Source organism: Coturnix japonica, chromosome 2 (assembly GCF_001577835.2).
Source record: "Coturnix japonica isolate 7356 chromosome 2, Coturnix japonica 2.1, whole genome shotgun sequence".
Taxonomy (NCBI): Eukaryota; Metazoa; Chordata; class Aves; order Galliformes; family Phasianidae; genus Coturnix; species Coturnix japonica.
Window position 1 is genome coordinate 12,723,033 of NC_029517.1, and position 71,571 is coordinate 12,794,603.

At 42.3% G+C, this 71,571-nt stretch overlaps 3 protein-coding genes across 6 annotated transcripts in view; 2 read left to right on the top strand and 1 right to left on the bottom strand.

Moving 5' to 3' along the window:
• Positions 1–12,456: 12,456 nt before the first annotated feature.
• On the top strand, positions 12,457–34,834 carry ITGB1 (integrin subunit beta 1; the record flags this gene model as incomplete). The annotated part of the gene is given in 15 exon segments (NM_001323203.1): positions 12,457–12,528; positions 12,764–12,849; positions 14,273–14,495; positions 16,450–16,620; positions 16,881–17,119; positions 17,984–18,139; positions 19,264–19,359; positions 20,193–20,282; positions 21,191–21,331; positions 21,449–21,651; positions 23,404–23,642; positions 25,044–25,266; positions 26,492–26,724; positions 28,517–28,683; positions 34,769–34,834. Coding segments are annotated over 15 exon segments (2,405 nt in total), but the record flags the coding sequence as incomplete, so codon positions are not given.
• Positions 34,835–60,204: 25,370 nt separating this feature from the next.
• LOC116653015 (transcriptional regulatory protein AlgP-like) lies at positions 60,205–71,121 on the bottom strand. Of its 3 annotated transcripts, none has more exons than XM_032443044.1 (2): positions 69,057–71,121; positions 60,205–60,652 (listed from the first exon to the last, which is right to left on the bottom strand). In XM_032443044.1, exon 1 carries the CDS (start codon positions 71,100–71,102, stop codon positions 70,428–70,430), a length of 675 nt encoding a protein of 224 aa, XP_032298935.1. In that variant the 5' UTR covers positions 71,103–71,121; the 3' UTR covers positions 60,205–60,652; positions 69,057–70,427. The 3 variants fall into 3 exon arrangements, with proteins under 3 accessions (XP_032298935.1, XP_032298937.1, XP_032298936.1); XM_032443046.1 differs by lacking the exon at positions 60,205–60,652 and adding an exon at positions 61,111–61,739; XM_032443045.1 differs by lacking the exon at positions 60,205–60,652 and adding an exon at positions 62,764–62,883.
• Positions 71,049–71,571, top strand: part of EPC1 (enhancer of polycomb homolog 1) — a 38,716-nt gene continuing 38,193 nt past the window's right edge. For both annotated transcript variants that reach the window (XM_015853144.1, XM_015853145.1), the window contains exon 1: positions 71,049–71,472. In XM_015853144.1, the coding sequence (XP_015708630.1) occupies positions 71,320–71,472 (153 nt within the window). In that variant the 5' untranslated portion in view covers positions 71,049–71,319. The remainder of the gene's footprint in view (positions 71,473–71,571) is intronic.

Here is a 71,571-nt window from a genome sequence, read left to right on the forward strand (position 1 = left end):
ACTAACAACTTCAAAAAGGGTTATGGAATATGTTTTCTGTCTTAAAAGTGGTTTCATATGCTTTTTTTTCTTTTTTTTTTAATCCAACAGCAGCAGTGAACCATCGTTAGTATTCTTGTGGTTTTTGTTAGTGGGAGAAGTTTCGAGTAGTAAAACAGGCAGGAATCTCAACTTTGTTATTTGTAGGAAGAGCTAAGAAGAGAGTGGTGTTTTCTCACAATCATTTTCATTCTTTTCTTTCTCCCTTAGAAAACATGCTTATATTTGCTACATTAAAGCAGTTCTCATGTTGTGCCAACAAATAATTCCTTTATGCCTATAGTCATTTTCCCCATGCTTCTGATTTGTGAGACCCTGTTTAACTGCTGGGTCTCCTCAAATGCACTAAATGCTTACAAGCAGTAAAACACTCAACATAACATCCCACCCCCCTAAAAAAAAATATGGACGTAATGTTTGTAATGTATGTACTTAGTCCTGGGTTTGACTTAGCTTATTTTTAACTTCAGTTCATAACAGTATCTAGTGTATAAACAGGAAGGCGAGCCATCGTTTGTATGGACTCCGACTGTATTAAGCGGCAAGGTTTTGTGTGGTATAGTGCTGTGTTCAAGTACTCACACGTAGGTAATCTGCTGCTGTGCCTGATAACAAATGATTTTCTTTTTACCTGTAGAGCTGTATGAATAATGGTACTTTTGAGGTGGGAGTCAAAGTGAAAAAGTGAAAGTATCTTCTTTTCTCATCCTTTGTGGTAAAATCAGGAACAATAATTATATATTGGGCTGAACTGAAACACTGAAATCATCCTCGTGCAAAAATGACTGATTTGTGGTGATTTGAAAACAGTGAAAAATAATCAGATTAGATCAATTTAGGAAGAGTTAGTATTTCATTTAGGAAATGGCGATACTGTGAGTCAAAGGTGGCATCTTGGGCAGCTCGTGCATCGTGCCCTCAAGGTCGTGGTTATGTAAAACAAAGCAGTGACAGCAATAGGGCGGTTTGGTTTGTACAACTATGACTTTAAGGACGTGGAGCATCATTTTTGTGAAGGAGAGAAAGTAAAGGTAAGCTGTCATTGTATGATTAGCCCTTTTCTTTGAGGGAACTGCAGGTTAGTTCTGGAAGTGGCGCTTGTCTTTGCTCTGGGCCGTGTGGTAATGCAGGTGTTGGGAGCCCCATAGTAGAAGGCATTTGAAGGTTCTGGCGTGGCAGCAGCTTGGCCAGCATCCTCTGTAGCATCAATTGCTCAAGTATTAAATTGGGCAGCATCCAATCTCTGCCTAAACCCTCAGCTGTCTGCTTTTAGTGGTCTTTGTTATAGACTTTGTTGTGAAGATGAGTATGGGTGAAAGGAAACCTATTTCTGAAGTGGAGGTAAGCACAAAAGATTACAATCTTTATGATGTTAAACAAAAAGCGCTTTCTGGGGAATAAGAGCTGATACATCTCAGTAGTTGGTTGTGATTAAATCTGCGTTACATTCTGCGGTGGGATGAGTTAGTATATTATCGCAGCATCTTCAGTGCTGGAATGGCTGAAGACTTCGCATGTGTCCAGTCAGCAAGTGAAATACCCCTTCTGATGATGATAAAGAAAAGAACCAAGGACATTTTTGATTAGCACAGTACACAAGATGACAAGCGTAAGCAGGGTTGGTTATTTGCTGCCTTTGAAGCAGCGCGTTCTGGCTGCTTGGTTTCTTTTCTTTTTTGACTGAAGTTATGTTTTCCAGTGTATCAAGAAAAATAGTTCAGATGGGCATGGGAGAAAGTCAGGAATTTCCTTCTCTGGGGTTTCTCTGGTGTTTTTCATAGACTCGTGGGATGGTTTGGGCTGGAAGGGAGCTCAAAGATCAAAGATTTTGCGAGGCTGTATTTAGTGCATGTGCTCAATTTTCAGTGTGAGTCAAAGTCTGTCCGGGTGCTGAGAGCAGTTCTGCAGCTCATCTCCATGGAACACAAAGCCTTTGGAAATGGCAGTTCTCTGGGTTTGTGTCGGAAGGGATTTAAAAGTATCTATCCTTAATTGTGCTTGAATGTAACCGACATGCAATATATCTGTAAGTGTAACACTTACAGAGTTAACATAGTATCTTCTTTTAACATGTAGGTCAAAAATGGGGCATGTTTTGCCTGTGTTGTTTTTGTCATTTCTATGCAAATAAAAATCTGTGTGAGAAACCAGTTTTCAAGAATTTCATTTTCTTGGGTGTGGACTCAAGAGTTTAAAACAAAAACAAGGAAACAGCAAATTGCCTTTTTCGGAAGAACGTGCGATACGTATCAGCTATAGGTTGATGAAGCGGCATCTTAAAATTGATGAACAATGATGATCATTGGTGGTTTTCTTTCTCTGTGTACGTACCTCCTTCTGCTGCAGATGTGGCTTACTTAAATTTTCAAGGGCTGAAATGAAATGTTACACAGCCGTGTTGCTGACCTCAGCAGCTTCAGTGAAGGACTCTGCTATAGCATTAAGCTAAACTATAACATGTCGAATTGCTGCCAGCACTTTACTTTTATCACCGCCAGCTGCCCCTTTGGGAGAGTGTCTAGATGGCAGTAAAAAAGCTTGCTCAGATAGTGGCTCTTTTTGGTGCATAATTCACAGTGCTGTTTCACTTTCTAAATGAACTGTGTCAGTATTTAATATGATTAACATTCTCTTGTAGCTGGAAGGAGTTGTAATGCTGTGTCTCCGCAGAGTTTAAAGAGGAAAAAAGAGAACGCTCATTAGAGAGAACTACCGTGTTGTAGACAGGTGGCTTCAAATTTATATGAATATGGTACTTGATAAGGTGTCCCAGAACCCCTCTAACCAATGAATTCAACTGAGCATACATTCTGTTTCCATCAGGATGTGGCCCTACAGCACTCCATACCAACACAAGTCCTAATTCTTGTGATCACACACTCCCTCCTGTCTGTAGCTTGCGGTCTTCATCGTACTTACATCAGCAGTGAAAGTCATTGTTCCACCAGCCCAGCTCCAATGTCTTGATTAAAAAATGAATATTCAGTTAGATCAGCTGCTTCACTTGGGTGGCCACATGCATTGTGAGTAACGCTGTTTAGGTGAAGGGGAGGAATTGGAGATGTGCCTAATGAGAAGAGTGTGAGACTGCAATGATCCACGGTTAAGTTGGTATAAACTGTTATGGAGCCTTCAGCATCTGCTGGGTGGGATTGGCTGCAAGTTAGGGATGAATGGTGCAAAGTCTGGAATTGGGGCCTGAAGAAGCGTCTCCATTCAGCAGTGCTGGAGTGGGAGACCTGCTGGGGTATCTGAGAAACCTTCTCTGTTACTGCCCTTTGCTGTCCCTTCAGAAGCAGCCTGTGGACTCCAAGCTTAAAATCCTCCTCTGGGAAGCAGCAGAAGTGTATTCTTAGACAAGTTATTTGGGCAAGGACTGCTTTTTATGAAGCATCTTATGATGGATCTCTTGTCAAAATAAATAAATAAAATAAAAATAGCCATTTTGGGGTTGGCGTTGCTTTTTTTTTCTTCAGATAGGTGAGATTTTTGCCAGTGCTCAGGCTTCCAGATTGAGATCTAGGGGAAGTCTGCCATTCCAATGTGTGCTTATACTTAGCCAGATGTTGTTGTGTTTGTACTAATCATTGTCATTTTTGGTTATTGGTAGATAGGTCGATAAAATAGATATAGATCTACAAAGCTGTACATTGGCAGGATGACCTGTTTGTTATTATGAATTCTGCATGTTCACCTTCCTGACCGTTGGATCAGGAAAGTGAACGTGATCGAGGGATGGGCTGCCCCAAGGCACCCACTGCCAGCCTGCAGAGCTGAGGTGCTGGTAGGCACTGGGACTGGGAGCACAGGGTTCAGTTCTGGAGGTGGGGATGCAGCCCTGTGGTTTCTCTCAGCAGCAGTTGGCTTTCATCTTGGTTTTAGTTGCCGAAACTGCATCAGAGTGTTAATGATGGTTACTGGCGGGTAACGCTGCCATGTCAAAGTGGAGTTTCCGTTGAGCTTGCACTCTGTGGTGTGCCAGCCCGTGGCTTCCTGTAGTACCTACAGTGCAGTAGCACTACCCCGTATTAACTGACAGTTTTTTTTCACTTCAGAATGTACTTGCCCTTCTTCTGCTTTTCACTTTAAACAAGAGCTTGGATTAAAGTGAATGTAGCCAGGCATTATGATGGCTGTGCAATATTAGCAGGGCACTGCAGCCTCAGAAGCATCAATTACGGTCAGCTGTGTTAAGTGCGATATTTCTGTGTTTGACTAAACATTGCTTTTCCCTGCGTGTGGGTGAATGTGAGGTTTGAGTTGCACAAAATTAAATAGGCTCCTTATGGGAGTAGTAAGTGGTGCAGAGTGTGTGGGAATCTAATACTTCCACAAGGAACGAGCAGCCGTGTTTTCTGCTAGAATGGCTTAAATCATTTGATAGCGTTCCTGATTGTAACCTGAGCTGGAGATGCTAAACTTAGCTGAGAAGTGATGTATGCTACCAAACCCGATGCAAACAAGCTCAGTGCTGAATGCATCTGTCCCCACGTTAAAGTGTCATATTAAGCAAGGAGGGAAATTAAATTATTGTGGCGGAAATTGCTGGTGGGTCACAAAGCGTATGAAATGTGACACAACAACATATGATTTGTTTTATTTTAATACAATTAAGTTAATAGGTGCTTGTAGTAATGAAAAACCTGCGTATTTCTTATGTTAGACTGGCTGCTGATAACAGTACAGGCACAGTCAGGAGCCCTATCGAGTCATGGAAGTGGTGTGCTTGGAGTTTGGGGCTGTGGGAAACTAATGGCAACAGGATGGGGAACATTTTTATCAGTAAAGTCTTGTGTGGGGAAAAAAAGTGTTTTGTTTCTAAAAACTTCAGTGTTGCCATATAAAAGAGGAAGCTTTCAAGGCATACATCTACAGGAGCTGCTGTTAGAGAAAATATTAGTTTCAACCACAGTATCTTTACACGTGGTCTTGCTGTTGGCTCCTCCGCAAGGCTGAGCATCTCGGTGATGTGCTGCATGCTGCCACTGTCGGCATTATGAACAAGTTTTATTGTTCTGTGCTTGCTTAACGTTTGAGGATATTTGTGATGTCCTTGTAAGAATTGCAGCTTGATGCAGAGAGAATGCGCTGGTGTGGCATTTATTAGAGAAAGAAAAATGGGGGGCTATTACATTTTTAGATCTTTTATCCAGTATTTTTGTAAGCATCATAGTTTGAGAGGTGGAGAGAAACAAGAAGTTACAAGCTGGCCTTTCAGAACAAGGCGCATGTGTTTTAGTTGACACTAGGAATACTGAAGAGGTAGATAATAAGCAGTAAAAGCATATTGATGTTTTTTTCTAATTGGACTTAGCTGCAGGCTCTGCCTGAGAATATGAGAAGCAGAATTTCTCTTCTAACTGAATGCTGAACATAGCTTACCTGTTCAGTAGTTGTTTTCTGAAATACAGCTTATTTTGTAATTAGAAAAAATATCCCCAGTTCAAAAACCAATGCTTACTAACCAGTGTCTGTCCTGTCTGTACCACAGTGCTCTCCAAAAGGCATCACAACAAGGGTAAGAGATCCAGGTTGCTCTTGGGCTTTTCTGCCTCGACAGATGAAAGTTGTTTGTCAGTGACAAGGTCTTCACATTGTCCCTGAACTTTCTTTCCTCCCCTCGTTCTGTTACTTTGTCACTGTCAGCAGCATGGAATCTGGACTTGTGTAACTATTTACTTTGTCTTATTGGAATGTATTTCTACCTCATAGGCTTTAGCCACACCAGAAGTCATCTTTATAAATTACTGGAGTACTACACAGGTTCTTGTCTGTATTCAGTATAATTTAGGCTTGCAGCTGATTGCAAGGATGTTTTTGTCATTCTTGGTTTTGCCTTAGTGTGATAAAATATCTGGGAACCATTAGCTCCTCTCTGTTGTACTGTACTACCAGTAGATATACCGCATCCCCTTGGTTTTATCCTTCTAGGGTTGGAGAGGTGTCATATGGAACCACTGCAGGTGATGAGGTATTTGTCTGAAACTTCTTCTGACTGTAGGGGAAATCTGTGTTCTGTCAAAGTCTCCTCCCCCCCATCTCTGTGCAGCCAGGCACCGAACCTGAGCAGATGTGTTTCCATTCTGAGATTCAAATCAAGACCAAAATGTATTCTTCAGAAATGTTCTTAATCATTGTTTGTTCCGCTGCTTAAAGCTGCCATGATGTTGAAGGCTCCCATGAAATCCAGGAACAAATACTAGCAAGTAGCGCGTATAAAGGAATACTGTGATCCAACTGTGTGGGTGTTTAAGTCAGCCATTTGGTTCTAAAGCAGTGGACTCTGCAAAGTGACAACCAGAAACCTCATCCACTAAGAACACAAGCAGATGTTATGTCCAGAGGTCCCTTCTCTGTTCTCTGTGATGGCAACCTGATGAGAAGTGCTCAAAATCAGGTATTCAGCTGAAGAAGCAAAGTAACACGGGCACGTACTGGGTTTTTAGTACTGGTTTAAAACCCACAGGTGTATTTTAGAACCTAATGGCTACAGGTTTCCCATTGAGTCCCATCCCTTTTTTGTGATCTCCTTTGAACTTTTCTACAACTGTAAGAACAAATTAACTATGGACAGTTACTTGCTGTAAGATCCTAATGAGACTGAGCAAACCAGTTGTGTTTCCAGGTGTGTCTGCCTGCCTTACTAAGCACAGCAGTGGGTTCTGGCTCCCTTGCAGAAGCTGCAGAGTCGTGATGCATTTCCCTGTGATTCTCACATTCAGAAATGTGTATTTTAATCTATTTTTTTTACTCCCAAATCTATTTTGTTCTAATCTGAACAAAACACGCACTGTGTCAGATTAACCTCAGATAACCAGGCCAGAAGGTTTGTACTCCCTACCTGAGAAGAAAATTAGTTTCCGGTAGGTTTTTAACTCTTTGTAATAAAAATTTAAGCTCTAGCTGGTGTGTTATATACAATATTACATACGCAGATTCTATTATTAAATGTATTTATTATTTTAACCTGATGTCTCTCTACAACTACATGGCTATGGAAGTGCTTTATCATGAGTATTGGGAAAACATGCTTGTTTTATTCCAGTAACGTAGGGGTGATGACTGACAAAGAGAAATGAAGCCCAGCATGGGGCACTGCTGGTTTTTATCCTCTAGTTTCACAGCAGCTGAAGCTGTTGTGCCTTAAAGCTCTTTCAGGACACAGTTTGAGTAAGCAATCTCGATGCGATGAATTTTTGCGTAAAAACTGTTTCAGTACTGAAGTATTTCTTTCTATGCCCATTGGTCTGGGTTTATGTCCCATTCTTTCCATGTTACTGTGGTTCATTTCTGCGAAGCTGCCGGAGAACGTCCTGGGCTGGATGGTCCATCCATCCATCCATCCAGGCCACAGGTCACTGCAAGCAGGCCCATGTCTGGTGTTTCCACGTGAGCTGTGGTGCTGCCAGCTCCTGCTCTGCACTTCAGCGCCCTTTGGGGCTGTCTCCATGCAGCTCCCTGCCCTGTCCCTGCTGTCCCTGCCCACAGGCACCCAACCTGCTGGTCCCTCAGCTCAGGGCAGTGGCAGTGAAGGTTTTACTTCTTTGATTGAGATATCCTGCTTTTCACCTGTCAGTTCTGACCCCATATCTTCACTTCACGTGGAGATCTGTGTGCCGTTCAATTTCTTGTTGTGGTGGACTAAAGATTTACTCTGGATGTACTCTGCAAGCAATGTGTTCCAGCTGGAATCAATGTCACAGTGACATTCTTCTTAAGTAAGAGAGCTGATAAGGTTCTCAGGTGAAGACCACCTATTGAAGACTTGTTGGACAGTACACCCTTGATTAAAAAGCTCAAGATTAACTCCATGGTGTCAGACACTTATAATTTTTGTGCCTGTGCTTTTTGAAGCAATATAACTCTCAAAATTGAGCAGAAATATGCTGATTTGCCACCATTTTTTATAATGATATGAGGCTTGGCAGTGAAGAACTATACAACCAGAAGGGGTTGTGCTTGCAGTCATTGCCAACTCAGTAAACTTGGGTTTCCAGTGAATGTCAGAGGCTGGTAGCAGTGCAGGTCAGTGTTAGAGGTCTGTAGTACATGTTCTGCGTCACCAAGTTTGGTTGGTTTCTTCAGTTAAGAACAATACTGTGTCATTTCCTTCCATGTCTTTCAGAACCGTGAATGGGATTTGTCCTGCCAGTATCTAAAATTCGCACTGAAATGTTGGGCCTTTCGCTAAGGCGGGGAAACCTTCTGGAGTGAGTGAAGAGCAAAACTCTTTCAGCATTGTATCCATCTAGCTCTGCATTGGGCGTCTCCAGAGAGAATTCAGTTCTGCTTATTTTAGGAATGTGCCTCTTCCTGCTTCTTTTATAAACAGGCTGGGAGTGGGGGCTGACCCTGCAGGCGCTGGTCCTGCACACAGTCCCAGGCTGTGCCTGCAGAGATCTGTCCCCTGCCTTGTGCCAGGGCTCTGTTCTTCCATCCCGCTCTGATTCTTCTCACCGCTTCTGCCGTGGCAGGATGATCATTTTTGCACCCATAGGCTTAAATCAGCTCCTTGCTTTGCTGGATTTGTGGCCATGTAAACATCGACTCGCTTCCAAAAGAGGTCGATTTTTGTACAGCACTTCAGATTTAAACCCATGAAAACACTCCGTGCCACAAAGATGTCAGTCTTCAGGAAGCGCAAATGCTGGTCCAAAAGTGTGACATGCTTATTGATTTCTAGATCTGTAGGTTTAGAGTGCTCTGTGGGGCAGGGTGTGTGGTTACTGCCTCAAGAAGGTGGCTTCTGCACAGCAGTGTTGCTCTTGCCGGATATCTGACCTCGAGATGCTTCCCTGGTGTGCTGAAGCGTGGCCACACGTTTCGGTGTAGAGCTGCACAGCCAGCCATGACTCAGTGTGCCACAGAGGCTGATGCCTCAAAGTTTTTATCTTTCCTTGACAGTGCGTGTTAGTTCCACACCCCACCCGGGCTCTGCTTTACAGCATGGATCAGTGCTGCGGTGGCTGAGCATCTCAGCCATCAGTACTTGATTTCAAAGGAATTAATGCTCCCACAACTTTCATCTGTTTGGTTGGTGTTGGGTTTTTTTCTTGATCCCTTTTGCCCAGTTAGTGCTCTAGATACGATTCTAAAGCTGCAAAAAGCTTTTGTCCTGTGGAGGAGATGCAGTTTTTAAGTGTATGATGATCAGCAGAATACAAAGGTGCTGATTTTTGATATACAAATTAGTCTCACCACGGAGAAGTCATCTTCCTTTTCTCCCATTGCAACTTGATGAGTCTCTCACTTGAAAGTAGAAGCTTCAGGGATTTCCATCCAAGTGTGTTGTCTTTTTTTTTCCTTTTAAATGAGAAAGGTCTACTCCAGTGGAAGTGTTTGATGAGGCAGTTAGTGACAAAGCTTGGAAAGCAAGTTAAAGAGTTCGAGGTTATGTCCATGTTTGTCTTCCAAAAATACTTAACATAAATAGATTACTGCTAGCAAACATACAGAAGTAATTTTAACATGGCTTTTTCAGCAGCGCGCTATTTGAAGCCTGTTAAACAGGCTCCAGCTGGTCATTTAGCTGTCAAATGGGGGGATGTCAGTTCCTGGCAAGGTCACCTTTTGAATGATTCAAGCTGCTTTTTTTTCAGGGGAAAACATCACCTTTTCAGGGATTCTGTGATATTTTTCTAGGGTTTAATTAAAAAATGGAATGCGTGTAATAAGAAAATATATAAATCTTGTGCAAAACGTTGTGTTTTCTTCTCTTAGCAATTGACTGATATTCTATTGCCACCTTCTGTGTTCCAAAGCTGACACACTGTTTAGTTCCCGTTCTACCACAGGTTTCCAAAGGTTCTTTTTAACTGTCTTGAGTGTCCGGGCACTCTTCATTTCACTGTATGTCCTTACCATAAACCCTGCAGCACAGCAGTGCCGGGTGCTGAGCAATGACATGCAGGGTGAACTTAGCATGGGCATGCCCGGCTTACTGGGAGGAGGCCGGTGTGTGGCTCACATTAATCCCAGCTGCATCCAAACCAGCAGCTCCATACAGAGGGTGTTCAGGTCCTGGGCAGATGGAAAAGCTGTTAAGTGGGAGATGAAGGAAGTGAGCCCTTATGGGAGGGCGGGCTGCTCGGTTGCAGCCATATATGGGAAAGGATGTTTTCCTTGTTAGCTTTACGGGGAGTTGGTGCCCAGAACTGCATTCATCACGCAGATGCATTTCCACAGGAACATTTCTTTTCCAAATTGTCTTAGTCATAGTTTTAGCACTGTGTCACATCTTTGCTGGCTTATTTATATAGTCTGCGTGGGCTTTGCTATACCACTGCTGGTCTGCCCTAAAAAGGTGAACTGGTTATAATTTTGGCCAACAAGACGGTACTAAACTAATGCCGGCAGCTTCGGGCTTTTTTCTTATTTAAAGGACCTCTCCGTTATGGACGGTACTTAAAGTCGAGCTGCAGGGGGTAGCAATGCATCCCTTCACTGAGGGAAGTGGGGTTTCTTAAGTGCAACGTACTGTAGTGAAACCGGGTGAGGAGGAGCCTAAATCTCAGCACATCAGTGAGGCTTTCTCCTTAGGGCTGCTGGTCTGATGAGTGTGCAACTGCTTTGCCTGCTGGGCTCCATTCAGCCTCATTCTCCATCTTCTCCCTGCTTTTCTGGATCACAGTAACCATCCTGTCCAGGTTTGCAGTTGCACACACTCGATTTAGTAAGAAATTGCCTATAGAGTCAATTTCACTAACAGTATTCCTGAACTACAAGATTGCAAATGAAGGAATTGCACCTCAGCAGTGATGGGCAGAGGGAGAAATCGGAACAGGACGTGAAGCAGTGCTCTAAAATTACGTCCGATGTAACACACAGGTTGTTTTTTTCTGTTCCATTTTGTTATTTGCCTTTTTTTTTCCTTCTTTTAACCAAAAAAATTTTATGTGCCTCTGCACAATACCCAGCAAAGTTATTGCACACCATGTTCCTCTCCATTCTCCAATGTCCAGCCTCCCCTGGCTCTCTGGCTGCAGATTCTGCTGCAGACAAAAGTGAGCCAGAATGATATGTCAGAAAAAATATGGAACATGTAATATTATCGTTGGATAAACTTTGTTAACAGTGGTTTGGCTTCTGTTTGAAACCTTCTCCACCAGGTTTGAGAGCAGCTGTCCTGTCTAAGTGATGGGTCTGTGTGTGCAGAGTAACAATTATGAATGGCCCTAAATCAGTGTGCAAAAACCAAAACTCAACTGCAGTGCTAATTTAAGCATCATTCTCTTTGCTGCTAATTCATACAAATAATGGTATGTCTTCCAGAAAATGGCAGGTTCATTTTAAAGGACTGCCAAGTTTCCTTTTCCTTGGCTAAATTGCAAGATAGCTTTTAGAACAAAAACTTGTTGTGAATCTTGATATTTTTAGGATGCCTGGAAGGGCCACAGTCAGCAGCAACGTTTTAGGACTGCAAAGGAAATTGGCAGCCAGGATCCAAGTTTATGTTATTATAATGAGCAGAGGAAAAATTAAATTTAAAATAACATCAACATTTCAAGTATGTATCAAAGTTGTGGAAACTGACCCTACCTACTATTGGGGTAGAAGAAAATCCAGGGGAAAAAAATGGTGTATTAAACTGATTTTTGGACTGTAGTACTGACTCTGGAATCCCGAGATGAGTGTGGTGTATGAAATCTCTGCAATAATTACTGAACGCTGCTGCTCACTGACCGTAAGCATTCAAATGCTGTTTCACAAAGCATACAGATTGTATCGGTGGATGTACTTATTGCTCGGCCGGGTTTTCATTAAGGCTTTGGGAAAAGGATACAGCGTTTTTTCCTTAGTAAGAAAGTTACCCATTAATGTTCTCTTGTCCGAAGGAGATAAAAAAATAGCCAAGTGTGTACCAGTGATGCTTTAGGTAACATCTTTTGACAGGATCTCACTAGTTTGGAGTACTAGGTACCAATGTAGGCTGTAAAATGCCCTTTGAAGGTTCCTTGGAAAAGACTTTGAAAAGGGCCTGTAAGGTTTTCTTCCGCTGAAGTAGAGATTTGAATAAGGAAGCTCTATTTCTTTCTCCTATTTCTCCAGTACTGTTCTTTTGAAGACTCTCTGGTGGCATACGGAGTATTAGTATTTTTAAATAGGTTTTTATTATGTTGTCAGGTTTTGGTTTGTCCAGATTCCTCATAGCTTGATGGTTTACCTAACAAGAGTATTTCAGAAGAAGCAGCTTCCCTGTTTGGTGTCATAGAAGCGCAGGGTTTGTCCACAAATGTGATCATATCAGATGAAAACACATCTGTCTGTCCAGTTGATGTGGACAAGGGCACATCATTTAAGTTTTCTCTGTACCTGCTGCCCCAGGGAAGGAATGTAGTTACACGTATATTCTTTGGTGCAACTGTTTTTTTTTTTGCTACTAGTCACAATAAATCACATGGTCTGGTTTTTCATTTCAGACAAATTTAACGTTGCTGACGTGGGCTGGCATCCTCTGTTGCTTGGTATGGAGTGGATCTGCTCAGCAAGGTAAATCACTTGACTTCACTGCTTAATGTTGCTTAAAAACTACATTAATTTAGCAATTACTTAGGATAATAAATATGCTAGATGGGTTCCAATAGCAACATGTCACTCATGTCTCTTATTAATAACCTGTCTGTAGTTAGAGCTTAGTTTATGGGACCAGTATGAAGCAAACTAAAATTATATTACTGTCAGTGCTTTGTTATAAATAAAGTGACCTATCTGTGTTCTTTCATAGGTGGAAGTGACTGCATAAAAGCCAATGCAAAATCATGTGGGGAATGTATACAGGCAGGACCAAACTGTGGTTGGTGTAAAAAAACAGTGAGTATTGCACAATTCCTTTCATGGTTTGCTTGTTTTTCCCAAGGTTTCAAGTTTAAATAATTACTTTAAATGAATAGAAATGCCCATTTTTGTCAGTAATAGTAATCGAATCCCTATTTGTACTTAGAAATTCAGAACCCTGATTTTCCCAGTGTCCTGGGTTGAGTATAACTTTTCACAGTGTGTTTACCTTTCTGTTTCTATGTGTTAAGTGTTTGAAGACTTTACAGGCCATCTTACAGCTGTTTAAAATGGTTCCAGCATGCTGTCTGTCTGGACAAATTTAAATATATTCTTTTAGTGACATTAGAGTAAGAGGTAAATTAGGACAGACCTAGGTGGAGTAGAGGAAGAAAGCTGAGGTTTGTTTTTGACAGGAAGATGTTCGCATTTTTGTACATTGGTAGAGTTGGTGTGTGACTGGTTGGTGAGGATGGGTTTGTTATGGTTGTTAAAGAGAACTGGGAAATGTTCCCGTTTCATCTATAAGATGTCGATGTGTCTTTACTCACATGCAGTGCTTGCTTACTATCCCTCCAATCAGTCTGTGTGCTTTAGGTGTTTCTAGTAAACTGACCTGGCTTGAAAATTTGACCTTAAGCAGCCAGATTTATTGGAGGCTTTTGTCAGCTTCTCATCAGGAACTGACACGCTGTAAGATATATTTATTTACATGTTTGTTTTGAGGGGAGGGAAAAATGAGATTGGCGATCCTCAGTTAGAAACCATATTTATTTGTATTTCAGATTAGAGCTTTTTTGTATGTTTGAGGGAATGGTGATTTGTGCTCAGAACAAGGCTGGGTGTGGTTTGGTTTAGAAGGTTTTGTTGTTGTTGCTTTTTCCTTTTTCTTGCTAACAGGTCTTACTTTTGGAATGAGTTTCCTCCAATAAAAAAAGGAATTGTTGCCTGTCTTTCCCCTGCTCTGTCAGTGTATCTTCTTTGTTTTGTTGTGGAGTACTGAGATGCTCTTATATAATCTCTAATTAGAGCCTTTCAGAAAAAAAAAAATAGTTAAAGAGGGGGGTAGTTGGAAGTAGGCTGTGCCAGTAAGTTCATATCATTGTCAGCTGTGTGAAGATGTGAGCTCTTCCCATCAGCTGTAACGTCCAGAGTAGCTGATTCACAGAGATGCCCTTCTTCTGCCAGAGATGACGTTGGAAATATATCTATTGTCTTTCATCTTGCTGACATCTTTTACACAGATTAGCATTCATAGATGCAAACTCCTGCATTAAGCTGCAGTCACTGATACATTGAGTAAAATGTGAACTGTTGTGTTTTATTGTTGTTTGTTGGTTTTTTTTAAGGATGAAATAATTGTTTAAAAAAAAATAAAAGTGTTGTTATGTGTAGAATATAACTGATATCACTGATTGCAGAGCTGTAAAAGTAATGCTTATTTGTTCATGTTTTGTAGGACTTTCTGCAAGAAGGAGAACCAACATCTGCCCGATGTGACGACTTGGCAGCACTGAAGAGTAAAGGCTGCCCTGAGCAAGATATAGAAAATCCCAGAGGTAGCAAACGGGTGCTTGAAGATAGAGAAGTAACAAATCGTAAGATAGGCGCTGCAGAGAAGCTGAAACCAGAGGCCATTACACAGATCCAGCCACAGAAATTAGTACTGCAACTAAGAGTCGGTAAGGATGGTTTCATTCCTGTTTTTACTTGATTTTTCTGCCACCACCACAATTGCATTTTATGTATTGGATGTGTAATCATTTTGTTTCAGAAATGATTGTTGTTCAGATAAAGTGACTAAGAGCAGAACTATTCAGGTTAACCCCAGGTGTTGAGATACTTTGAATACTGACAGATTTTTATAAAAGATAAGCTACGTTTTTTTATCTCTTGTTCCCAATATATCTTCTGAGGAAACTGATACAGATCATAAGTATGTCTGTGTGGTTCCGTAGATGTATCAAAAAGATTAGATTCTTCTGTTTTCAGTAATATGCAGTTGATTTTCTGCAGTGCCACTTCTTGGAATGGACGTGAAGGAGCATGCAAAAGCTTAGAGAGATTGTGAGAGCGCATCCTGTTCCTTGAAGGATTCCTACTGTCCAAAGTCTGCATGTCTGAGCTGAATGGTTTTGCAGTATGCAGCAAGATTTTCAGGTTGCTGTGTAAAATAGGTTCCAAGGGCTAAAGAAGTGGACACAGAACTGAATTAATGAAAACAGAGCAGTCATGTACCATTTCAAAACCTTAAAGAGAGATTTTAGTCAAATGAGGAGCAGGGAACAAGTCCTGTAGTTCATATGGTGCTTGAACATAGTGGTGACTATTCTTAAGGAGTGTTCCTAGGTGCTGTTAAGGTGTCCAGAAAATACCTTGCATTTACCTGGAAGAAGAGCCTATACATGGAGATAGCAGCTCGTAGGGGTGCAAGATGATCTGAGGCAGCTTAGCATAATGAGAAGGAAAGAAAAAGAAGGAACATTAGTCCTTTTGTGGTCTTGGTTTATCTCTGTTTAGTTCTAGATATCCTTTCAGCTTCAGGAAGCTAAATAATCATCAGCCTGTTGACACAATGCTCGGCCAGACACATGAGGGACCTGGGCAACCAAAACCTAATGGCCCAAAAGCTCAGCACTCATTTTACAGTCACTTATTTTGGTCACAACAAGTTCTCTGTTTAGAGACTGTGTTCATACAGAGGGGATGTTTGTTTTCTGTGCAGTCTCTTTTAAACTTTAGCTAAGGAAAATCTACATTTATTGTTTTGTTCTGTTTTGTTGTTTTTTTTTAACAAAACATGCTGTGTAGCTGCCAGATCCATGCATTCATCTCCTTTACCCATCCTATTTTCCTTAATATTAAGCAAATATTTGCTAACTATTGAGCAGACTTCAGCAGCAGCAGAATCCCTATTTAACTTCAGTGACTAAAGGATGGCGTGGAAAAGAAGACATAATTGCATTCCTTATTTCATATACAATAGGCAAGAGAATTCTTTTCCATTTAACTTGAGGGCAATTCTCCAACATCAGAGCGGGACACGTGCTTCTGTTGGCAAAGCTCCGGGCCTGGGCTTCCAATTGCAACGGACAGTAACAAATTGTCTCACTGCTATTTCTATATTCTCAGTGTATACTTGATGCAGAGTAACTTTAAATATTCTACCCAGAACTGTTGTGTTGTTGTTCTTTTTTTTTTTAATAAACCTATTCTAACACTGTCATTCCTAAACCAAACCCTTAGAATTCCTGCAGTCATCCTGGATGCAAATAGACATGGAAAATTTGTGTTCCTAGATCTTACAGGAGCCTTGTTAAAATCATAGCAAGAATTAAGATTTTAAAATGCAGTAAAAAGGCTCCATTTTTGTCAGGCTGGTATCCTCCGTGGGGAGCTGAAATGCCATAGATGTGTGGTATTGGGCATATGAAAGAAATGCTCGGTGAATTTTTTTCATTGTAATTTGATGTAAATCATATCAATTAACAGAGAAGAAAAAAAAAATCACCATTAATTAGTTCAAAACCTCCATCAATATCGTTAAGAATTGACTTCAAAAGACATTTTTCCTGCCAGTTGTGCTGCTTGTGGAATTTGTAATGGCTTCTGTTTGTTGTTTAATCTGCAAAACAGGGGAACCGCAAACATTTTCATTAAAATTTAAGAGAGCTGAAGATTACCCCATCGACCTTTATTATCTTATGGACCTCTCCTACTCTATGAAAGATGATTTAGAGAATGTGAAAAGCCTTGGAACAGCTCTGATGCGCGAGATGGAAAAAATAACCTCAGACTTTCGAATTGGTAAGAAAGATCTAGTACTGAAATGTTTCCTTCCTGATGTTTTTCACACGTTTATGTGTGGAGAGTGACTTTGTTTTAAACTAGCAGTATTGTGACAGAATAAAATCTATTGAGCAACGTGGAGATACGTGGTGGAGAAGGTAGAATGTGAACACATATGAGAAGTGTTTCTGACATCAGATCATCTGTTCTGAATTTGCATTCTGTAAATAAGAGATCTACGTTCTTCAGCTCACAGAGTTCTTTTCATTTTTTCATAGGATTTGGTTCTTTTGTGGAAAAAACTGTGATGCCGTATATAAGTACAACACCAGCCAAACTCAGAAATCCTTGTACAGGTGACCAGAACTGTACGAGTCCGTTTAGCTATAAAAACGTGCTGAGTCTTACTAGTGAAGGAAATAAGTTCAACGAGCTTGTAGGTAAACAGCACATTTCTGGGAATCTGGATTCTCCTGAAGGTGGATTTGATGCAATAATGCAAGTTGCTGTTTGTGGGGTATGTATTGGTTTTCTTAAAGCCGGATGTTCTAATTGTAGCTCAGTTAAATGAAATAGAACAATAATACAGCTCTAGTGTTTGTGGTGGTTGGCCTGATGTTTCACTTTGCCCTGCTTCTGCTTGCAATGTCAGGTACGTTAAGCAGACTGCATGAATACATTGACCTGTTGTGTGTAGACATGTAGTGAATGGATGAAACCAGCACGTGTGAAGCACGTGGTCACAGGTTGTGTTCACAGAAGATGAATGCATTCCAATATTGATGTTTTTAAAAGTTTCTGTAAAAGAAAAGTCAAATTCTGCTCACATCTGTGTGGAGCTGTGAATTGGCAATTATGCCCCAATTATTTCAGTGTTTTATGCTACTTCTAGCTCAGGTTTCAGAGTAGCTTAAAGAATGGCAATTTCTACCAGCTTCTTAGATGTTGTGTGTTTTCAGAGTTCTCATCCAGATCACTGCTGCCTTTCACATTTCTGATCTGGCAGACAGTTCTATGTTCCTGTGCAAAATGAGCTCCCCAAAAATGCTCTCCAAGGTTACTCTTTGTCACTGTATTGTTACACTATTGATCAACGGTGTAAGGACTTTCTGAAGCAATCCAGACTCTTGTTTTAAAAGAGCAGAGGATGCCCATTGCCTTTGGTGGAAATGCTATGGCAAATATTTTAGAGCACACAGTTAAATATAAGCACTTGGAATGTTTGAGTGAATTGTATAATTTCCAGGATGATGCCTTTATTGTGTGGCTTCTCCTAGGTTCACTCTTTATTTTATCATACACTTACCTCTTCAGTGTTGGTCCATGTTGCTAAAAAAGAGTGGTAAAAGTACCTGAAATGGTGGTTGTTTTTTTTCTTCAGGACCAGATTGGATGGAGAAACGTTACGAGGCTGTTGGTGTTTTCCACGGATGCCGGATTCCACTTTGCGGGAGATGGTAAACTTGGTGGAATTGTTTTACCAAATGATGGGAAATGTCACCTGGAAAACAACATGTACACAATGAGCCACTATTACGTAAGTCTTTACTTTGTCTTCAGGAAAATGAATATTTTCTGGTGCTTAACTCAAAAGGAATAAAATCATTTAAGTCAACTGGCATATTTTCTGAATGCTACGTCTTCTCAAATTTACCCTTTTGCCTCTGTGTTAAACCAAGCGACTTCTGCATGAGAAAAGCAGAACTGCAAGTGTTAATGTTGTTGTAGTTGGAAAACTTAAGGAACTGTCAGCTTTCATTTGTGGTGGTTAATAACTGGTCATCCACTGGCAAACTGCAGTGCTGGCCCTGTCCTGCTATTTCATCCCTACACTATTATTTCTGCTTAGAAGTATCTCTACTGCTTCCCAGTTGTACACAGTGTCATATTTATCTTCATTTTCTCTAGGACCCAAATGATAGAATCACTTGTAATTTATCTCTGTTCACGAGGGTTGGCTTTTTTATTTGTTTTATTTCATTTTGAAGTCTTGTTAGGCATTTTGAGTCATTTGAGCATGAGCTTTCACTGGTTGAGTACGCTGCTCTTAATTCTGCACTAATTGCTAATTGACATCCACTTGAAATCTTACAGTGCCAAATTCATGGTAAGTAGGTTAGCAATGTGGCCACTCTGGTTTACTGAAAGGTGCAAAGAGAAACATTTGCTTGAATGGGGTAAACACAGCAAGCGTTACGAAGTTTGCATGTTTGTGTATTCCTGAATTTAAGAGAGTGTTTTTTCAATGACAGCTTAAAATTGATCCAGTTTTATTTAACGTTTTCTTTTTGAAACAGTACCTGAAGTGGTTTTCATGGTATTAATCAGATACCTTTTCACAAATGCATGCTAAAATATAGAAGGTAACTTTGTGAGAATATTGAAGTTAGGAACTGGAGGATTTCAGTGTCAAGGAATACAACAGCATTTCTGTTGTCCCTTCTGAACTCTGCTCCTTTCCTGGGGTGTACATGGGATCTTTTCAATGGATACTGGCTCGCAGGGGTGGCTTTGATTTAGAGCTATAAGATAAGCTGGCTAGTCTGGAAGTCTTATGAACGCTTCTAAAATGATTTTGTGTCTATAACATCAAAACATTGACAATTATTTTCTACTGAGTATCATAACTTTGTTTCATTTATTTATTTTTAATTTAAACAGGATTACCCCTCTATTGCTCATCTGGTACAGAAGCTTAGTGAGAACAATATTCAGACCATTTTTGCTGTTACTGAGGAGTTTCAGGCAGTTTATAAGGTAAGGATATATAATGCATTTTCTGATCTCTGAACTTCTTTCCCCTCAAGAGACTGACAGCTAAGAGGCTGACTTAGGTCTGGACTAAATTTATTGGAGTTGCTTGAAATTAAAACAAGTATGGATGGAAGTGATCACAGAGCCAGCATTTGCTATTCATGTTTTTATTATTAAGGTTTTCCCCTTCTCCCCACTTGTTCAAAGTGGTGCTGTGTGTGTATGTAATTTCCAAGGAGAAAATGGATCTTGTACTTCTTAAGAAAAGAATCCTCCTTGACTTTCTTAATAAGCAAAAGGGGCTGGAGAATGTATTTGCAGTGCTACTTTATGAGTGTTTTTACAGCCAAATAGCTTAGGAAAGTGTAGCTGCTTATGAAGGAACACATTTTGTTCTTTGTGATCTGTTTATATTCCTCATGGTTAAAATTAACTAAACTGCCGCATATGATTATGAAATAGGAAATGTCTGTGTGAAGGAGATGCATTTTTTCCCCCTTTCAAATTTTATGGTTTTTTTTTCCCTCTGGAAATCATAAATTATGTGCCCATCCCCAGAAGCGTTGTGCTTCTTTTTTAAGATCATGAAGATAATTTTTGCAAGAGAATATCTTTATTCTGTTGCAGTAACATGAATGTCTTAACTGCCAAATTAAATAAAGTGCAGAAGAGAAAGGTGAATATTTCCAGCAGTGCTTGGTGTGATCTCAAAAATCTGACAACACTTCAGCCTTATTTTTTAAGTAATACATTCACCACACACATCTCCAGTGCAATTTACACTTGGATTGTTAACAAGGCTGTAATTTTCCTTTTACTTTCATAAATGTTTACAGGAACTGAAAAACCTGATACCTAAATCAGCAGTGGGAACGTTGTCTTCCAATTCCAGCAATGTCATTCAGTTGATCATAGATGCATACAATGTAAGTTCAAGTCTTGTTTGCGTGGCATTTGTTTTCCTTGTTTCTAAGTTGTCATTAATTTTTTCCAAGGTGGATTTTAATTTTTCTACAAAATAGGAGGTTGGTATTGTGAAGGATAAATAGGAAACCACATCAGACAGTCGGACATGGGCAATGGAGATTAGATGGCTACAGAGATTCACCATTAAAGTTACTTAAAACAAAAATAGAAAGAAAAGAAGTTATCATTTTTTTCCCTTAAAAAAACAAGGCACAAACAAACCTGTTTCTTTAGAGCCTTCAGATTTTTACCTACCTTTCTTCCATATTGAGGAGCAGAGAGCCACCTTGCACTCTCTTGACTCCAAGAAAAATGTTTGTTTCTGTCACCATCAGTGGCTCCTACATTTGGACCCAGAATATTTTCCTCCTAGCTGTGCTGTACCAACAAGCACCATTCCTGCTTTGGAGCACACAGCACAGGAGTCTCCCAGTGCTCACATGTAGCAAGGTCGAGGTGTGATAAGGGGTCACCTGGCATGGCCATGGGCAACCCTGAACTGGGCTTTCTGGGCACCCCGGCACTGCCCAGCCCCAAAGGTGTCTCTGCTGGGCACAGGTAGACTCCACTGCATTTCCCGCTGCCCACATCACACTTGAGGGGGAGCATCGTGCTTTCTGTTGTGTTCAGAGCCAGAGCCAGCTCATGTTGCCCCATAAGAGCCACTGGGCACAACACACATCAGGACTGGGAGCAGGTCTGAACACCTCTTCTACTCATTTTCCCACATGTCCTGCACTTCCCAGTGTATATATGGCTCTGCATCTGTAGGAGAATCATTGAACTGCCTTGCTCAGAATGTCCTGGATTTTTCCATCAAAATGCTTTTGCGACTCCATTCTAAGTTAGCTAATAACTACTGGTTTAGTCCCTTTCCTCAGAGGTGATCCTGGAAAACAGTAAGCTACCAAAAGGAGTGACAATCAGTTACAAATCGTATTGCAAGAATGGAGTGAATGACACACAGGAAGATGGAAGAAAATGTTCCAACATTTCAATAGGAGATGAGGTAATTAACAATGCACGTGCTACTCTCTAATTTCATGTAAGATCTCTGATGCTTATTGTTTTCTTTACTGCAAAGTTCCTTTTAATAATGTGACAATCCATTTATTTTTGTTTGCAGGTTAGATTTGAGATTAATGTAACTGCGAATGAATGTCCAAAGAAGGGACAAAATGAAACAATTAAAATTAAACCCTTGGGATTCACTGAAGAAGTGGAAATTGGTCTCCAGTTCATCTGTGAATGTATGTGTCAAAGTGAAGGAGAACCTAACAGCCCTGCCTGCCACGATGGAAATGGAACATTTGAATGTGGTGCATGCAGGTGGGTGAACAGACAGCTTATTTATCTTGGCAGAAGGGAAATATGAACTATACTTTTGCTTCCTTAATTGAAGGTTAATTGAGTTTAATAGTTTTTGGGTGAAAGAACAAGAATTATTGTTGCAGCCCTGTTCCCTGTAGGGCATTTTGACATATCTCATATATGCAAATAATCTGTGCTAGAAGTCATGGTATTAGATTGATACTGTCGTACAAGTAAGGATTAGAATTCAGCCTTGATTTAATCCTCTAAAGGATATCGGCCTTAAGGCTTTTTTATTAGTTCCCACATTTAAAAGTCTGTGTTTATAGCAGAGAAAATTAATGATTATTTCATGATATTTCTGCAAATGCTCTTATTGGTTTAATTTTATCTTTCTAACGTAAGCCTACTGATTTCAAGAAGTTTGTGATAGGAGCTCCTATCACTAATAGGACCAGTAGCACCAAATGCTTCCAAGAAGGGAAAAGTAAAAAGAGCAACCTTTTATTCTGGATGACTTATCTCCCCCTTGCTCTCTTTTCCTTGCTTTATTTATAACTTTGGGGGCCTTATTACAATACTTGTTGAAATTGCATTAGTCTGTAAATCTTTAGGAATACATGTAATTATTTGCATAATTACGCTTTTGGAACTTCCATTATTTCCCATTATACTGCATTTTCTGGAGTTAAATGCCAGCAGGAGAGTAGTTGAATATCAACTTAGTAAGTCCGGGTTTAAGCTGTTTTTTCCCAAGAAACCAACAGCAAAAATGAGAAGCATTTCTTTTTGGAAACCCTTGAGACGTGAGTGGTAAGAGCTGAATGCAATTAAATATTCCCTAGGAAAATAGGATCCAGGACTTCAGGGAGCTGTACTGCATGGTTCCTGCTCAGTAAACTGCATCTATAAATAAATAAAAATATAAAAACAAAAGTTATAAATCTTGCTCTTAAAACTTTGTGACTGCTGATTAAAAATAATGACTTCTGGCTTACAGGACTTTGAGTTTAGAGCAGTCTTCCTGGTGAGGCTGATGACAGTAGCTAAGTGAGTACTTGAAAGACTGAGCTCCTTAATATTAAGTAAGCTGAGGAATAAGCTACATGAGACCTTACACAATAGATAAACTGCTTAATTTTGCAGTTATTTTTTATTTTCTCTTTAAATAATGGAAGCAGCTTCTCCTATCGTTGTCCATAGAGAGAGTTATTAAACTTAGCATTGCTGTTACTAATGACACTGTGGTTTGTTGCAAGGGTAAAAGCTCCAGGTAAGAATAGCATTTTGCTTTTGCAACAACAGCAATTTTGTGATGGAAGCATCATCTCTGATTGTCTTTTTGACAGCAGCTTGTCAATAACTGAACAAGAATAACCTCCATTTGTTCCTCAGCGTTTCAGCCTTGACGATGAGAATGCTGAATCCCAAAGGTCCCAGCTGAATTTGCTGGTGCTCAGGAGCCCTGAAGATCAGCTGCTCCCCTGCCTAATTGCTGTTCTTGAGACATTTCTTTCACTGAAAGTTGGCATCAGCTACGTCGAGCAGTTATTGTCACTTAAAAGTAGTTATTGTTCTGTCACATTAGAGAGGGATTAATAGTGGTTCTGTGACAATCTAGCTAGGGGTGGTGACGCTTTTTCTCACCTGAAAAAAGTTATCAATATAAGATCATCTTCATCCAGCAAAATCCAGTAGCTTCAAGAGCTGTTTTATCTGCCCAGAGAGGTTGTGGATTTTCACACTTTCAGAAATGTTGTTACCTTGCAGATGTAACGAAGGACGTATCGGAAGACTTTGTGAATGTAGTACAGATGAAGTGAATAGCGAGGATATGGATGCTTACTGCAGAAGGGAGAATAGTACAGAAATATGTAGCAACAATGGAGAATGCATTTGTGGACAGTGCGTATGCAAGAAAAGAGAAAACACCAATGAAGTGTATTCCGGCAAATATTGTGAATGTGATAATTTCAACTGCGATCGATCAAACGGTTTGATCTGTGGAGGTGAGAAACTACTTCAGACTTTTCTGTAAGAAAACTGGCCAGAAGTTTACAAATCGATCAACTGCAGCCCTTTAAGTAGTTGTACTTAGCTTAAAAATATGTAGCTACGTGATAACAGAGATAATATGAAGAGTTCCAGTGGTTGAAAATACCTGCCTATTAATAAAACAGGTCTTTGCGGTCATGAGCATGGAGTGTGCTTATATACACATTTCATCTTCCTTGAATCACAGCTCCAAGAAGGATGTAAACTAAATTTGACTTCTGCTGTTTATTACAGAATTACCCTCAGATATTATAGTAAAGAATGCTGAGACAACTGTCCTGACATTATAAAGTTATACTGGCTCAGTGTAACCACTGTGTCAATAAAAAGAGATAATGACCTCAGCTTACTTGTAATAGTGCTTGAACTGGTGCTTGACAAGATACCAGTGAGATGCTATCTTGAGACTATTCTGAAAGGTGAGTGAAGCTTAGAATGTGCAAGACCCAGGGAGACACTTTTAGTGCTTGAAACAGGACCCTAAATGGCAGTTAATTCTGAGATCAAAAGCAATTTATACAATCCTTTAGCACCTAAGATTTAGGTTAATATTGATGCACATATTTTTGTCCTTTAACTTCCTAAGTCTCCTTTGTATGTTGAAGTATTCAATGAGTATATAACTACTACTACAGTTTTGATTGTGATCTGAAAATAAAACAAAAAAGCCACTAAGCCTTAAGTGAATTAAGAGAATACCTTGTCTGCCTGATTTACGCCTGTTGCTGTCCAAAGGATAGGAGCGATGGTGGTGTTGTCCTAAGATATGTGGTGACAGACGAATGTTGACCTAAAGGCTTCATTTTCTGTAGAGTTGGAGAGGTGTGTAGCCATAGAGCTTTCCATCCAAACTGCCCTGCTGGGGATGCAGGTTGCAGCAGCTGCATGAGGTTCTAGGATGCCAAAGGACTTTCTTTTTTCTGTGATATGAAGTCTAAGATCTTTTAAGATCTTACTTTATAAGTTTATGTAAGGATAGATGCGCTGAACGCTGCTGTCTCTGAACCTACAGCATTTTCAGCTGAAGCAATACTGTGATGCTCTCTGCCCATGAGGTATTGCCATCACTTTATGCTGTTCTTGATCAACTGTCCCAAGTTTGGTTATTTCATTTATGAAAGGAAATCAAATGTAGGAAAATGGGAAAAGGAGAGAAACCTCTGTAAGTAGAGTTTCTTTCAAGGAATTAAAACTTAGTCTGTAGCTCTTTTGCTTTGTTAGTGTCTTTTCTTCTTTGCCCATCAGGTTTTTCCTTTCCCTGTGTCTATCCTAAGATGGCAAACTTTTTTTTCTTACTGTCATAAATGTGTTTAACGTTAGACTTCATTTCACTGAGATATCTTTTCAATGCACAGGAAATGGTATCTGCAAATGCAGAGTGTGTGAGTGCTTCCCCAACTTCACTGGCAGTGCTTGTGATTGCTCTTTGGATACCACTCCGTGCCTGGCAGCAAACGGACAGATCTGCAATGGGAGAGGAACTTGTGAATGCGGTACTTGTAATTGTACAGATCCCAAATTCCAAGGCCCCACATGTGAGATGTGTCAGACTTGCCTTGGTGTCTGCGCAGAGCATAAGTAAGTAACTAGAAAGCCAGACCCCAGCTTATGTTTGTTTGGCTTTGTGTTACTGAGTTATGCTGAATTTAGAAAATGAAGCTCTTGGTACTGTGCTCCTTCCTGTCCTGAAACACAGGAATATCATGTCATCCCTTTAGATAATGGAAGTTGTTGGGTGAGGATCAAGAAATACAAAATAAACAGTGTTTTGATTGCTCCCAGATAGGTTATTTATCCCTTAAATTCTTTGCTTGCTGTTTTTTTTTTATGCACTGAAATGTGTGTGCTGTTAGATCCATTTTACCCATTTGGATTGATTTGATTGTCCTGGACAGATTACAGAGTAGCCTTCGTGTATGGTTCCCAACAACCAACTTTATGCAGAGCTGAAGAAAGTGTGGGCCCTAATGCAGCAGATGAAGTCCCATCATCTTCACCTTTTGAAATTCACATAGCAGAAATAAGCACAGGTATCTGCTCTTTCCAGAGGAGTTAAAATTTCAGCCAAACTCTTTTTTAGGACTTCTTTCTACTGAAAGAATGCTATTGTGCTGTTATTATTTAATAGATTATTGAATTATTGATTATTCTTGACAGGCAAAAACTAAGCCCTGATGTGTGAGAGCCAATGAAATTTGCATCCCTGTCTTAGGAAATCCAGGTTTTTAGAAGTGTAGGATTTTCTGCATACAGAGCTTTGAATTAAGTTTCTGATTGGTGGCTGCGCTGATCCCTGCATGAAGGCTTCTCTCAGCTGCTATAAAACTCCCAATTAGTCTGCTTTTTTCAGTGATGCATTCAGAGTGATAACTTATCACAAAGCTCCTCACCCAGTTAGTCTTTTTTAACCCGGTATCTCAGATAGTATTTTGTTGCAAACCACCTGTTCCTACGCTCGCTTGTCTGCAAGTGTTCATTTTCGTGGTGGAAATGTTGACAAAGTTTTAGATATCATTCCTTTTAGACGTTTAGTTCTTCTGGGTTGGTTGGTTGTTTTTTTCCCCTCCCTGCCCCCGAAGCTTGTGAGTCATTTAGTTACACAGGAATTTGGTGAAGCAGGTCTTAGTTAATCTAAAGGTACTTCAATGTTCTGACTGGTAAGAAGTCATGTCCTTATTTTTTTTCAGGCTTTCATGTCATTGTTTGTTGGTTGTTTTTCTCCTTTACATTTCTTTACATTAAATGCTAGAAAGCTGTTGTGAATGTATGAGAAAGCATTGTTTCTGATTATGTATTTCCACAGGGACTGTGTTCAGTGCAGAGCTTTTGATAAGGGAGAAAAAAAGGAAACATGTTCTCAGGAATGCATGCATTTTAACATGACACGGGTAGAAAGTCGAGACAAACTGCCACAGCCCGGCCAGCCCGATCCTCTGTCTCACTGCAAAGAAAAGGACGTTGATGACTGCTGGTTCTACTTCACGTACTCTGTCAATTCAAATGGTGAAGCCAATGTCCATGTGGTAGAGACACCAGGTAGGAAACTTAATGATGCCTTCTTTTCCTTCATCTTCATTCTCACAGATGTTGCATACTACCAAGTAGCACTGGTTGTTTTGTTGGAGTTGCATTCAGAAACAGTATCTGTTCCTTGCATGAGAGTTCAGATACCCAGAGCTGAAGCAGCATTTTAAAGATCTGTCTCTCTAGGTCTGTTTTTTCTAAGCTTTCAGCTGACAGAAACAAGTGTGGATTTTTGTTTGTTTGTTTTTTGAAGTCAATCGGATGCATAAGTTTGTTTTTTGTGTATTTTATATTTCTGTTTGGTACCTTTGGGCTTGTATTATCTGTCCTGTAGCAACTTGTAAATATCTGAATTTTGCTTCCTGTTTTTTGACTGCGCTTAATACTGCAGGTTAGAAGTAGTTGTGCATGTGGATTTTTGTTGTCGGTTTTTATTTTTAACTAAAGGGAACCAGTCTTGAACACAAAGGGGAAAAAAAAAACACTCAGATTTTTATAAGCCTTATACAAAGTATAAGCCTTATTTGCATTAGTTGATAGGCTTAGAATTCCTCAAGGAATTTTTGGATCTGATCACTTAAATGATCATCTCTTCATACTCACCAGTGGTTAAATTCTCTGAGTTGAATAGCACTTCCAGTAAAGAATGTTTCAGATTCTCTAGAAATGTATTCTAAAGCATAGAGGAAGATCTTGAGCCCCATACAGGACAAGTCAACATACAGTCAGTATGTACAGAACCTGGCCTTTTCTTCCCGGTATGTTGCCTTAGATAAGAGCCGAACCAAGCCTTCTTGCAGCAGCAGGAGGCATCATGATTTTATATGAGGTGTGGGCACTAGAGGAACAAGCTCTGATCTGGGGCAGAGCTAGGTTTGGTGGAGCAGATGTTCATTCCTTACTCATTCCCAAAGGATCCCTGCCCTATCTCTTCTCACTTCTCTCACCCCTACAGCAGCATCTACCGAGATTAGGAATCCACAGTTTGTATGGGATCAATGTTCATATGGACGTAGGAGTATCAGGCATTCTCTTTGCTTGTGATACCTTCAGTTGCTGCCTTGAACTCTACAGAAGCCCTTTATCAGTTCATGACTATTGAAAGTTTTTCTTAAATTGGGTTAATTTTGAGGTTATTTTTGCCAATTTGCCATAAGTTAATGCATTTTTAACTGTGTTATTATTTTCAAGCATTCATTTATTTTTAGTGTGCAGTGTTTTTACCCAAAGATGTGGGTTTGGTTGTTTGTTTTTTTTTTACATTCTGCAGAGATGAGAAAATATCCTGAAAAAAATTGTCCCATAGAAGTAAAGTGTTAATAGGTAAATATATAGAAATAAGTAATAGAAGTAATCTGAGATAAAAATGAGGAACACCCTTTCCTTATAGTGCGTTTAATATATAATGCATATCCATAGAGGCTGTTGACTGGCAAACTAGACATTTGTCCCTCTTGCACCATCTTTGATTTAGAGCTCCTGCGTGCTTAAAATACAACTGCTAGTTATTTTATCCTAATACTCTAAATGAATCACTTAAGAGGTTAGCGGTGTGTTGATTTCATCATCAGAATATTGATTATTCTATTGCTGAGACTAAACCAAAAATTGGAAGGACAAAAAATCCAGAACATTCCCAAGATGTGCTGTTCCAAACTTGTGTAATGTGACATGGAAGCAGTATTAGCATTTCTCAGATGTTTGAGATAATGGCTTCAGTACTGAATGAACATCTTAAAAGCATCTGAATCATCATTGCCTTCACCATTTGGTGAAATCGTGTTTCTCTTGTTTTGTACCCTAGAATGCCCCAGTGGCCCGGACATCATACCCATTGTAGCCGGCGTGGTTGCTGGAATTGTTCTTATTGGACTCGCATTGTTACTGATTTGGAAACTACTGATGATCATTCATGACAGAAGAGAATTTGCTAAATTTGAAAAGGAGAAGATGAATGCCAAGTGGGATACGGTAAGCTGGGAGGCTTTTATGCCTATAGAAGCTATGGCAGCTGGTAGGAATAGATTTCTTTCATTCCCTTCATGTTTCAGATTTATTTCTCCATAGGACAGGAATTTCTCCCAGTTCCTCCTTTTTGTTTCAGTTTTTCCATAGGGCAGGAATACAGAGGTATCCTTATTTTAAGCTGACGTGAAACAGGTGTAAGTTGTTAATAATAACTAACTTAATAAATAAATAAAACAGACCTCTTCAAGAAGTACATCGTGACTTAGAAAAGTGAGTAGTAGTAACTTCAGTTGGAATAAAATTTCAGAGAGGAAATTCCACGACAGATTTTGTTAAGTGGTCACACAATGATTGCTGCTGGTTTGTTGAAATCTTCTCAACCTCCTGTCAACAAAAAAGTATGTAAGAAAAGTAAGCCTTTGGTCCATAGGCTTAGGGTTTCTTTTGGGTTTCTGCTCTAGGAAAATGTGGGCATCTGCTAATTGCCATTTACACCAGATGAGAAGAATTTTAATCTCTTAGAAAATCCTTTTATTTATGATGATGAAAAAAATGTTACTAACGCTTTTCTTTACATATACGTAGCATGACTTTTTGGGGTGATACTTGAGAATGTTGCTTTTTTTCCTGTTGAATTATTTGAAATTGACCATTTCTTTTACTTCAGCAAGAAAACCCAATATACAAGAGTCCTATTAACAATTTCAAGAACCCAAACTATGGACGTAAAGCTGGTCTCTAAGTCTCAGTTTGTATCTTCTTTCATTTTCTTCCTTTTGTTTCCTTTGCATGTCACTTCAAACTCACTGTGTGTCACAGTCAGTTAATCACAAATTGAGTCTTGCACAGTTTATTTACTGCTGCTTTGGTTCTGGGGTTTTAAAGAATGCAATTTGAACATCTAACTTGTTTTGACAGGATTGCTTACTTACTAATACCACAGGTACTGGCTTACAAAACTATTCTACAAGTGATTTCTTTTTATTTTCATGAACTGCTTATGCATAAATACGTGGGTATATAACAGAACAGTAGTTAGGGCTTACGAAGCTTTCTGGGTTGTGAAGAAAAACAGAAGTTTAGGGAAGGATTTATCTTCTACTCCCTCAAATCAGCAGTCAGTTTGCTTGAAGCTGGTCTGTTTTCAAACCTAGTTTAGATGTTCCTGAGATATCCCAGCTTGTCAATATCAATATTTTGCTTTTGTTTGTTTGTTTTTACTAGAATAACTCTGGGAACATTCAGAATAGCCTCACAGGGTGGTTTATTTAACTGCTTTGGCTTATCAACATAGAACTATTCTATATTTGGAGTGTGAAATGCATGTGCTCTGCTGCTTTGGTAATTAAATGAGCATTTCATTCTTCCAATTCCTATTTCTGTTGCAACTGGTAGTATCAGCCCTTGCAGGTCAGTCAGTTTAGGACCTCCCTTAGAAAAGAACATTCACATGAGAGCAGAACATGTTCTTGTGCCATCCGGATGTATTTTACCTCAGTTTCTGAGTCCTGTCTAAACCTTGCCAGAGTCCCTAATTTCTGTTTGGAACTGCTAACTTCAGTTCTCTTCATGCCCGACAAGAAACAGCAGCATCTCAAAGACCGTGATGGTAAACCAGAAGTGACAGATACCCTACATAGACTTTGCTATTGCTTTCCTGAATGCTTTAGGGGGAATCCTCCTTCCCTGGGACACCCAGTTGCTGGTGAAGGAGACAGGGATGATTAATGGGGGAGTGGATGACAAATGAATGTTGAAGGGTAAGAAATATGGAATGAAGGGAGGAAGTAGGATCTGAGAAAGTAGGGAAGGCAGCGCATTCCCTTCAAATATCAAAGGGTTCAGGAGCCAGTGGAAAAGAAGGAGCTGTCTCTATAATTTCATTCTTTCTGCTATCTCCCTTTTTCAGCATTGCGCTTATGAGATTTTGTAAAGAGAAAATGAGTGGAGAAAATAGGAATAGAAAGTTAAGTTCTTTCCTGTGCTCACCATGACAACATTTCCATATACTTAGCCTAGCATTCTGAGTTCTAGCCTGATAAATATACTTTCCTTTTCTCTTTACAGTCATTTCACTTTTCAGTGTATCCCAAATTGGTGGTAACAAGTGTTTGTTATGCTTGCCACACTGACCACGTTCACCTTCTTTCCATTTTTTCTTCTCTGTGCTTATTTTGGAGAGGAAATTGAGTTGTTGCTCCTTTCTAACATTTCATGCAGTCCATCTGTTTGAGTCTCTGTTGCCATCTTTTGTGCTGCTCACTGAGTTGTGTATTTTCTGTCGCGTGCAGAACAAGCATGTAACAAACCACATGGCGTGTAATTTCCATTCTTTGGTCTCATTCTCCACTCTGTGACTCTCCCAGGATTTGATGTCCTCAGTGTTGCCATTTCTCCTCAATATTTACTGATTGCTAAAAGCTTTCCCCTCCTTCCTTGGTTAATGGAAAGACTGAATTCTGCCTTTTTGTTTCAATCACTGTGAAGATTAAAAGGAACATGACAGAGTGTGGGTCTTCAAGTATGATTTTATCCTTGCTCGTATTCATAGAAACAGCTGAACTTCAGAAAAAGAGAGAAGGAAGCGTTTTCAGTTCTGTCTGGCACAGAAAGCATTGGCACAGTGGGTTGGCCTGAGGAAGAAAAAGGAGAAAATCCTCCTTTATCCAATAACTGAGATTTTCTGAGGGTTTAAAATTGGCATTAAGAGTATTTTTGCAATAGTATGCTAAAGGTTTTCTTCCACCCGTCACAGGGTGACGCCCTCTGCTGTCTGCATCGCCCCTCAAGCTTGGCCCTTGTTTTACCCTCTGGCTCAACTGCTGTATTTACAGACTGACAGATGCCTGTCTCACATTACTGTAAAATAATGAACAACAGTCATCAGATTATAGAACATCACAATGAATTAGAGTAAAATGGAGACTAAAACAAATAAAAATATTTATGAGAGCTGAAAGTAGTAAGAACCAGCTCGGCACTCTTGAGCACTGTATTTGGGTGACTTTAAGTATTCTGGGCAGCAGTTCCTTAGAGTGACTTAGGACTTGAACCCATTAGTAAGGTAGGTAGTGCAGGTGACTGTAAATCCATGGAGGGGAATCCTATGTTGTAAGCTCATCTTGATTCAACGCCAGGCAAAACTTTTTACCTCTCTGCCCAGTCTAGTTAAAAATGAATGCAGTTATAAGAACATCACCCTTATTCTCTGATAAAGGTACTTGTATAAATACCTCTGTCTTTATTCCAGCGTACTTTGCTCTATTTTGTATATAGTTATTGTTTGTTGGTTTTTACTGTTCCATCTTGTTGCCTAAGTGTGCGTGATGTTTTCATTTATAAGGGCTTATGGCAGAAGTGGTTTTCCTAACTTTGCATGCTTAAATCAATGCATTTTCTGCATTGGCGTAAAGGAAATGGGTATACCTAAAAAGCAGTAATATTTATCTAAGCAACTTTGGGGTACCATATTGTAGCCACCAGTTAGAAGTACAGAATGCTGCTGCTAACCTCTGAAAGTTTGTTCTGTGCCCCAGGGAGGGGAGGGGGCTGGATGGGGTGCGGGCTGTGTTAGTCTGGTGGGTGTTCATTTGCTACTTCCATCTTAGTTCTAATAATAAGCTCTAGCTCCATCTCTTCTCTCTAAGCCAAGGTTGAGATGCAGTGCTTGAGTATGGCTGGTGAGGCCAGTGCTGGCAGTGCCTGCCTCACAGAAGTATTTGGATGCCTCAGTTTTGGTAACAGGTGGTAGAGCCACACAGGCTGCTCAGCTATCAAATGTGAGGTTGAGCTGAACAGTTTTGGCTGTGCTGACTGAATCTCCGTTATTTGTAATGGGACCTGGGACACTCAGCTGATATGGGGAGATGCCTCGTTGAGTGCCTTATCCTGTGACCTCCATTTCACTGTGCATTTCTGAGAGTTCTTGCAAGCGTAGGTACAAGTATGCAGGAAGGAAAGAACATTTGTACTTCATATCATTTCTTCTCTTGAAAAAGTATTATACTTACAGTCACATTTGGAAAACTGATTCCAAATTCACATTAATTGGACAATCTGCACCCTGCAAATGTCCAGGTTTTACTGCTAATCTTTGGACTGACAACTGACTGAAGTTCTCTCTCTTTTGTAAATAAAAAATGCCAACTTACACCTCACTGTTCATGCTGGGGGTGTTGAAGGTTGAAAGCACAGTGTAACAAGTGTTATACCGTGCCTTGCTGTTGAAAAGCTCTGTGTGTATTTTCTAGTTTGCATATGATACAGCCTATTAAGCTTACAGATTCTCTCTGCACTATAGATTTTACTGTTTTTTATGGGGGGAAGTCTGTGTTAAAACTTACATAGAAAACAGTCAATGTAACGATGCCAATCATTTAAACATAATGATGGGAGCTCTCATCCCTCACTGTTGGATTCTTTTTTTCCCTCCAGTTTCATCTACATGTTACTACTGCAAAGTCTTTGAATAACAATATTCTGCAGAGGGTGTGCAAGAAATTTTGCCTTGATAGTTGATCAGGCTGAGAGTAGCTGCAGCGTTGTTTGTCCATGATAAGAAATACTTTTCCCTCCACTTCCCCTCCCTCTCCAAACTAGTAGATGATGATTTCTATCCAAGAGAGCATTGCCTGGGATCTGATGGAAGAGTCTTCCGCCATTAGAAGTTTCAGTCCAAGTAGTTTTTTCCTTTCCTTGTCACCACGTTGCACATCCTGTGGTATTTGTAGTTATTTCAGCTTTGTGACCCTAGGAAAAAAAAACAGGTGTGCCTAATCTCTAAAAATCACGTACATTTATAGGGGCTTCAGGTCCCTTACAAACAAAAGGATTACTCAAAGCACACATTGTGCATGATGCAACCCGTTTTATGTATAAATATTAATGGCTTGATTTTGACACTTTACAGAACACCTCCTCTGTGCCATCTGATCTCAAGTGCTGTGTGTCGAACAATAAAAATCTACTTGAAAACCTGCTTTATTAAAGCAATAAGTTTCCACCAGACACAGTTTGTTCCACACCCTAAGCCAGACTATCAGAGATGAAAGAAAGAAAATGATATCCTGAGCTGGGGGAAGAGGCAGAAGGAGCAGGATTTCCTTTGATTGACTGCAGGAAAATAATAGTAATAGTAATAACCTGAAATATTTTAAATGCAGTGTAATTGAATGGAGTAGGATTGAATTATGGTGCAGTAAGGCATCTTAGTTGAGAGGAATTTCAAAGGAAGAGATACTCCCCTACTGCTGATGAAGGCCAGGTGTGGTTCTGGCCTGGGCTGTACTTAGGATGACACCTGCTCTGTGCTGAACTTCCTCAGGTATTATTTGTACATGCACTGAAGAGTTTCATGTTGGTAAACAACATTCATTAAGCTTGAAGCTCAGCTGCGGTAAGAGCAGAGAACTGGAGGTCTGGGCTGCGTTGGCAGAATTCTTGCAATAGCTCTTCCTTCGAATGAGTTTAAGCTATTCATCCTGGGTGTGCGAGGATGTGCCATAAATGGAGTAAGGCTTACTAAGATAAAACACATTTGCACCATTACAGCAATCTTTTAGATTTTCGTACATACTGGGAGAGAGAAGGGAACCTACAGGAATAAAAGGAGAATTACAAGTGCTAATTTCAACACTGAATATTGAATATGTATGTTTAAGATGGTACAGACCTTTCCTCTCTGTTTCAAGAATCAAATTATAATATGAAATATGCTACTGAAATGTTACATATGGCAGAATGCGGTCTTTGAACAGTCATTGTTTCAAATGGTGTTGTTTGCAGTTCTGTTCTTTAAAATCCAGGTAGGGCTGCAGACTAGAACTGTCTGCTCAGCCTGAGATAGGTTTGAGGTTCAGCAGCGTTAAAAGCAATCTGCGACATGAACTGAGTAGGATCGTGCCTAACGCTTTGCTTTGTTAGCTGAGCATGCCTTTAAGTTGCTAGAGGGACAACTAGCTTTACTTAAGCTGTTTGTGAACAAACAAAACGTTAATGAGTAATTTGTTAAACTAATGTTCATGCTTGTTAAAAGCGCTGCTTTTTTTCACATCTTTGAATGTTAATACAAATATCTTTCTTTTTCTAGGGTGAAAATCCTATTTACAAGAGTGCAGTGACAACTGTGGTCAATCCTAAATATGAGGGAAAATGAACACTGCTTGTATACCTTCACGACACTGTATGCAGCATAGCAATTTTTGTAGTCACAGTAAGATAGATTTAGGGCAAACTGCAGTGATTTTACTAATTCATTACATATAGGTTTGTTTTCCTGTTCAGGTTTTGAGAATGTACCATATGTAATTTTTTTTTTTTAATGTTTATTTTTAATTTCTTTTGCAAATAAAAATCAGTGCCAGGGGTCTGACAAAAAAAAACAAAACAAAAAGAAAACTTGAGACTGTGTAGCCTAGTCAGATAAGGTCACATGGTGCCTTTTGGACCTTTTCCACTCCCGTGCTGTGAATCCCGATCTTCTACAGGGTGTTATAGTGCTTTGACAAGACTGGGAGGGAACTGGTTAAAGCAATCAGTGTGAGGGCTCTGCCCAGCCATTTAGCGTTACAATTTGTAGCTTTACAGGGAAATCAGGGCTTGAGTTTGCAGATATATTTAAACTCACGTAGCATGGAGCTGGTGAATTACTGGGCTTCTGCTTGCTAGACATATGATTAAGTAGATGGTAAGTTGAATGAGTTGGAAATGAGCAGCGTAAAAGGTGGGAAAAGTGTGAGCATGCTTATTTTTAGTTTTTATAATTGCTTATTGCCAGGTTATGGTTAAGATGAAAGGGTTGGAAAGAATCGTAAGAAGGAAAAAAAATAGCTTTAAAACACGTGCCATTACTGAAAAAGTTGCTGACTGGTAACTTGCTTCATTTTTCTTTGTAAATTCAAGCCCTGGTTGGGCAGTATCATGAAGTGCTTTACCAAGACATCCTCAAAACACATAAGGGCCTTACATCATACTGTGTCTTTCTTGTGTCATGTTTCTTTAGTCTGGTGCTTTGTCACACTCCTAATCTTTATAACGTATTTGGTTGCGATTCTTTGTAATATTTTTGTATCAACACAAGCGTTTTTTTTCTCTTTTTGGGCAGTCTTAGCTGTAAATTTGCCTTTGCCCTGTAGCTAAGATTGCGTAGTTTGTCATGTGACAAGTCACACCTTTTTGCCATGTGCCATGTATATTTGCCTTTGACCATTCAAACTGCATTATAGTCATATCCTTGTTTTAAGTGCCTTTTTATTTTAACAGATGTTCACTTTTTACAGTGCTATTACTGAAGTTATTTATTAAATAAAAGTACCTTAAAATACTTGCATACTGTCTCTTTGTCTTGTAGAAGTAGATCTCATTTAGAACAAAAAATTAAGAAGAGAACGATGTCTGACTGGGCAAGAGATAATAAAAATTGCAGTAATATGAAGCATGTCCTTTAGATCAAATTAAAGAGGTTGGGTAAAGCTGGTCTTGGGGAAAGAACTTGTATGTACAAAATGCAGAGGCCGGAGTGCTGCACAGAGCTCATCACATGGACAGCTGATGCGAAGCTACAGCACGCGTGCTAAAGAATCACTATAATTTGGGATTGTTCTACCAAATGGGCTGTTTGGTTCATTTTGTTTTGTGACACACGACAAATGAGAAAAATAATGCTTTGTTTTTAAGAAAAGAAAAGCTAATGAATGGGGCTCTGTTTTAAAAGTTGTGCTCACTATTTTCAATCTGAGGGCGGAAGCAGCCCAATTTCCCTGAAGCACGTGTGGCTGAAAAACAGTTGCACGTGTCCTGTTCTGCACCTCTCCCCTAGAGAGGCAGCTGGAGATAGGAGCCAATTACTGGGCAGCCCTGGTAGTGTAAGGCCATTTACTGCTGGTGTCTTAAAGCGGTGCAGTCTGCACCCACAGCTGGAGCAACACGTGCTCAGGTGGCAGTGATTGAGGAGAGTGAAGGTGCAAGAGCCAACAGCTGGATAGACCAACCGTGTGAGCCCAGTTGCTGCAGGGATGAACCCTGCATTCATGTATTTCCCACTAATGGGCCTTCGTTGTGCTTAGCCAGAAAGGGGAAATAGGGTGAGGCTGTTGGTTCTGTTTGTATTTCTATGAGTGCAGGTTTGGGTGATGCTTTGTGTGTGTTTATGCATGCGCTGTGTGGATGTTCTCTGTGTGTGCACACTTGCAGGGTGTATGCACTTAGGCCCACTACTGGTTGGACTTGGAGCTGCAGCAGCCTCGCTTCCCTTGAGCTACTGGAGCTGGAAAAAGGTATGTTTTTGCTTGTTGGCGCAAACGAGAGCCAAGTCACAGATCGGAAGGAGCCTGTTTAGGCTGATATCATTCCTAACAAAATCCACAGTTCTGCTCTGAATTGCTTCTTACTTTGTGAGCGCTCTCTCTTGTACTGCCATTCCAAATGGCACCTAAACAGTCTGAGAACGGCTCTTAGTCTGACCAAAACCACCGAAATTAAAAGTGTGTAAATCCTGAAAAACAAAAGTACTTTTATTATCCCCTTTTCCAGCACTGCCCTTCCAAATGGGTTATATGTTTAACCCCTGTGAAGCAGACATTATCTTTTCGTTTGTATCACAGTGCAGCTGAATCTCATTCCAGTCTCTGGATCACATTATGCTATTTTCCCATCTCAAATGTTGCAAATAGCAAAAAGGAATGTAGGACTGGGAATGACCCCAGTGAAAGCACTCAGAATTGTCTTTAACTGGAGTCCCCTGTAAGTCATTAAATAATACGAACCATGTAGCTCTGTTACGATGCAGTCAAGTAACATGGGGAGAAGGCTGCATCAAGAAGAGCTGTGTGAGAGCAAGTTCTAGGCCTCTTTGAGTTCTCTTCCTTGCCTTGTGACCTGTTCAGTGATCCTGATTACCAATACCAGACTGACTGCTCATCTTGCTCACCTACTGCTGGGTTACATTCCTCTGTGAAGTCACTGCCCTCGATGCTCTTACTGCCATCGCCATATCCCGGATGGCGTTCCCTTGTTGAGCCGTCTACCCTTGCTGTGCCCTGGCTCTATATTTACTGTTCTCCCATGTTTTCTTCTTGACTTCTTATTTTTGATGCCATTGACCTTTCTTGCCTTCCTGGCACTTTATACCCACTAGACTTGAAGATGGCTTCTCTTGTTCCAGCTCATTCCAAGACAGTTCTTTTAGTTCTCAAGTCTTTTTACTGTTTTTCCACTCTCATTATTCCCCAGGGCAGCGTCCATAGCCTTTTGCTCATCTTACATGATGTACTTTCTTTATGCGATTTCACCAGCTGACACATCTTCAGTTATTGTCTCTATCTTAATGACTAATAAATCAAGCTTAGCATCATTAATTGTTCTTGTGATATTCCCCCTGTCCTTCTCTCAAATTGTGTCATTTCAAGGTTTTGTCAGCTTTAAGAAAACAAGTGAGAAAGAGCTGTCCTTCTTTCAGAAAATGTCAGCATCACTTTACTTTCCAAATAAGTCTTTCTGGATACTCAGGTAACTCATCTCAGCGTAGTGTTACAGTTTTCCTTCATGTTATTCTTAAAGGAAAAAAAAATAAATAATAAAAAAAAAAATCTACATTTGGGGATTTTGCTGTTTCCTCTTTTCAGCATCTCTAGATGTTTCTGTCTTTCATTTATCTCCAGTGCCTCATTTCAACTCAGTATCATGGAATCATAGAATGGTTTGGGTTGGAAGGAACCTTGATGATTGTTTAGTTCCATGTCCAGCTTTCCATCCATTGGGACTCCCAAGTCTTTCTTGTTGGGGTTTTTCTCAAGGAGCTCATCTCCCAGTCTGTATTCATGTCTCGAATTGCCCCAGCCTAAATGCAGCACTCTGCACTTGGTCTTACTAAACCTCATTAAGTTCTCACGGGCCCATTTTCAAGCCAGGTCCCTCTGGATGGCATCCCTTCCTTCTGTACTGACTGCACTGCTCAGCTTAGTGTCATCAGCAAACTTGCTCAGGGCTCGCTTAATCCATCTAAGTCAATAAAGACGTTGAAGAGCACTGGTCCCAAGGCAGACCTCCTGGGGACACTACTCTTGGCCAGCTTCCACCTGGATGTAGGGCTCTTAACTATGGCTCTCTGCCCACAACCATCCAGCCAGTTCATTAACACTGAACAGTCCACCCTTCAAATCCATCTGGCAATGCCAGTGCGTGACTGGCAGTGAAAAACAAGGCAAACACCTCATGAAGTACCTCAGCCTTTTCTACATCCAAGGAGGTCTGTTTTTCCTTTCCATTTATCAGAGGGAGTATGCCCTCCTTTGCTTGTCTCTTGTGACCAGTGTACCTAAAGAAATCCTTCCTGTTTCACTGTTTAGACAAACACGAGCCCTCCCTGCTGTCTTTATGAGAGGCTATAGAAAGAAACCCTTTGAAAACTCTTGATTTGTTAGTGTGCCCTTGCCATGACACTGTCCTATCCAAATTCTTCCTCTAGCTTTCAGTTCTCTTTGAAACCATTCATGTTTTCAGAGCTCATGTGACATGGATCTACTTATATAAAATATATAGACAAAGCTTGCATTAGGTAAACTACCTACTTAACAAACTGAAGAAATACCTGAGCTGATCATATATTAGTCATGCATCAAGAGAGGCCATCTAGCACTAGTCAAGTACTACCAGCAATAGACTCATTTTAGAATCTGTGTTGAAGGCAAAAAGCCATTAAGCAAGCACTAGATAAAGCTCACCGCTGTAAGTGTTCAAAGAAGCTGTCTCCTGTTATTGTTTCTGTTACATTTAGGAAGACAGAAATATGTTTCTGGAGGGAAAGAAATCAAATAAAAAAGATTAGAAGGACTAAAACTTAGTAGTATTATTTGTGAGGAAACAAAGATCTGATAAAAACTAAGAACGCAACCAGGACAGTAATTTTCTTCATATTTGTAGCATCTATAAGCAGCTCCTATTAGAGTACCAGAAGCCAAAAGTGCTATGGTAAAGCAGACTGATAGAGCCAGTAACATTTTTGTTTTGTGCTATTAAGATTTGTGTAAAGCAGATGTTTAAGAACTAAGTAAACCAACACCAAACAAATACACCACAGTAGTTAATGAATATTATGTAAAAGGAGAACTGAGGAAGGAAGGACATGGTTACAATCCCCTTTCCTGTAGTAGCAGTGGCTGTTTCCTGCCATCATCAAGGTGTACCATGGGTGTGTAAAGGTAAGTGCTGTGTCTGACTTAAATGCTTACTGCAGCTTCACAGGCAAATGCAGAAAAACTGTTCCTGATTCATCAGACTAAACTGCTTTCTTTGTCCATCGGGTCACGGGTAAACCTCTTTGCTTTGATTTTTGGAAAGATTTTAGTATTTTTTTCTGACAGGCTGCTGGCTACAGAAACTAAAATGTTCATCTCCACAGGCACAATTAAGGCTGGGGTGGGAGATCATGATGGAAATTCTCATTCCCGAGAAGTGTCAATGTGATATTGCCCATTTCTGGTAAGGAAAAGCAATAAAAACAGCATTAGGCATGAAGAGCAGCCCCAGTTATATCAGTACATCAGACCAATATAAAAATAGTCCTTAGATGCTGCAAATGGGTTTTGTGTTAATGGATATATTGCCTACAAATGAATAAACTCATTCTTTCAAGTTCATTTTTCTTAATAACTCCCAGCACATTTTCCTCTTGTTTTAGGCCTCCCTGAACAATGCAGAACCATCCAGTACATCCCTTCCCCTTCTGGGTCACTCCTGGTGTGAGGTGGACAGGCACAGTAACTTCCTGTGTTTTAATAGGTAATAGGTAATAACGTGGCTATCCAGCTGCACCAGCCTGTGTGCTTCAAGGACAGCTTCAGGTCTGAGGGAGGTCCCTATGTGGTGCTGTCACCTGAAATCTGTGAAGAAAAACTTTGACCCTAATGTGGTGTTAGAAAGTGGCATTCCTTTATTCCTCATGATACGCAGTTAAGAAATACATACGCAGTACATAGGCATAAGTATTCAGTCTCCTTCAAGGACTCATTAATATGTGCTAATGTCTCTTTGGGCATGCTCAGTAGTATTGAGGGTGGTCGAGTGCCTTCCTACTTCTTCCCCGTTTTCCACCATCAGCTTCATCACCATGAGCCCTGTCCAACTTCCAGCTGCTTCTCCCCAATTTGGAAAGCTTCCACCTCTTATTAGGCCATAATGGGCAACTTTTAAAACAATAGTTGTGGAATCCAAGGAGGATGTCCTTGCACTTATAGAGGCAAAAGATAGAAGCATGCAATTATGATTCTAGCACTTCTTGTGAGGCAACGGCTTGAGGGGGCACGAGTGCCAACGGCCGGCGCCTGGTGGGCCCAGCGGGGAAACAGCGAGAGGAGCTCGGCTACAGCCAACCTGAAGGGCCGATACCACAGAACCTGCTTCTAACGTGGAGGATGGGGAGAGCAATAAGCATTACTTCTGTAATGGAATATCCTGCTTTACAACCTGCTTAGGTCAAGTATAAACTAACGTTTCAAGGAGAAGCTTGAGATACAACGGTAGAGTGTATTTTAGCTGAAGCAAAATTTAACTAGGGGTTAATGTTCTAAAAATACAGATATATAAACACCCACAGCTGTGTGTGCTCATTATATTATATATTTTCTAAGGCCATGAAACCAGATGAACACAATCACTTTTTAAAAGGTACTGACACCAAACAACTTGTGAAAACACACTGATGGTGTATTTGTGCTTCACAAGTAATACAGTGAGGAGCATAATCATTAGCAGACTACTAGGCTGAACTATTGTGTAAACAATGAGCTTGCATATAAACTGTATGTAAATATGTACTGTTGGATGGTCAAATCTTTTTGGGTTAGGAAATAGCATAAATAAATGTGCTCACCAAATGTTAATTCCCACTAATTATCTGTGCTTTACACATCTTTCTTGAAGAAGAACCCTCAACTTGCAATTTAGCATTCCTCTAAAACTGAGCCTTCTGTGTTGTTTTTCTTTTGCTTTTATGTGAATAAGCCTCTCCAAATACTCTAAAAAGGATGGAGATACGGATGTATGCTCTGCTCTCTCTGCCTCCCTCCTCTAGGCTTTTAATCAGTGCAAATGTTTTACCCTACACAGATTCTGAACAACACTGGTGTGTTCGGACTGGCCTCGCAGATGGCTCCTAGTAACTTGTTGCTGTTTTCTACCCATTGAAACCAGAAGAGAGGTCATGTATCTTTTCAATGTTTTCACATCTGTTTGCTGATAGCAAATGCATAAATTGACTCCAAGAACTGCAGATTAATTCCAGGCTCTCAGAGAAATTTCTCCTTCTTAGTCACTGCACTTTGTTTTTCTCTTCCTAATCAAGTTCTCTTTGTCTTCTCTAACACACAGCTGCCTAGCAGATAGGCATTCCAATCAGACTGCACCTGCATGCTCTCCACACATTGGTGGTTGAACAAGGAGAATCTCAAACGTTATCCACAATCTTAGTTTTAGCACTACAGTAGCTTTTAATACCATTAACAGAAATGTTAGAAGTTCTGCTGAGCTCTAAGTCCTCAGAATAAACTACCATTTGGTTGGCCAGCAGCGCTATAGAAACAGCTGTTCTAAGGATCTGATGGCTGCAGTTCTCACAAGAGGCAGTAGAATAAGTATCTAATTAATGTGTGGTAAGTGCGAGCTCTGTGGAACTCTACCTATAGATACAATTTCCCTTAAATTAATAAGTTGTAGAAGAACTGAATGTGGAGGTGAAGCCAATATTGCGCAGTTTACAGGTAGAAATAACAGGCACCTAGTGGTTTTTATTGGACAGATGGGAATTGGTTTTTTTCAGGAGCTCATTTTGCCAAAATCTGATGGCTGTCATAAAAATAGCAAATCCACATCATTATATCAGAGAGGTTCTGCTGCCAAATTCCAAGTCCCTTCTCCAAGATGTGGTGATACTCGCCCTTAGAGTTCCAAAATCTCAGAACCGGGGAAATCATTAGACATTACAGAAATGAAAAATATTGATGGCTTTTAAAGATACAGCACAAGTTCATCACGTTTATTTCCAGTGACTAATCAGCACTGCAAACCCTATGCAAACACAAGCTCTGGAAATGCCTTTCTCGCCACCTGTCAGAGCTGAGCACGCACACCACAAGGATCACCCTATGCTTGACCTGTTTCCTGTATTCTTCCCTGCTGTCATTAGCAGCAGCAGCAGCCTGCCATGTCATTTCACTTTCTTGCTGTTCTTACATTCTTGTGATACTAAGCAATATTTCCATAGCAAGACTACTCCAAATAAACAAGAAAAGCATTCACTGATCTGCATGTGGCCTAGATTCCCGTGCTTTCTTCAGTTCACACTAATTGCATGTTTGCTAGGCTTTCACATCAAAGAAAATATTCCACTGATGCAGTGAGAGCTCTCCTGCTCCCTTCCACCCAGAACCACCTATTTATGGAAGCACCTTGCTCTCCAAGCTTCAAATTCTAGTTTCTTCTTCTATGTCACTTATATTAATGGAAATGATAAGCTGGTCTGTCGCAAAACACATTTTACTTCTTAAAGGAAATGGAACCAGGCCTCTGAACTTCTCCTGTTTTACACATGTGGTGAAATTCATATGAGAAAGCATTCATTTTATGTGAACCCCTGAGTAGCTCAGGGTATGATCCCAACCAGACAAACGAACTGTTATTGCGGCAATAAGGCCAGAAAAAAATCTAATCCTAAAATCAATGGCAATTTGATAGAAAATAATGTCAGTAATAAAAACTTTAAAGTTCTGAAAGTAACAGAAGTTCTTCACTATTGATCTACTTTTTGCACAATTATTTTTCTTCAGTGTGGGTATTAAAATGATGTCTCTGTCTTAATGAAATTAGAAAAAGTGGAATACAATTAGCTTCATACATGTCACTGTAGGAGCTCACAAAACTGTGACTGAAGTTCAATATTAATTATGCATACAGCAGCAGACTGACAAATAGGACTGAAACTGGCTGGCAGGTTCAAAAACGAATGTACAAAACTAATTTCCTGTGAAACCTGCTACAAAGTCCTCTGAGAGCTTTGAGGGGGGAGCTGTACAGAGCTCTGGACCCTACTGTAATGGAAATGAGCTTAGGGAATGAAAAGACAGTGTTAGCCATGAGAAGAGAGAAGATTCAGAAACACTAAAGGGAATGGCTTACTCTGGGGGAGGTCTCTAGGCGGCATTACTGTGAATGGGAAACACATCTTGCTGAAATTACACATTTCTGAGATTCAGAAGCACCAAATACTGCTCACTTAACAAGCAACATGTATGGTGACGAATCAGTGGTTTGAAATAGATGTCAGATGCTGCCCAAGTAGCAATATCCCTCGAGACAGAAAGCCTCTGGATACACGGACAGATAAGAAAGCTCAAAGATAAAGTCTGTCATTCACTTGTAGCCATTTAGTAATGATACTTGAACACATTTGTATACTGCATTGTAACTCTCAAGTCTGATACTCTTGATCAGTTTCATATGAAAAATAATGAGGTCCTTCATATCTGAACTGGTCAGAACAACTGTAAAGAGGCTGACAAACTGCTCTTTATTTTTGAGTTTATTCAAGGAAAGGGTAGATGGACATGGCACTGAGTGACATGGTCTAAAGCAGCCACAGGCATGGGCTGATGGTTGGACTGGGTGATCTTAGTGGTCTTTCCAACCTTAATGATTCTTTGATTCTATTATATCATTAGAGAAAAAAAAAATAATAATAATAAATTAAAAAGTATTTTCTTGGCAATGAACAGTACAGTAAGTAGTAGTAATAAAGTATATCAATGAGAAAATAGGTGTAAATTATATATTTGATTGTGGGATCATGCCAGTTTGATCTACAGTTCCTTGATTTTCCTCATTATTTGCTGAACTTGTTGCTGCAAAGATCCTGTGATGAAAAATGGTGTTGGCTTAAAGTACTGAAATTACAAGTACTGAAATAATGAATTAGAATGTTATACACAATTCACTGAATGCTTTTAGCTTAAATATTGCTAATATTTCATGAATTATATACATGTAAAATGCATGCGTTACAACAATCTAATATTATACTTACACTAAGGGCTCCACCTAAACACTTGCAAGGCAATTGTACACAATAAAAGTGCTAGCGAACTCCTGAGCATTATTATAAGAATGAGGAAGAAGAAACAAATTAGTTTACAAGCAAATTCACAAGTCTGGAGAGATCCAATAGTAGAATTGCACTGAAGATAATGATGTTTTTTATCATATTAAACCTTGTCTAATACCTTCCAAGAAGTGCTAACAGTTTTAGGATGGGTTTTAAGATGGATGAGATAAAATATTCTTATTTTTTAAAACTGCTAAAATAGAATATTCTTAAGATTTCCTGTCCTTCAGCATGTAGTACTTCACTTGGGAAAGCAAACCCTTTACTCACAGGCTTTCTAAAATATCTCTTTTTTTTTTTTCCACTTTTCAATTAGTCCTAGGAGAATTCTTAATACAAAACTTCGCTCCTTTTTTCTTTCTTTAAATATGTTAAGCTGTTAATACTGGAGCAGTAAAGTTCATTTGATTTTATGTAGGTTCAGTGGTGCCCTGAGTCTATTTGCTGTGTTGTTTAATAGGTAAGGAAATTCAATGTAGTGTCAATAGGTTAGCTAGCAATTGATCAAATGATATCCAGTTAGTAATGGGAAAGATGTGTTAAGAGTGAGAAGAACGACCTTTGGCTCAGAAAACTAAATTAAAGTAAAACGAAATAAACACAGGTAAGATGCTTTTGTGCACTGGCACAAACATTTTTAACTTTGCTCTGACAGGTGTCTTAAGTCTACCTGAAATAAAGGTCTATGCTAAAGCTTGATAAAAAAGCTTGATAGAAGAGCCGTCTTGTGTAAATCAACTGAGCTCAATTCCACTGTGTGCTCATAGCTGTTGTGAAGTGATTTACATGAAAGTATTACCAGTCTTATAAAGTATTTCTAAGCAAAATGAATCATATTAGTTCGTAATCCACTTTAATACTTCACAATAATTATGAGGACATACAAATGGTGGTGAAGCTACCTAATGTTTGTGCAAAGCTTTATCATCAGATAAAGCACCACCAGAGCGTGGCCAGCAGGTTGAGGGAGGTGATCCTCCCCCTCAACTCTGCCCTGGTAAGGCCTCATCTGGAGTACTGTGTCCAGTTCTGGGCTCCCCAGTACAAACAAGACAGGGATCTCTTGGAAAGAGTCCAGTGGAGGGCCACAGAGATGGTGAAGGTCCTGGAGCATCTCCTCTATGAAGAAAGGCTGAGTGAACTGGGTCTGTTTAGCCTTGAGATAAGAAGACTGAGAGGGGACTTGATCCAGGTCTATAAATATCTGAGGTGTGGGGGGCAAAGTGGTGAGGCCAGACTCTTTTCAGCAGTGTGTGGAGACAGGACAAGGGGAAACGGGCAGAAACTGGAGCATAGGAAGTTCCGCACGAATGTGTGCAGGAACTTCCATACAGTGAGGGTGACGGAGCACTGGAACAGGCTGCCCAGGGGGGTGGTTGAGTCCCCTTCTTTGGAGATATTCAAGACCCGCCTGGATGCCGACCTGTGTGACATGGTGTAGAGAACCTGCTTTGGCAGGGGGGTTGGACTCAATGATCTCTGGAGATCCCTTCCAACCCCTGTGATTCTGTGATCCCCATTTCTTCACGCCGAAACAAAAAATACTGCATGTCATCTTGCAAGAATCCATTTAACTTTGTTAGCTTATAGCTGACACTAAAGACTCCCTGCTTGTTCTCCCAGTGCCTCTCATATAAATTATCTCTCTGTGCTGAAGTGTTTTGGTTATTCCTAGATATCCCAAGCAACAAATATTCAGTAGGTATTTCACTGGTTTTTAACATTCTGTTTTCATAGCAAGTAACTGTAGTGCACACCTGAGTATCATCATCCACTTCCACACAGCTGCAAGGCTCTCATATGGAAGTTTTTTGTATTGTATTTGAAATAACGTTGCTGTGTGCTGCAAAACACAGGAGAAAGGACATCAGGTTCCACATTAGAAACAGAATGAGGGGATGAGAAAGCTCCAGTCCAGTTAGAATTCAACAGTCAATACTTAGGTGCAAGAATCAGGGAAACAACTGTGGAACAGGCCTGGAGAACGGAGGTTTCAAAGCTGTAATAGGTACGTGTCGTTCACATTATTGTACCAGGCAATAGTAGCACTGGAGATGAGCTGCAGCGCCCTTCACATCTTCAGTAAGCTTGTGGTTGCTGTCATGTACATCAAAAGGGTAAAGAATTTCACTCAGAAGAGAATAGCTCACTAATTAAGACTGGAACTGAAAAGTCTGAGATATGATTTCATTACGGTTTGAGTCAGAAGTCAGTTTTTTGGCACTGGAAGGCATGTCAGATCCCTGTGTAATAAGACCATGTTCTAAGCATTCCAGCCTCCTGGCAACTCTAGGGCATTTGCTAGCTGTTCCAGCCACCAAGATGAAAACTGTCTGTCATCAGCTGTAGTTATTATCAGTGTCAAGCCAAACTATTGAGCCAACATAAAATCAGTGGTGCATGGATGGACAAGAACCCAGACAGGGAAAAGTGAGGAATGAGACTAAAGGTGGGACAAAGCCCGAGGGATAATTCTGGAGCCGTGTGGTCTTTCTGTCCCGGCTGGCTGCCAAAAACAGACTGGAAACCCGCTGTATCACAGCGGTGACGCTGCTGTGCCACCTAGGGATGGCGGCCGTGCAGCACCCGGCCGTGCTGCAAGCCAACAGACACGGCTGGATTCAGTGCCAGCCTCAGCCGCCTTAAGTTTGAGGGTGACTCTAATCATCAGTCACATTTACATTCTTTCCTCCTGCTCTCACACAGCACAAGGAAGGAGAAGTGACCACGCCCAAGTGATAATTCTGAGCCATGTGCTCGAAAATGTATTTAGGAGACATCAGTAGCTGTTTGGGAGCTGTGATCTCTGCACTCAGGAGCAAATGAGATCTTTTAGTCAGGCTAGAGAAGCACACTGCTACTTCCCCATCCTGCTGGAACTGTAAGCTCTGAGCATAACGTTATTCTACACTGTAAGTATGCTGATCTGCCAAATAATTTAAAATTCTAAGAGCCTGTAAGCCTTATCTGCTAGGCAGAAGAAGAAGAAATAACAGTGCCAAAGGCATAAAATTTAGAAACATACTGTTGCAAATGGAAAGAAAGAGAAAAATCATATGGGAAAAGAACAGAAGACATTGACTGTGGAATAGAGAGAGAAGAGTGAAGGTCACAACAGGAGAAATAAAATAGAAAGTCATGCAAGAGATGAAAAAAGTGGCAAAGCCTCATTCAGGAGCATGCAGGGCACACAGCAGCCCTGAGAAGGACTGAGAACTCTCAGAGTATCCAGCTGGAGACAGGAGGATGTTGGGCACTGTAGGGAAGAAAGGGGCACCTGCATCATCTGGTGGGTAAAAGGTGGAGAAACAGGTGCCAAAGAGCCTGGGTTCCACTGGCATGGTCAAAAAGATTCTTTATAAATAGGGGTCTGACCTGAGTGAGGATTGAAAAGGTGCAGTTGTGAGCGACTACCCTGTGCATACCCTGAGCATGCTGGCCAGCTGACAGCAGCTTAGCTAGAAGTGGAAATGGGATCAAAAGAACAGTGGATGAATGAGTCCAAAGTGCAAGATAGGAATGCATTCTGTGACACGGCCAGAAGTCAGAAAGGAAAGCATTCACTGCAAAGCACAGCAGAGGAGAAGGTTGGGACTGACAGGAGTACCAGGAATGAAACACTGGGGACACCTGACAGCGCAGGAGGACACTGAACAGTGAAGGACTGTTGTTATCCTGGCACTAACACAGCCTAGCACTGATCTGGGGAAGACTGGTGGCCAGGGCTTAGGCCCTTACTCACAGCAACACAGAATCATAGAATCATTAAGGTTGGAAAGACCACTAAGATCATCCAGTCCAACCATCAGCCCATGCCTGTGACCACTCTAGACCATGTCACTCAGTGCCACGTCCATCTACCCTTTCCTTGTATAACTCCAGGGATGGTGACTCTACCACCTCCCAGGGCAGCCTGTGCCAACGCCCCACTGCTCTTTCTGAGAAGAAATTTTTCCTACTATCCAGCCTGAATCTCCCTGGGCACAACTTGGGGCCATTACCTATTGCTGTTACCTGGTAGAAGAGACCAACACCCACCTCCCTACATCCTTCTTTCAGGCAGCTGTAGAAAGCAATGAGGTCTCCCATGAGCTTCCTCTTCTCCAGACTGAACCATCCCAGTTTCCTAGGCTGTCTCTTATAAGACTTATGCTCCAGACCCCTCACAGCTTCATTCTCCTTACTGAAGAGACAGGATGCAGCTGGACTTGTGCAGGTTTTGGCCAGTCAAAAGAAAATTAGCCAGCCACATCTTAATGGTCTGTATTTCAATGTATGCTCAGGTGTCATCTGTAAAAGATTCACCAGAAGTGGGAATCTATTTGAATTTTATATTGAGTTTAAAAGTTGAACGACAAAAATAGGAATGTTTTTAATACAAAGATTTTCTTTTCCTAAGGAACACGAACTAGAATAGATACCTTTGCTGGCCAGTCACTATCTTGTTATTTGTTCCCTTTAAAAACAAACAAACAAGCTGTGAAAGACAGAACTGGTTTTCTTTTGTTGTCTCAAAGCTTGCTTCATGAGGCCTTCCTGATGATAAGACTCTGACTGACAACTGTTAAGTATCCTGGAGGGCGGATGGTGGGTGCCAATGTGCCATAGTGTTTCTGATTACAATTGCAAGGGTAAACAGAAACAGGAAGAGCAGTCTTTTCTCAGGGGTGCTGCTCGAAGGAGCGGACCACTGTGGAAGGCGATAACGCTTGTGTCCGGCAATAGAGACACCCTCCTCCCCCGTCCTTGCTGGCTTATCTGTGGGCCAGGAATGCCACAAAAGTTGGTTTTAAATCATCTTTCGAAGAATGGTTGCCTGTTTGTTTGGAAGTTTGGTATTTCCACCAAAAATGCTGAGCTGCTATTCCCAAACTTCGAAGAGGGAAAATTCCCACCGAAATGGGGGATAAAAGGCCCTCACTAAACTGGGACTTTGGAGACAAACTCCCAGAGACACCTTTGATGGAGAATTCCCTGAGGGGAAAACCTCGTCGGAAGAACCCCCGGGACCGGCTTGCTGCGGAGCTCCCTGGCTGTCTCCCGTCCCCCGCGGTGATCAGACGAGTTCCTGAGATCAACGGACCTACTGTGTACCTCGCTGGACCCACGGTGGTGACTATCTCTTTCGCTCTCTGCAAAGACTCCTTGCTTACATTTCCTACTTTCCCTATCGCCTACCTTCCCTTCCCCGTCTCCCTAAAAACGCCTAGGACTTTAATAAACTGGTTGGACCAACATTTGAACCGTTGCTTCTTAATCTCACGCCGGGTATACACATATCAAAGAACCTTGCCTCCCTCCTACAAATTGGAGCGAGACACAAGCAAACCCCAAACTAATCATAAGACAGCAAATATGGCGGCAAATAACTTGAATTATAAATGATTGAAATGGTTTGGTTTGCTAAAAGTAATACATTTGAAGCTAAATAGTTAAAGGGAAAGCTACACGAGGAGTTGGTGTGACATTCATAAGGTAAATATTGCAGTTCCATGATGCCACTGAAATTCTGTGCTAGTTCTAAAAACAGATATTTGACATGGGAAATACATAGCTAAGTAGATAAAGCATGTATTTATAAACTACTAAGTTCTCCTTTCTTCCATTTAAGACCAATAACATACCTCTTTTAAGCTGACCTTTGAGTGTGAGACAAACCTAAAGGTTTTTCCTGCTTTATACCAGAGAGTGAATCAGATTCCTGTACTGCTTACTGGCCAGTGCTACAAGTCTAGTTCATCTCTTGCAAGTGTGCCATCTACAAACCACAGAGAAGCACCTACATTGAGATGTCTGTGTAACAGCTTTGGATGCTGTGCACATCCTCTGTCTTTGTTGGGATCAAAAGGGCTCTGGCAACATTTCTTGGAAATTTACTTTGTAAATGGGTGTTGTGACCTGGCTGGCAATACATGTATAACATCTACTCTGTATAAGCATTCTTTCTGGTCTGATACATTTTTATTCGTGGAAACTATGGAGAAGTTTTTTGACAGAACACAAAGACTTCTCGCCCCTTGCAAAGAGATGCTGCCACCATTAAGGTCAATGTGAATGGAAGAAGCAGAGCAAGAATCAAAACTCTTGTATGTAAGCGGAGCAGGAATTAAAGTCTCTGTCATCTCTGTAGCATGTGTAGGATGGTGGGGAGGCTGGGGAAGGCAAAACAGGGACTGTTGGGTCACAAAACACACGGGACATTAAGTGAAAAGGCAGCATCGCTCATTGCAGTATATCTGATAATATATACCTTCTCTTGTTCATTGATTGTATTTGGACTCAATAAGCTAGTTATGTATGATGACCTTAGTCCTCAAAGCCATTTCTAACATTAATAAAAACTATCAGTAAACATGGTGTTTAAATACAGAAATAGGGAAACTTCCAATAAATATGTATTGTAAGTTAGAATCTCCGGGGCATCAGCAAGGATACAAAAAAGCAAAGTGTTTGTTCAGAAGAATTAGGAATACAAGGCTCCAGCAACTCAGTGAAAAGTACCCAAACCGAGAGAGTGTTACCTATAAAAAGGCACAATAAGGAAAAGAAGCTAAAGCTTTATGACTGCAGCTCATAGTTTTGCTGAATGTGAGGTTGCAAAGGACATCATTTCAGCCACCTCAGACAGAACCACCCTAGCTGTAGTCTTACTTTAATTTGCCTGAATCCACTCTTCCTGTGCTAATGAAGCTTTTGCTGACTAAGTCACCGTCCATTCAGTGCCTCACTGTCATCAGGACATTTGCAAAAGGAAAGCTGAACTGTGTGACAGTGTTGTCTTTGTCGCACAAATGATGCATTCGTTTCCAGCCGCAGTGAAAGTGAACGTTGTGAGCGACTCCAAACATTTCTGAGTTGTTTCCCACAGTGGCCCTTTATTCTAAAGGGCAAACAGGAATTCAGGAAAGAACAGATAAAATCTGCTGAGCACATGGAGCAGTCAACAGGGAGCTCAGCTGAACACAGAGGGCCTGAAGCTGCTCTCCACCTCCTCTGAATCCAAGGTGGTTCTGCTGATATTTCCCAGGTAGAAAAAATTACTTCGAGAAAATTGTCTCCAACAGCGTAATAGAAACAGCTTAATAAAATCTGCAAGGGATCCCCTTAATTATCAGAAGGCACAGAGTGCATTTAATAAAGCAGATGCGCGTATCTTCATTTTGGCACAACGCACTGTAAGTTCTTCAACAACAGAAGCAACTGCTGTGCTCACACGAGAACCACTGTAGACGTAAAGGTGTGCAAGTCAGTAAAGGATGTTTTAACAATCACTTCAGCTTCTAAGAATCTCAGCAAATTTTTCTTGAGCTTCAGTTTCAACACCAGGATGAGGAATGGGTCATTTGCACCTTACTGGATTCAAAAGCACTGAATAACCTTCAGCCTGGAATAACAACACAAAGGCTGATGTAAGTCTTCCAAATATCAGCGCATAACAAGGAAAGTATGAACAATCTCAGAACAATCCCAGGAAAGCAGTTGCCAAAGTTTTTGCAGAAAAGGAGATAAAACAGAAAATAAAGGTTTTACAGAGAGATTCATTGTTTCTTTTTTTCTGACCTGATTCTGAACTCACACCCCGGGTTTCCCCAGCAAATTAAATGCAGATAACCAAGGGACAGAACTGTTTGAAATGTATCTGATCCAACACGGTGCAGCAGCAGTAACCTTCTCACAAGCATGCTATCACACAGGACACCTCCATGTGAACATAGACTTACATCTCAAAGGACGGAACAACGTGGTCCTCCAGCAATGCTTTCCAATCCTCGTGAAAAATGTTAATGCTTCAGCAGACATAGGCTATGAACAAGCCACTCTGTACAGTGGATCTGAGAATATAATCTCAGACCACCACACAAAGATGTAACACAGAATCACAGGGAATCACAGAGTTGTAGGGGTTGGAAGGGACCTCCAGATATCATCGAGTCCAACCTTCTGCAAAGCAGGCTCCCTACAGTGGGCTGCGCAGGTTGGCATCCAGGCAGGTCTTGAATAACTCCATAGGAGAATCCATGACGTCCCTGGGCAGCCTGTTCCAGTGCTTCATCAACCTTACTGTGAAGAAGTTCCTTTGCATATTTGTGCGGAGCTCCAATTTATGTCTGTTTCCCCTTATCCTGTCTCCACAGATAGCTGAAAAGAAGTTGGCCATATCTCTTTGACTCTCCCACTTTATAAAGATATATATAAACATTAATAAGACCAACTCTGACTCTTCTCAAGGCTGAACAGACCCAGGTCACTCAGCCTTTCCTCACAGGGGAGATGCTCTGGGCCCTTTATCAACTTTGTGGCACAAACAGAAGAAGAAAAAAAAGAAGCTGTGTGCTCTGTGTGCCACAGCCTGGCAACCACCAGAACAGATGTTTTGGAGGTTTATTTCTGTGGGGTTTTTTGTTCTGTTTTGTTTTGTTCCCAGAAGACTCCCATGCATTTCTGTAGCAAATTGCTTTTCCAGGGACTCTGATGTGAAAAAGGTGAATGACGTGTATACCTGTGACCACACCATCATGTAGATCTATTTAGTCTAATGAAAAAGAATTTGAGAACGAGGCCCCAGCATGAAGAGGTGACCCTTTCCTTCAGTAGGTGTCAAATAGTGCACCTGCTTAACATGCTTAGCATCATACACCTGCTTCTCATGTGCATGACTCATGAAGCATGATGGCTGCTGGCAAACCGGGGACAACTCTGAGCAGCACTACAGCAGTGTGACTCCAAGAGCAAAGAGAAACATGTGTCTGTGTGAGTCTTCTGCACTCACACAAAAACAGAAGTTGGACAAGAAGTTGGGAAGGTACAAGGTGTGTAACTTAAATGTCAAGAGAGTTAAGCAATCACTGTAAGGATTCAGCAAATACTGTGGTGGTTTAATTATCTCTGTATATTTTCAGTCAAGATGGGATGGCTTTTAAAAATACCTGGCCTGGGTCAAAGAAGAATCAAGCAGGAAAGTCTGATATCCTTTTATATGCAGTCAGGCATCAGCGATCCATTCTTATGTTATAATTTATTAATTTTCCAAATTACAGCAAATCAGTCCCTTAAAGTCCTCAAGGGCAATTACGCAGCTATGTGAACCTTATCTACTGAGCAACAAGGCAAAATATTTATGCATTTGGTGATCTTTCAAGTGAGAAACATTCAATGACATTTTTATGAAAAGAATCTGTAATTTGCATAGCAGTGGCAAAGCGCTCTGAAATCCTCCAGCTTCTGCTGCCTACCCAATGACTGCCCTACCAAACAGGATTGATCGTTCGCTTTGTAAAGACATCAAGAAAAAGATCATCAGAAGACCAGTTTAATTTGTTTATTACAAGTGTAGAGACAGAGACCTACTTGGAAATACGGCAGCAGAGTTAAATCTTTATGGGTGAGATAAAGATTAATGGAAACGAGAGATAAAGAGCAATAAAGGCAATTATATAACAAGCCGACTGCAAACAGTAGTTCTACTAAGTTGAGTAAGAAAATGTTATTTGAATGCTATTCATTTTAGACACTTTTTTGTGTTAGTTTCAGTCTTCAAGTACAGCTAATTTGTTTCTTGATCCCATACAAACAACCTATTTGCCCCTTTTGAGTAAAATCCCAGGGGGAACCCTCACACCTAACATGGGACAACACAGAGTGTGGAATGGATACAGAGAGATGGTTCCCTTTACTCTCAGCAGCAGGAAATCTGGGAAATTTTGACATTAAATCAAATGAGGGCCATTTTGAAAGCATGAGAATGTATTGCTCCACTTTTATTGGGACATTTATTCAGGTTTAAAAACCTAAACCCAAACAACAAAGGATTTATAGAAGAGTATGAGCTGTAGACCACGGCCTTCTAAGCCACAGTGTGCTCCTCCTGGTGCAGCTCCTCCACAAACACAGCTGCAGCCTTTCCCTCACTGCTCCATTTAGAGCACAGGGCCAATGAGACCTGTAATGTTTTAGGGCAGAGACTGATGACCATTTAAGATACGGGGCACTGCAAGAACGCTGCAGTTTTCTCAGAGGAGGTGACAGGAGAAGGAAGCTTCCCAGAGCTTGTGGTGGTTCTGGTCCCAACCAGCTGTGTGCCAGCACCACACTGATGGGTGTGAGGGACACTTCAGAGAGCAATTCCTATGAGTACTGCCCAGAGAAGCACCAATCACTACGTACAGGGAGGGGAGTTCAGATGAGGGTGCACCCATTGGGTCTCCATTGCCTCTCCTTTCTATATCAAATCTAAGCTGTGTGCCTGTGTTCTCAATGCCAACATAGAGAACTCCACTCTTTATCCCTGTTGTGCTGTCATAATCAGCATGATGCCCTTTATATTAGAATTCTGTAGTTCATCCACTGCATTTCCATAGGAATGTCCTCGTGCTTTCTCCCACGCTGCCCTTGCTATTAGAGAAGTCCTCTTTAAAGGGCCACAATAACTATTCTTTTTCTTCTTTCAGTTCCACGTCAAGTTTTCTTTGCTGTGATGTGTGCCCAGAACAGCAGTTGGGCTGAGGGTGTGCGGCACATCGACCTGATCGATACCATCATTGTTCCCTCATCTGCCCGGAACCATCTGCTGCCTTTTGTCTCCCACTTTGGAGCTCCTCAGGGCAGGAATTATCTTTTTGCCCTACATTTCAAGATGGTATATTCTTGTAGTCATAGGCCAGGATTAGGGCTGCCAGATATCACAACAGTGCAAACAACAATTGTGACAAAACTTGCTTTGTGTTCTTTTGAAGATATATAATCTTTCGAATGTAAGACCTGGAAGTATGAGGTGTTTCAGGAACGAACCCACCGATTACACTGGTGGGTTGGGTTTTTGTTTCTTTTATTCCGAGCCTCTGAAAAAGATTTAGAACAGCAGTGGATGGGAAGGTTAATTCCAGGCTTTACATCAGAGCAGGATCAGGCTCAGCAGATCTGGCAGCGTCTGCACTGCAACTCCCACTGAGGGCAGTCGAAAGGCTCTCGTGGGGATGAATCAGGCCCTATGGAGCCCAGGGAACAGTGCACAGGGGCTGTGCTATGGATCAGAATGGCGCTGGCTCAGGGGTGCACACTCGGATGTTCTTATCAGACTATCATAGAATTGCTTGAGTTGGACAAGAGGCCATCCAGTCCAACCCCCCTGCAGTGCACAGGGATGCCTACAGCCAGATCAGGGTGCTCAGAGACTGATACAGCCTGATTTTGAATATTCCCTATTTATTTAATTTTAAGGTGAATGTCAAAGCGAGTTAAAGGTTTTAGCACTGCACATGGTGATGAGAAAATCCAAGATGATTTCCACAGAAACCACAATTCCTGCAGGTTACTGTGAGCCACAAATGCAAAACTATAAATATGCAAGAGGCCCAAATCTGGGGTCCTTTCTGAGCACACTCGCTCCCATGCCATGTCCTTGCCTACGTGCTCACTGGCAGCGCTGGGATGTGGGATGGGGCGGCCTTAGGTCGTGCTGAGCCCTGCTGTTGGGGTGAGGTTCTGATTAGCTCAGGTCTCAATTTCTCCTCTGAAAGAGCGGCGACGCGTTGGAACAGGGAAGTGGTGGAGTCATTGTCCCCGGAGGTGCTCAAGAAACGTGAAGATGCGGCACTGGGGGACGTGGCTTAGCGGGCACGGTGGGGGCGGGTCACAGCGGGACTCGATGATCTTGGAGCTCCTTTCCAAGCTCACCGATTCCACGAGTCTCCGATTGTAAGATCCGTGCGGCCGTGCCCGGCTGTTGGCAGCTCGGCTCCGGCAGCGCCTGACTCAGCGCGCAAAGTAAACGCGCAGCATCCAATTTCCCAACCCACTTCATCTGAAAGCGGGCCAAGATAGGTGAAAGCCCTTATAAATATGTAAAGCAGGAAGTTCGGATTACGCCGAGATGTACGTCCCCAGTGATTGATGCCCTCCGAAAAACAATACAAATCCTCGAGAAAAGTGCTCCGTGGGTTCGGGCTCCCCGTGGCCGCGGGGCCGGGCGGGGTTGGGACGCGGCGATACTTTGGGTGCCGATTTTATTTTGGATTTCCAGCACTTCCTGGAGGCCGGGGGGAGGCACGGTGGGAGGAACCACCAAACTCGGTGCCACAGCCATTTTGTTTGTGGGCAGCATGGTAGCATTCTGTCAGTCAGTATGAGGAGGGGTTTTTAAACCCGTATTTATGGAAAAAACTATTCCTGCCATAACGGACGTATCTGTTGAATTTAGCGTTAATTTAGCCCTGTCGCAAGGTACGTATTTCCAGCCGTAAAATAGAGCGTTTGGTGGGATTCGGCCGCCCCCCCCCCCCCCCCCCCTTTCTGGTCTCCCCCTCCCCCCCAGGATCGCGGCTGTGGCTCCGGGGGCTGCGGGGAGGGCGCTGCGGGGCTGCGGGGGGCGCGGGCCGAGGGGATGCGCGGGGCGGCGGCTGCGGGGGGCGGGGGCGGCCGCGCCTCGGGATGGTTCCCCCGGCCGCCTTCATCGCTCCGTTCTCGAGAGGCGGCCGCTCTCGTCGAGGGGGGAGCGAGGCGGGCGTGGAGGGAGGCTGGGGGGGGGGGGGGGGGGGGGGGGGGGGCTGCGCCGTAGTTTTGCAGTGTCACCGAAAACCGGCGCTACACTTCGGTCCTGTGCTGGAGGAAGGCGGCTGGAAAATGGCACACTGCATTTTTCCAGGCGGCGGCGGCACCAGTGGGGGCGGGGGAGCGGGCGGGGAGCGCTGCACTCCGAGCCCCCGCAGCCCCGGCGGCTCCGGCCCCGCTCTGCCCCCCCCCCCCCCCCCCCCCCCCCCCCCCCGCTCCGGCCCCGCGGGGAAAGCCGCCGCCTCCTCCGCCCATACGGGGGGTGGGAGAAGGGGGGGGGAGCGGAGGGGGAGGGAGGAGGAGGAAAAAAAAAGTCTGACTTTTGGCATTTGCGAAACATTTTAAAGATGTTCCGAGAGCCCTTCGCAGCATGGAGGGGGCTGCCGGGGGCGCATCGTGGCGGCCGTTCCGCGGGGATCGCCGTCTCCCGAGGTGAGTTCGGGGCTTTGGGGCGGAAATGTGGGGCGCTGCGGCGGTGCGTGGGGCTGCGGAGGGTTCTCCCTGTGCGGGGAACAAAACGGAGCGGCGCGTTCCGCCCGCCGGTGTCTCCTTAATATCGCCCGTGGCTCCGGGCGGCTCCGCTCGATTCCTCACGCTGAGGCTGAGCGCTCCGAGTTCCGGATGGGAGCACCCGAACTCGGCGTTTCGATGGGCTCTGCCCGTTCGGGGGGGTTTTCTCCGTCCCCGGGCGGTGCTCCCCGGCCCCGGCGCACAATGCGGCTCCGAGTTCACAAAGGCGCCCGCGGGGGCTCCCGGCTGATGACTTTGGCCCGAAGTCCGGGGGAGGAGGGCGGCCCCGGGGGGTGGGGGGGGGGCTGACACCACATTGGGGTGCGTGGTACCAAATCGTGATCTTTTATTTACAAATTATGCCGTGACCGCGATCGGCGTTAAGGCATCGGTTATATAAAGGCCCTTATTTCTGCGCTCCTCATTTAGATGTCATGGGGGGCGGCGGGGTGGGGGGAGTTATGGGGGGGGGGGACTGTTTGTTTGTTCTTTTCCCTCTCAGAAGGGCCGTTCGGGAGACATTTTGTGATTAGGGGCATCTTCCTCAGCGCATTTTTCCGCCCCTCTACGGGAGGGGGGGGTGGGGATTTTTGTTCGCCGACGCTGCGGCCGCGTTGGGGGGGGTAGGGGGGGCGGAGGGAGGTGGGCGCGGGGCTGCGCGGCTCCATTGTACCGCCGCCCCCCCGGGCAGAGCAGAGCGGGTCGGAGGGAGAGCGATGGAATTGTGCGGTGGAGAACTGTGGTGCTGCGCCAACCGGGGCCCGGCACAGGCATGACCTCACCCTTTGCCGTTCGGTGGCATGAAGCAGATTGATTCTATTCTATGTTATTTTTTATTTATTTATTATTATTATTTTTCCTCCGGTACCCAGAGATCAGTTTCTCTCAGTGTGGAGGTTTTTCAGCCCCACCCCCGAAATGATTTTGCGGTGGTTGCAAATGAAAACGCTTTGAGATGATTTTCCATACAATATGGAAGGCTCCGGCACGCACCGGTTGTGCAACTCGCCCATTGTTTGTGTGGGGAACTTAGAGGCTGCGTGCACCGCTGGCATCGGCCCCGAGGTGCCTCTTCCCTATGGGCTCCGTGCAGGGATGTGTCTGTCTGCAGGAGTCCGGGTTGTGCGGGGAGATGGGGATGTAAAGAATGCAAAATGTAACCCTATTTCTTCAGATCGTAGCCAGGATTCACCTGAAGTGGGTGGGCTTTGTCTCTCCTGCTTTAACTGGAACAGGGGTTTGCGCCTATACATGTATGTTTCAATCCGTGTTCCTTTTCTTTTGTTGCAATCCCCAGACCACCTCAGCTCAAAGTGCCATATTTTCAAGGCTCTCTGCTCACTATATTCAGCATTTAAGAAAACAGAAGTGATTAATGTTCTCAGGAGATGGTTGGGAAGGCAAAGCCCAGCCCACAGCGGAGCATATAGCAGAAAAATCAACAGGTTTGAGAGTAAAATTAACACCAAATCTAGCACACTTCCGAGGTATCAGTGTGCCCATTACTCAGGAGTGACACGAAGTTGATCATTGCACAGACCTCTATGTCTTCATTATGCTTCTATTACTCTTAAGGAATACATCTGACAAATATTTTGCTATTTGAAAACCATCTCTAGATTTCTCATGAGCATCTTAACCTTGAAAAATGCACATATAGATGTTTAAGAAAGCTTGCTGATGACATCATTTAGTTTAAATGCAAACTGAGGCACAGCTTCAGGTAGATCTGTCACAGTCCCTCTCCCTCTCTCTCACAAAATGAAGGTAGGTCTTACTTTACCTTGGCTAGGTAAACCTTGTGACCTGTTTATGGTAAGAGACACCCACATGCAGGCAGCTTTCAGGATCTCTTCTCCCTGTCCGTCTGCTTGCATGAGGCCTTGGCAGCGATGTGAAGCCTTGCTGGGCCATGAAAGCTCAATGCGGCCATTATGTCTGCAGGGCCATGAGACAGCTCTTGGACTGGGAGAAGTGTGAAGGTGGGGCCCACTGGTAAGGATTTGGGAGATCTCCTGAATCCAAAAGGAGATCCAGGTCACACATTTGTGGTTACACTACTAGCAGCAGAGCTTCTCCTTGAAACTCTTACTGTAAGTCTCGGAGAACCTCTGTGTTGTTTGAGTTATTCTGATACCACTTTCGTTTTTCTTTACATCACGTAGAGCAGTGTTTGGTTTGCTCATCCACGGATAACAACACTGAGCAAACTGTGAACTTCTGAAGGCAGTTTTGTGCTCCTGCTCACCCTGCCACAAGGCCTACGGGGGTGTGATTTCTGTGGCTGCAGCGTGTACGTGCAGGCCACAGAGGAACCGGCTGCTGGCGGCCCTGCTGCTCAGAGGCAGCTTCTAGTGCAGGACAGCAAGAACAAGAATTGTTGGTAGAAATTAGCTTTTTTTCTTCCATTCAGCTGGGGGTACTTGACACTGGTTTTGCAGTTTGGATTCTGCACCTTCTCAAAATGTCTATTTGCACTCCTCTCAAGAAGTTCTAAGGAGGAGTGAAGCGCTGGTGTTTTGCAACTTAGTGGCTTCCTCCTTTTTTGAGCCATTGTTTAATAAGAAACAGTTTGCAGCAGATGGGTTGCCTACATGGAATAAGGACCCATTAAGGTTTAGCATCCTCTCAAAGCTGTATCGCAATTCATTTACCTCCTGCATCTCCTGCAGAACTGTCTGGAGAAGCCATTACTGAGGACTGGCTTTGCCTTGGTTGCACGTTTCCCCTTCTGACATGTCCATGTGCCTGGAGGTGGAATACTAGTACCTAAAACACAACAGTTTGCATTGGTGATTGTTGTTAGGCTTTTAGATGTTGCTGATGTTCCTGGGTTGGTTGTTTGTTTGCTTGGAGAGGGGGTGATAATGTTGTCCCCTGTATACCCCTCTAATTCTGAGATAGCAAAGCTGATATGATTTTCTCCTATTTACCTAAAAACCTTTTGTGCTCCATATGCGTTTTTAAGGTATTTGGCTCTCCTGGCTTAGAACTACTTGAAATATGGCATGCTATCGTAAACCAGATAATCTTTTCTAAGATACGGGCTCACCCTGACTGATGGACTGGTGCTGTGCTGCCATCAGCTCTGTGTGCCTTCCTGATGCTCATCCTACCAAGGTTACTGGTGTCAATAAGAGACAGCAGGTAAAGATGGCTGCTTGTCATTGAGGTGCAGATGTACTGTACAGAGCACAGGCAGATTGAACCAGCTTCCAGTGTTAGCCAGTAGTGATGTGTAGACAGTTTTCCAGATGTGTGTTTGCGGTATGAAAGAATATAATCTGAGACTTGCTTCAAGTAGAGGCCATGCCTCCTGCTTCATTCACTGCATATATCAACAGTCTTTATTTTTCTATGTGTGGTAACATACTTTGATGGCTTCATCACCTGGCTCTTCCTTTTTGAACGTTCTAAACTATTCATCTGGTCTTCGGTTCAACACTCAACAAGGTTTCAGAAGGGGGAATAAGTAGGTCTTCCTATTCTATAAATCTTTTGCACATAGAATCTTGTTTCTCCTTTCTCGTTTTATGACTTTGTTATCTGTAGTAGTCCACATTACACATGTCAGTATCGAGTTACAGCAATGATTTCTGTTTAAAAAGCCTTCTTCGGTGGTAACCTGTTTCCCAGCTGTGAATCAGGGATGTCTTTCTTGCTCCAGACTCTCCTGCTCTAGGAAGTCAGGTTCCTCCACACCTCTTCCAGACTGCAACTTGTACAAAATAATATGCTCCTCTTCCTGCAAGTCAGAGGTTAGAGCATCTTTCCACCTTCTGGTATTCTTTGTGTTTTCCTCTTCTACCAAATGGCTGAAGAACGCAATTCATGTTGCAACAAAGATGTCTGTGTCCTTGAAACAAACCAGGATTTTAAGTGCTTTACTAAATTAATTGGGGGAGGAAATCAGCACTTTGAAACAGAATTTCTCTGATTTACTGGTGTGAAAACAAAGACAACTTTGACACATATGACCAGCGGCTCCAGCTCCCCAGCACTTCTTTAGACTCTTAGCTCAGGCGTGTTTCCAGTATATCATGTTACCACTGGTCCCAGCAGCAAGATAATATTAGTACTATATGTTTCCTTAATAGGATATTCTGTTTCTTAAGTTTTCTTCTGGTAGTAGCTAAAGTCTGAAATCAGTGGTCAGAATTTTAACCTTGAAGTAGGCATTGCAGTGCTTAGAATATGCATACGTTTGCTAAAAAATGATTATTTCTGCCTATCTTAAACATTTCTTCTACAAACAACACAGAGAGAAGGTAACTAATACATGAGTAGTTGCCCTTGCTGGCTGTGCAGGGAGATATTGCTACAGAGAGCAGTAGATGGAAAGCTGCTCAGAGGCATGCAATACTGTATGATAGAAAACCCTGCCCTGACCCAGGGACAGTGAACAGAGCTGAGGAGACCTCTTTGTGTCAGGTTCCATTTTGCTTTTTCTCTGGGAACAAGCATATGGCAGGGAGCTGAGGTCACGGGCCTGTAAGATGGTGTTAACTCATGCTTTGGTGGATTAACAGTAAGTAATACAACGAGTAAACTGCAATCACTGTATTGCAGATGTGTAAGGTAGAACCTCCTTTTCCTGATCCATTTTACATGAGTATGTAAATGACATGTACATAGTATGTGTAATGAAATGTTAGTTCTTAATCCTGTCTGCCATTCGCAGCTCTAAGAAACTTGCTAAATATGATTGAGAGCCCCCTGGTCTCAGAGGCGTGTGCAGCTTGGATAATTATGAACACAAATAAGGGCATTTTCGCTTTGTTCAAACACGCTCAAAAATAGGTGAGTCTAATCAGTCCATTCAACACTATAGGTATCCCCTAGGTCCTGGATGTATGTACTAGGAATCTTCGTGCTGCTGTCAAAACCTGGTGCTCAAAGGGAGAGCTTCCTCAGAATCCTTTTACCCGGCAGCTTTTTGTCAGCTGTAATGCCAGGCACGGCATCTTGCCCTGATGAATTGGTTCAGGGAGTCTCATGTCCTAAAGAAAAATTAAAATTTAATGCCATTTTTCTTCACAATAATGTCTTGAAATTATTTCTTTTAGTCTTAATGGTATCCATACAGGGCAGAACAGTCAGTGTGATTGTGGCAATTCCTTTGAATTGCGAATACGCAATAGGCATCTTAAGGAAAAGCTGTGCTGAATGCCAGAGGGAAAACAACTTATATTTGATAGACTCCATATGCATACACTGTGCTTGGTCCATACTCATTCATAAGTACTCTACTTCTATACATTACTTCAGTATCTAAAAAGGGGCAGATTTAGATTGGATGTAAGGCAGAAATCCTTCACCCTGAGGCTGGTGAGGCCCTGGCAGAGCTGTCCCGAGAAGCTGTGGATGCCTCATCTGCAGCAGCATTCAAAGCCAGACTGGATGGATCTGCACAGCCTGATCTGGTGCTTGATGGAGTGACTGGCAGCCCTGCCCCAAGAAGTGTGGTTGGAACTAGATGATCTTTAAGGTCCTTTCCATCCCAAGCCATTCTATGACCTCAGCTCTCCAGGGTGACTGACCCCTTAGCCCGAATCAAGTCAGTTTGGGCCCAATTATGTCAGAGACACAGAGAAAACAATTTACTATGAGTTCTCTCTTTATTCTCAGGACAACTTCATTTTTGCATCCAAACCAAAAAACACTTCCATTCTCAACATCTGCCCAACTCCCACATGTGTTTTGCATTCTCTAAACACTGAGAGGCATCTGGCAATGTATTTTCCTCAGGTTAACCTTAACAGTCATCCGTTTTTATTGCTCCAGTGCAGTCATTTACACGTGCATGCACACACAAGCATGCATAAAGTACTTGTATGTAAATACAATAGTGATTAGTTATTAGACATGACAAGTAATGTCTAAGTAACGTTATCTTAAACTTAACTTAGAAATGTTAATCAAACTACAGTGCATAATGTAAAGGAATCCACTCCTATATAGTAATTTATATTTTCATAAATTAATAAAATCCTTATTACTTAATTCTAATAGGTTATTTTGAGCAATTGTAGAAGTTCAGTAATGGCTTTTACTGTCCTTCTCTTAACTTAATTTCCTCCCAGACAGATAATATTGTTAGTGGCTTTAACTCTCATTTTGGATGTTGCTTAGTGGCATAACACCTTTCAGGTTCAGCTTAGGTTTTCAGTACTGGCCACAGTAAGTTGTTTATTGCAGGATTATGTTTAGCCTTCTTCCTTAAGTATACTGGATTTGACTTTTGAACATGTATGGCTGACTAGCTCAACGTAGTCTCCAAGCAGGATTGCTCTACTAAAATGGCATCTCACTACTTGCACATGTGGAAAAAGGTCATCTGTTCTAAATGTATTAGAAAATATACAGTGCTGCCCATAAGCAATGGTATGTAACCAGTCAGAAGGAAAACAGTAACTCCCTTAGTTACACACTAGTTTAGATGCTAGTCTGGTAGGTAAAGGCTTTCAAATATACAGTATAGTGTTTTACTGTTTTGAGTATGCATTAAATTGCACCTAGTTTGGTCACTTTTGATCACAAATCCTTTTACATGTGCTTTTATCATTCCAGCCTGCCATAGGGTGTATGGCCTTCACAAAATGGATCATGAAATGGAGGAGGGCAGTGGCAGTAAGCTGTATCTCACTAGGGAACATAGCTTTTGGCATGGATCTCTTAACTGAATTTCCTCATGATTTATATAGCTGTTTTTTGTTTCCTTTTGCTGAGTTGTTAAAGTTCCCAGCTTGGCATTCAGAGCAGCTTCATAAGCAAGTATGCTGACATGAATGAAGAGGCAGTGTGGCCACAGAGAGTCGGATAATGGTTTGGTTTGAAGGGGACCTTAAAGATTATCTGGTTCCAACCTCCCTGCTGTGGGCAGAGACATTTTCTGCTGAACCATGTTGCCCACGGCCCCATCTTGGCCTTGAACCCTTAAGGGGAACCCACAGCTTCTCTGGGCAATCTGTTTGAGTGTCTCACCACCCTCTGAGTGAAAAACTTCTCCACATTCTAACCTAAATCTCCCATCTTTCAGTTTAAAACTGTTCCCCCTTGTCCTAAAACTCTCAGACTATGTCCTTTAGTTACCGTAGGGCCACAATGAGGCCTCCCTGGAGCCCGGTCTTCTCCATGCTAAACAGTCCTGGCTCCCTCGGCCTTTCCTTGTGGAAGTGCTGCAGCGCTCTGAGTATCCTCATGGCCTCCTCTGAACCTGCACTAACAACTCTATGTCTTTCTTGTGCTGGCAGCTCCAGGCCTGGACGCAGTACGCCAGGACCTCTGCAGAGCTTCTTTCACTGAGTGCTCTCAGCGTGTACTCAAGCCTTTAATCATGGAAGTGTATACTTCACCCTCTTCATCTTGCTTATCCCTTACCATAGCTTCAGTGTCTGTTCCATGATCTTCCCATTCATAGAGCTGAAACTCTCACCTGCGTTTCCCTGGGGCTTCCTTTTTACCCTTCTTAAATATGGGAGTGATGTTTCCACTTTTTTTCTGGTCACTGGAGACTGCCATGCATTATCATCTCTATCAGCGAGCACCAGGTCCAGTAACATTTCACCTCTTGCTGGTTTGTTCAATACCTGAACTGGGAACTTGTCCTCAGTGCATCTTAGTAGTCTCCTGGATTGCCTATAGCCTTCTGTATTAGTCTCCCAGCAGATATCTGGATAGCAGAAATCCACCATTGGGATGAGAGCGTGTGAGCACGAAGCCTCTTGGAGCTGAAGCAAGAGGGCTTCACTAACAAGCTTTCTTTGACCATGTGGCCTGTAGTAGGCCCTGACCTCCGGATGTCCTTTATTGGACCAGTCCCTAATTTTAACCCATAAATTCTCAGCCTGATCTTGTGTGTTTCTCAGAGGCAGCTCTTTGCAGTCTGTCCATTTCTTAACACAGAGCGTAGCTCCTCCAAGCTTCCTTCCCTGTGTATCTCTTCTACACAGCCCGTAGCCCTGGATGGCAGAATTCCCCTCCTGTGATCTGTCTCATCACGTTTCTGAAACAGCACTTAGATTGCGGTTTCCTAACTGCACCATCGCTTCCACCTCCTCCTGCTTGTTTCCCCTTTTGAGTGCATTGGTGTAGAGGCACTTCAGCTGGGCTGTCAGCAGCATTATATTTATAGAGGAGCCCTCCCTTGGGGAGCAATTCACAGGTATTTCCCTGCTGCTTCCTCAAGTGCTATTGTTCAGGTCCATCTTTATCACTCAGAAGTACATCCCCTTCCACTGCTGAATCTAGATCATAGCTCTGCTGATCAATCCGGCCAGCTCTCTGCTCAGAACACACTTGCTCTGTCTGGCCAAATCTTGTCCCCCACCTGGTATCAACATTCCCAGCCTCTCAAAGATGTGTCAGAGCAGGACCACAGTATCTTAAGCCAGTATTGATAATGAAGGCAACGCAATCTCTTGCTCAGAGCCTGACAACTATTGGTCATAATGCAAAATAAAGTTCTCTTCTGACTTCCTGCATTTAGTTTTAAAGTGTGAAATCCTCTGCTCACATGGGAATTCCTTATTCAGTTTAAAGTGTGGCCTCTTGCAATGAACTGAAACTTCAGATTTTGGTGCTAATTTCTGCATTTCTGTTTTGAATGGTGAAGACAGTTCTGAAGCACTGCTTTAGTAGACGTTGCTATAAGATAATGTTCATGAGAATGGCTGTCATTGGTTCTATAGCGGAAAAAACACATACTCATGCTTAACACTTCCCAGTTCCTGATTTTATCAGGCTTTTATATCTTCAAATTAAAAAATAAGCATTAAAAAATAAAAATAAATAGGCAGCTTAGTAGTCTAAAGGATTGTTTTTACTGCTAGGTGGTGAGTGGGAACAGAAATGAAGTATTGGCTGCTTTAATATCCCTTCTCAGCTCTGTTCTGTATTCTGAAGTGTAAAATAAAAGTGCTTACAGAAGAATGAAAGGTAAATAGTTGGTCTTGCAGTACGTGTACCTTCCTATTCAGTGCAGAATCAAAAATCTGTCAGGTTTGTCTTACATGCTTATCTATATACATAAATATATACACGTGTATATATAAAAGAGGAAGATCTTTCCTCCTCCTTGAGGCAAGAGTTGAGGAACAGAGATTATCTCAACTGCTACTTCAGATTATGATTTACCAAGAACTTCAGGCAAGCTTTGTACCTGTTACATCTTGACCGTGGATTCCTCAAATAACTGGGTGAATATACCACCCTTTGAGATATCAACACTATGAGACAGTACATAGTGTTTCAGAAAACAGCATGAGATACCACAGGCATTCTATACCAGCTCTGTAGTGTGGTGTCTGAACACTCTAAATATGTTTGACAGTTCCATTATCTCTTCTAGAACAGGTAGTTGACATCAGCAGAGAAGGTGAAATTCACTGTGAATTACATCAATTCATTTATGGTTGAAATCTTTATGCAGTTAAGATAATTTCCGTATGCAACCACTTACTGCTGTAGTGTGACTTCTCATAAAACGAATAACCTTTAGTGTCATATTTGCGTACACTTATCTCATTTTAATTCAAACTGCAAGCGCTTCACCAAGATGACTTAAATGAATATAGCTATTTGTAGCTATATATAATGCATTAAAAATGATAGCTGGTGATTAAACTTGAACAGAAGAATTACTAGCAAATGTCAGCTGGAAATATGCGTACAGAGTCCATTACCTCTTACTATAGGATGAAGAACCACTTATGCTATTTTGAATACCCCAGGAGTAAGTCATTCTGAAACGAATGGTGGGGGCACAGAGTAGCCTTCCAGTGAGGCTGGAGAGTGGAATGACATCAATTGTTCAAAGTTAGTACTGCTTACTGTTATGAAGATTTATTTTCTCATTCATACATGTAATGTTGGCCTTCACATTATACGAGTCAGCCTCTGTACTGTACCTGATTTTAACCTTTGGCTTCTCTATATTACACTTACCTTTTTATAACTGGAGATGAACTAAAAAGAAAATAGCAAAAACAGAGACTGTAAGTTAAGCAACTTTCTCCTTAAAATTTATATCATGAAGATACAGAGCTACTTGATTCCAGAAAGCACCAAAAGTGACGTGCACCATTTAAGCCATGAGTCCTTTATGTACAGGTATTTTGTGACTAGAAATCACAAACACTGTTAGAATGGGAGAGAATACTGAATACCTGCCTAGGAGACAACCCATGTTTAATGAAACTGCGTTTTGGTTTTGATTCCAAGAAATTTTAATCTACAAACCAGAAAAATGAATTTTCAACTAAACAGAGACAACAACAACAAACAGCTGTCAGGGTCCATCTAGAATTAGAAACTGAATAGAAAGTTAAGTAATTAGGCTTCATAAACCCCATTCAGGTGCTGTAAGAGACCGTTGTCTGTAGCTGCATGGAACAAAGTGCTGGATGTCCTCCCACGATGCTCAATCTGAATGTAGTAGCGTTGATTGCGTATTGAAATCTGCTTTTATTTTACCATCTAGACAGATGATGTATTAAAACCATTGTGCAGAGTTCTTTCTTTTTGGTAAAGCTCATTTTAAAATATAATTTCTTTGGGATCATAAATAGATGGAGCATTAAAGGAAAGTCTCTGATGTTACCGAACTATCTTCATCTGTTTGTTAGAAAAAAAACAAAGAAGAAACCATCCTCAGGGTTTCACATGCTTGTATTCATTGCATTTCATTTCCCTTACAGGCCGTTAATTTTCACTTATGAGAATGGATACCATAAACTTTCTCAACTTTAAACTAGAGAAAGGCTGCGTTATGTTTGCCTAACATGTTGTTCACTCATTTAATAATCCAGACAAGCAACACATCTTTTGTATGTTTGATTTTAGTATAAATGCATTTATGTGTTGTTTATAAGATTAAGGGAAAAGAATAGTACTTTCCTGCAGCAGCTATATTTACACTTAATGATCTTTTACAGAGTGCTGTCAAAGCCTTTGGGTTGTTACGCAAAACATGACAGCAATTTTAGATTGACTGCTGTCAGAGAGCAGCGCCACTGTCTACAAATGTAATGTAAAAGCATTGTAGTAAATGTCACCAAGATGGCAAAATGTAAAATATATCTGTGAGTGCTAAAAGAGGAAGGTGAAATAGAAACATCCATCAGTCTGTTTTAACACCTGCCTCTGAACAGCTCTGCACTGTTCCTGGTATCACCTTTGCAGAACAGAAATTGGTGCTGATGTCGCATTGCTTTGGAATATCCTTGTTCTCAAATCACAGTCCTCATCTCATCTCACCAGCAGATTAATGAAGGTGATTTTGAGGTCTCATCAGTTTCTGCCACAAAATAGTTGGACGGTATTTTATTAGTAAAACATTAAAAGCTGATGAGTCCAAGAGCTTCGGGCCAACATTTCATCTTAATGCATCCTGTTTGTGTCCAAGTGTTAGTGTCCGTTCTGCACGCTCTGCGCTTTTCTTCAGCCCATAGAGGGGTTAGAAATGCAAAGGTCAATTGAGGATAAGCTTAAACTGGAGTATTCTTTCTTTATAGCTCAGGATGTTTTCTGTGCTTTGTTTTTTGTTGTGTATTGTTTTTCTTTCATCGGTGGAAGTGGAGAGTCGTACATCACTGCCTTATTTTTTGCTTAGCTTCCAGGTGTTTCATTTTCACTGGGTGTTTGAGGTCAAAGCCTGTGCGTGACAATGTGCTGCTATTTATCTTTTGCATTGCCTCATCCGGCTGCTATTTGGATAAACTAAATTATTCAGTATTTGTTGAAAACTCTGTCAAAGTTTTAGATGCCATTTATTTTAGGATTACTTTTTTTCCAGGTAGGGAATGCTTAAGCTTTAATATTAGCATGAAAAAGCAAGATGTAATTTTTACATTTGGCTTTGCTGTCATTACCGGAATAGAAATGAATACAGTGATACCCTTCGGTTCATACCAGCATCCCTTCAAAAACAAGGAAGCCAAATACCTTAAAGGAAGTGACATTCATGACCCGTTTCCATGCAGACAGAGCTCCCTGTCCCAACAGCCTGTGAGTGCAGGTGAAGCAGTTCCACGCTCCTGTTGGGAAGTCGGACATGCAGGCTTAAGAGATCAGCAAATGAATCAAGTCCTTTTCATGTTTGTACATCCTTTTTTCCTGAAGTTCCATTTCCCAGGACTAAAACGTGTCAGAGCAAGAACAGGTTTCAGCTACTGCGTCTCATAAACAGAAGGGAACTATCATCTTTTGCTTCAGACGTGGAGGAACATGTACATTGAAGCAGTGCTCTGGTTGTTTGAAAACTAACTTAAAGCGTGTTGCGATTTAACTGCGGGCCGCCAGTCACAGCGCGGTAGGACGCAGACACAGGTGGATCAGCGCCTGCAGCGTTCCCTCGAATCGGTGGCAGGGAGATGAGTGTTGTGATGAGTGTTGTGAGCCGTATGGGGCTGATCTGGGGAGATGTCAGTGAGAGAAAGGCGGCTCGGAGCGTCCCTCCCCACATAGGAGAGCGCTGCTGCGGGTATTGGAGCGGTGGTTCAATGCAAACAGGAGTTGGAGCAGTTCACGTGTGCGCAGCTCAGCGCTATAACGAACTGCCGCCCGCAGCTCCTCGCGTTGCGGCCGCCACCGCGTTTCGAACGAGCTCCGTGCTCAGGGGCCGCGTTGTCCCGAGGTGCGGGCAGCGCTGCCGCGGGGCTCGGGGCGCCGCTCCGCCTCGGCCGGTCGTGGGACCCCGCGGGCGCCGCAGCGGCCGTTGGTTGGGGCGCCGCGCTCTGAGGCGAACGGGCGGCCCCAGCGCCGGCATGAGGGGTAAGTGAGGGAGCGAGGCCTCGGGACGGGCTGCCCCGGCCGCACTCAGCAACGGGGCCGGCCGGGCGGTACCAGCCCTTGTCCCCAGCGTCCCGGGGCGGGCTGCGGGTCTATCGGGGCAGGCTGCAGGTTTCCCTTCGGGAGGCAGCGGCCAACGCCGGCCGAGGGCCGCGGAGGGATAGCGCCCGTCCCGCCGGGTGGCGAGGAGCGGCGGCTCCTGGTGCCGGCATTGTGTCCCGGTGCGGGCGTTGTGTCCCGGTGCAGCCCGGCCGCTCTCCTTGCTCTCCTTGCTCTCCCCTGGTTCCCGTGCCCGCGCTGCCGTGCCCGCGCCGCGCGCTCTCTCCCCCGGGCGGCGCTGTGCCCGCGCGCTGCGCGATGCAGTGTGGGAATGGCTGTGGCGCTGGGGTTGGCTGAAAGAGGCGGCCAGTCGAGGTTTAATGTCCGCCATGTTGGCCGTGGCGTATTGAGCGGAGCCGGAGCGGCGGAGGAGCGGAGCCAGCGCCCAGCCCAGCCGGCGCCGCCGGGCCCCGTGTCGGAGCGCGCCCCGCCCCGCCGGGGGAGCCGCGGTCTCTCCATGAGAGCGCTCGGCGGGGTCCGGCTCTCAGCTCGGAGCGCTCTTGCTGTCGCCCCCCCCTCCCCAGCCGGAGCCGCCATCGCCGCCTAACATGAGCAAACTGTCGTTCCGGGCCCGGGCGCTGGACGCGTCCAAGCCGCTGCCCGTCTTCCGCTGCGAGGACCTGCCCGACTTGGCCGAATATGCCTCCATTAACCGGGCCGTGCCGCAGATGCCCACGGGCATGGAGAAGGAAGAGGAATCGGTATGTGAGACCCCCCCCCCTCCCCGACCGGGTCCCTCCATCCCCCCCGCACCCGGGGCCCCACCTTTCTCCTCTGCGCCAAGCACAAAATGGCCGCCA

Bases quoted from the DNA above. Each gene is read 5' to 3' on its own strand.
- LOC116653015 (XM_032443044.1), bottom strand. From the start codon at position 71,102: ATGGCGGACATTAAACCTCGACTGGCCGCCTCTTTCAGCCAACCCCAG.